Here is a 70,870-nt window from a genome sequence, read left to right as displayed (position 1 = left end):
ATTCACTAAAATGTCCAAACGTGGAACGATCTCTCCTTCACGATTCTCTTTACCAAATAATATTGAAGAAAAGTAGGTGTGATTTGAATGCAACAAAACAAATGAATTTAATCAATCCAACTCCATCAAGACAAAACAATACAAATTGATTTAACATTATTAAACAAGATATTAATGCAAAAATGTAATTCCATCATTATTGAACTAGACATCCAAATGTGCTCTTGTCAAGCTTATACTATTTCATAATAGCCCCGATTATTAACTTCATTTTCTTTTTGCTATTCTTTGTTTCTTTTCACTTTCGTTAAGCTTTTTTATAATTGTATTTGAAAACCTTTCATGTTAGAATATTATATTCTCAATTTAATGATAACACTTTTACTAGTAAAACTTTTTTTTTTAATCTTGAATTTTAGTCATGATATAATTATATATAGGATTCCAATGTTTCATTATTACGTCGAATTTTAATGAAACAAATAAACTTATTGTATGGTATACACTATGGACCCTTCAGTCCATTTACTCAGGGTCGTTCGGTCCATCCATTCAGGGTCTTTCGATCCATCTGTCACACCAACAATGTTGGGTCTGGGTCAACTTTCAAGTTATTATTGGCCCAACAGTCCAGCAGACGATAAAATAATCAAAGATATCTCATTAGAGATATTGATAAGTCATTTATGAGTAACTAACCGAATCTCCAGGTAAGTTTGTTTTTATTTAGTCTATGAAACAATTATAAATACAATGACAGGGCCAAAAGTCAGGTACGTTCAACTCACACTCTATGAGACCCAAATACTCAACTGTAACAACAGTTCATTAAACCGCTCCTAAGTTAACCGTCGGAGCACATTTTGCAGGTACCTCCCCCTCTGGTCAAGAGTACAACCGATCAGAGTCGGTGACAATCGAGCGGAGCAATCGACAAGCGAGCGATCCAGACTAGATGCGATCGGTTCTGACAATCAAGGCGAGCGGTCCAGACGATCCAGGCGTTCGGAAGCAAGGAGGATACGTCAGAAAGGTTAGTCTCTCGGTCCCACACAAATTCCTACCGAAACACTTATATTATTCTATGTACCAAAATGTCACTTATAAAATATAAGTATTGTTTCGGTAGGGATTAGTTCAGGACCGAGAGACTAACCTTTCTGTCGTGTCTTCCTTGCTTCTGAACTGCTCGTTGTCCGTCTGGATCGCTCGGTTGTCGCCTGCTCCGCTTGTTGTATTCTTGACGGGGGGAGGTACCTACAAAAGGCACTCTAACGCTCAACTTAGGAGCGGTTTAATGAATTGTTTATCACAGTTGAATATTTGAGTCTCGTAGAGTGTGTATTGAACGTACATAGCCTTTGGCCTTGTCATTGTATTTATAAGTATTTAATAGACCAAATAAAAATAAATTTACCTGGTGATTGAGTTAGTTACTTATAAACAGTTTTATCAAATATCTCTAATCAGATATATTTGATTATTTTATCGTTTATTAGACTATTGGCTCAATAATAATTTGAACGTTGGCTCATTTAGAGTTTAACATTGTTGAAGTAGCGGATGGATCGAACGATCCTGAATGAATGGACCGAACGGTCCATACCGTATACCATACAAGTATATATGGACTCTAAGATGACAAACATTCTTATTTTACTATTTTTTTTTCTGTGTATTTTTAGTATATTTTTAAAATAAATTTTAAACATAAATAGACTTGATGCTCCAATCGAAATAAACGTGCTTCATCAGTTTCAGGCTTTAACCACCCGATGGTAAGTATGGAAAGTTACCGAGGGAAATAATTGGGCCTCCGAGGCAATACCTTTTACTTCTTCAACGCCCATCATTGCTAACTTTACCCTCATACAAATACTGAACTGTATCTACTGTACCCGTACATGTATTCTATTTTATAAATTTAAATAATAATATTATTACTGTAAAAACATATTTAATCTATTTATATATTCTCTTAATAAAATATACTTTATTATATAATTGTTTCAAATATTATATATGATAATTTAGTCAATTAAAATAAAGAATTCAAATTCAAATAAAATAATTGCTAATAATTTTACATGTTATAAAAACAAATAATTAAAAACTCTATTCCAACGCATAAAAATAAATAATTTTTACAAATTTAAAATAAATTAAAACGTTTTATAATTACAATTATGGAATGACTTTAATTATAACATTTTTATTTGTTATTGATGAAAAAATACACTTAAATTATAATTGAATATTTAATATTTTATTTAATAGTAAAACCCCATTCAACTCTACATTTCATAATAGATATTCAATATTGGATTATATGTAATATCATTATAGTTATCCAAAAGGAATAATAATATATTAATATATTACATATATAAGGAGATATCGTATTATATATAATATCAGTATAGTTATCCAAAAGGAATAATAGTATATTAACTTATTAATATTATATTTTCATTAAAAATTTGACTACCAAAACAACCACAAAACAAAGTGGATGTTTAGTGTTTAAGGTGCAGAGTCAATATCAATTATTTAACGTTTTAGGTTACAAAGGGGTCCAAGAAGTCTAATTGTTTGTTTTTACGTTTATGTTTATTTTAGATTACCTGTAGAATGTACATATGCCAAAAGTTACTAAAGATTTAACTCTTAAGCATCAGTGATGCAAGTAAATACAAAATCACCTACCTCTTACCTTTTACTTGTATCATAGATTTTAGTGTGAATCCTTTATTAGTAACGACTTAATATTGTCCAATTGGAAGTAATCACGCATTATTTTAAGTTGTTATGTCATACTTGTTCCATTTTCATAACCGCTCGATCACGAGTAACTCACTTGATTTCATGTGACTTAACGATTAAATGTCCAAACAGTTTCACTGTTACCTTAATAAAAACAAATTACAATCATAAAAAAAATGTATATAAAAGACCATTCAGAAAACAAATTAATAATCATATAACAATATAAAAATAACATTTATGGATGTAACAACTTCAAAAAGTTTAAAATTTATTTTTAATTTTTAGATTATACATTTAGAAAGCCATTTCTAACTTTTGAATTAACATAAATAAAAAAAAACTTTTGTACAATCTAAAAATGATAAAATGGATTAAAACAATGTAAAGGTCATACAAAACAATTAACATGATAACAACAAATCACATTTATAGAAAACATTATATAAAAAATAATTCATAAAACAAATTAATTGATCACGTAACATAATGACATTTATGGACGTAGCAACTTCAAAAAAACTTAAAATTTATTTTTAATTTCTAGATTATACAATTAAAAAGCCATTTTTAACTTCTGGATTAACATAAATAAAAGAAAAAACTTTTGTACAATCTGAAAATGATAAAATGGAGAAAAACACTATACCTTGGTAGTATACCTTGGTAGAGGTAGAATGTTATGGAGTTTCATGAAGAAACTGCCAAAATCGTTTTGTAAGTATATGGTGCCCAAAAGCATTGGGCCTGAGTGAGAAAGTGTGTTATCCCAGCCCGGCCCGCCAATCTGAGCTGGTGAGTCGTGGTGTTCGCGAACGTCCGCTGACTGCACCCAGCTACCTGTCAGACCCAGCCGAGACAAGCAGCGACTGGCAGCGCAACAACATTTTGCTTCAAAACCCCAACCCTCTCTCTCTATGTCTTCGCCAACAGACACACACTCTCTCTCTAAAATCATAACTATGAACGACAACGAAACAGAGTCCGATGGAGAGATTAGGGCTTCCGTCGAACCCGCTTCGGAGGAAGCTCCATCCAGCCCCGGTAGCAGCGGGTACGTCGGCGAAGGAGGCAGCACCAGCGCAACCACCGGTTCGCAATTCGAAATTGAGCACGAAGAAATAGAAGAGGACACGACGATTCATATGGACAGAATCTCGATTTCCGATTCCCACGCCTCGTGGATTCCCGGCAAACGGCACTTCGATGAGGTATGTGCGTTGGTTTTGCTTCGCGCACTAACTCTCTGATGATCGATGCCTATAAGTGCCGTGTTCTGTCTGCTTATTGATTATAGTGCAGGATGATGGCTCTATATCATGGAGGAAGAGGAAGAAACATTTTTTCGTTCTCAGTCATTCCGGCAAACCTATATATTCCAGGTTAGTGTTTGTTCTACTTTTTCCGGGCCTCAATTTGCATTGGTATTTTCAAGGTAAGGTAGAACATTCATTTTGTGCGCTGGTCAGGTTGATCCTTTGAATTTAAGTTACAAAAAGTGAGTTTAGTGTATGATTTTGGGTCTGCCTGGAGAGAACTTTTTCATGAACAGAGAAAAATTTCCCCATAAGCTAAAGTTAAGTTAAACAATGTATTTTAGAGAACTTGTTTGGAAACAACTCCTATAAATCTGTTCATGTATAGGTTAGAACAGAGAAATTGTCTTCAAGTTTTCCTTCTTATTTTTTTCTCCCATAGGTGCATATGGATTTTTTTTTTCTAAGTGGACCCTACCTATCAATTTAGCCGTTTGACATTGTGAAAACTAATCGAGTTCTTCGTTCACTTTATTAATTGTCTATTGATTTAATTTTGACAACTATTTGTCAATTTAGTCTTCCATTGGCGGAGAAACTATGAGGTTGTATCATACTATTACGTGTCCATTATCCTAATAAATTTCTGCGTACATGTATTTGTGTCATATTGATATTAGTAGAGACCTTAATGGTCTGGAACCACTAATAGTTTCTCTCGTTTGTGTGCATAAGTTAATTTGATCTTTAACGTTAGGGATCACAATAACTACTGGTTATGAAATTTGGGATTTTGCAGACCAGTTTTGGTAATTTCTGAACCCAAACTATTAATGATCGCAGATAAAATTGATTGATGTTGTCGAAGTCATTGAATGAATTTGCTGTTTTGATAGATGTTACAAACCAAATTGACTTTCTAGTCTTACTCTTGTGCTGTTTTTGTTTTTACACTTATTACTACTTTACTTCTAGGTATGGAGATGAACACAGACTTGCAGGGTTTTCAGCAACTTTGCAAGCAATCATTTCCTTTGTTGAGAACGGGTATTGTGAATGATTCTGTTTTCAGTTAACTAGAAGTATTCCTTTGATGTGTTTTCCTTTGTTGAGTACGGGTATTGCGACTGTTTCTGGTTTCAGTTAACTACATGTATTCCTTTAATGTGTATTTGAATATAATTTCCCATGAACCCTTCGATTTCTGTTTTTAGGGGCGACTCTGTCAAATTGGTGAGGGCTGGAAGGCATCAGGTGCGATCATGCTTTTTTATCTCTTCATTTTTTTGTGCTTGAATGGTATGTTTCATCTGAGGATTAACCAATGGGAAACCAGCTCCTTGTCCTTGACCCCTAACAAAGAATATGTTAAGCAAAATCATATTGTAAGTGTTTGGTTCTTGCCCTCAATCCAACAAACTTATTAATTGGTATCAAAACTAGTTGTCGGTGTCTCGAAAAGAGCTATTCATATGGTTGTCAGTAGCACAGGAGCAATGCTATGATAGGAACTTGGGTAGTATGGTTGTCATATCGTTGTCCTTGTGTAGCTTTAAAATGTCTCCTTTTGTGAGTGAGCTGCCCATCTTTTATATAAATAGTGTTTATATAAGAATCTTGTTTTTCTGTTATGTCTCTTGCAGGAATTTTGCCATTATTCCGTGATGTAAATCTCTACTTTGAAATCATGGTGTAGGTGATTTTTCTAGTGAAAGGACCAATTTACTTAGTCTGCATCAGCTCCACAGAAGAACCTTACGCTTCATTAAGGGGGCAGTTAGAGCTAATTTATGGCCAGGTATATAATCAAGTTGGACTGTAAAAGTTTCCGGATCCATTTGCTTGCTCATTATGCATGTTTCTATGTTTCTCAAATTTCTATTACATTTTTTGAACATTCAAGTGAACACCTTGTGTTGTGACGTTATATGATACTTCCCTGTTTTTCATATATGTGCAGATGCTTGTTATACTAACAAAATCAATAAATAGATGTTTTGAGAAGAACCCAAAGTTTGATATGACACCCTTGCTTGGTGGAACAGAAATTGTCTTCTCTTCTCTAATACACTCTTTCAGCTGGTTTGTTTTTCTGTTGTTGGCATGCTCAGTTTTCCAATTTTTTATTCTGTATTTTTGTAGTAAATGTTTTTATTTGTCTGGTCATTTAGGAACCCAGCTACATTTCTTCATGCCTATACTTGTCTCCCTCTTGCATATGCAACAAGGCAAGCTGCAGGAGCTATTTTGCAAGATGTTGCTGATTCGGGTGTTCTGTTTGCAATACTGATGTGCAGGCACAAGGTTTGACTGTATGCTTGATTTTGTCTATTTCACACTGACTTAAAATAATAATTTTAAGGTTGAATGCAGGTAATCAGTCTCGTTGGTGCTCAGAAAGCTTCCCTTCATCCAGATGATATACTGCTTTTGGCCAACTTTGTCATGGCATCTGAATCCTTCAGGCAAGTGGAATTGTCCTGGAAACAGATTTATTTATCAAATGCTTTAATTCTCAGAGATGGTTTGATTGTATAATTTACTCTTATTAATTAGAGCTTTAACTAATTGTTCATTTTGGTGATAGAAGTTGTAAACATTCTGATGTTTCCCTTTAGAGATAATTATAGGTGAATTATGTTTTATGAAAACCACTCTAATGGTGATAAATAAGGATGTTCAAAGAGTATCAAATGTGGTATTTATTAACCACATACTGATTTAATTAACCAATTAAGTTAGATATGTTTTAGCATGGAGTTCCTGGACCTTCGAGAAATTTACTTAAATTTACATGTAGAGTTCGTCCTATAGCATCTGAAAATAAGGAATTTTGAATATTGTTGTGTTATACAATGAACTCGCATTTTAGATGAAGTGAAAATGTTATGGCACTTCAAGCTTCATTCTAAGTTATTTTATTTATAGCATTGTCAAAACATCCATTCCTTGTAATTCTATTTCTGGGGATTAAATTTTGCAGGACATCAGAATCATTTTCTCCAATTTGCTTGCCAAGATATAACCCTTCAGCATTTTTGTATTCATATATCCATTACTTCGATGTGAGTCCGATTGTAATACATTATTGGAACATTTAATGGCCCCGTTTGATTTGAGAAAATATGTTTTTTTTGTTTTCACTTTTAACTTCATAAAATAGTGCCATTGTTTTATTTTATTATATGTTTTCAAAGATTTGTTTAAGAAACATGAAAGAGAATTGCTTTCTCCATTTCCTATACAAACTTTTGGAAACAAGAAACAAAGTGAAAACAAGGTGGTACTTTGTAATTAAAAGTGAAAATTAAAAGCATTTTCTCAAACCATAGACCCCTTATATTTTGGAAATGGAACATTTGTGACCGAGCTTTATATTTATGTGACAGGCTGACACATACTTGGTGTTACTATCCACTAATTCTGATGCATTTTATCATCTTAAAGATTGCAGGTAAATAATGGTTTAGACTTTAAAATCAATCATGTTTCATGGTAGTTATCTTTTGCATGGTTCAGAAATTTACCTTCCATCTCTGTAGGATTCGTGTTGAAAATGTTCTTTTGAAGTCATGTGTCCTTAGTGAAGTTCAGAGATCCTTGTTAAACGGGGGAATGCATGTTGAAGATCTGCCACCTATATCTCATTCTGGATCATCTCATTTGGGCCAGCACATGCTTCCATCAGATTCTCCTGACAGATTTAGGGAAGCTAATTCTGGCATTGGGGGTCCTGCTGGGTTGTGGCATTTCATATACCGCAGTATATATCTTGACCAGTATGTCTCCTCGGAGTTCCCACCATCAATCAATACGCCTCAGCTGCAAAAAAGGTATGAAATGTTAAAGCCACCTATTCACTTCCCATGCCTTTCATTTCTATGGATTTTTTGCTTTATTTTTTTTTTCATTTTCTTTATGAATATCTATTCTTGTTAGAAGGATAACTTCTCTTCATTGATGCAGACTGTATAGAGCTTACGAGAAACTTTTTGCATCCATGCATGATAAAGGAATTGGGCCACACAAAACTCAATTCAGAAGAGATGAAAACTACGGTAATAAATCACACCCTATAGTGTGTTTGGTTTTTTGCCTGAAATGTTTAGTATTTTTATTATGCAGTCATGAGTTGATGTAACTTTTTTTAAATGAAATTTGTGATTGGTCGTGCATGAAACCATGGAGAAATTGGGTGGTGGGGGGGTGGGGGGGGGGGGGGGGGGGGGGTTGGGGGGGGTGGGGGGGGGGGGGTGGGGGGGGGTGGGGGGGTGGGGGGGGGGGGGGTGGACGGTACAAATTCATGTTTTGTGGCTTTTCTCAACGATAAGCTTTGAAGGTCTGGTACTTTTAGAAAGAATTTTATCATATATGGAAATGTTCACTATGAGGTGGTACTTTAGATTTGTGTAAATTATTTAATGAATCTGTGTTGGAAAAAAAAAAGTTTAAGATTGTTAGTTTTCTTCTTTATGACTCATGCTAATTAAAGACAGAATGAAACTCATTTTTGTTTTTTTGGCAGTTCTTCTCTGTTGGGTGACACAGGATTTTGAGCTCTATGCTGCCTTTGATCCCCTTGCAGACAAGGTACATTTTTTGTTTGTTTCTGATATCTTGATTGGCTTTTAATCATTGTGAATGTCCCATCTCCTATGTTATCTTTAAGTGCCTAGGTATAGATTCGTAATTGACTTCCAATGAAGACTTGACGCAAAATATTTTATGTTTGGAATCTAGCACTACGTATATGGGTCTTGTTAACCAATTCAATGAGGACACTGGTTAAGGAAGGAATCAATAAATGAAGTTTTTTATTGAAATTTTCTTTCGGGGATGCATTGGAAATCATAGTGAAAATGCTTTAATAAAACTTTTTAATAAAAAAAAATGACTTTTTATTCCTTAATTAGTTTTCTTATGGCACTAGATAGCTTTTTACCAGTTACTGTCATGTCTACTTGGTCTTTGCTTTAATAGTTGGGATTTTTATATTTTTTCTTGAAGTTATTTGGTTCATTGTTTGGGGAAAGAGTAAAAAGAGCAGGCGAAGGGGGAAGAAATATTTTTTTGTGAAAGCTGGACCTATGACTTGGAAAAAGCATTTTCTGTACTTTATGTTCAACAGAAAGAAACAAGCAGTCAACAATTATCAAATGTTACAAATTGCATTTATTTTTGTGCCGCTCTGGATGGCTTGCTTTTCATTTTTTTTGTTCTCTATATGATTATTTATGTAGGCCTTGGCAATCAAGACGTGCAACCATGTTTGTCAGTGGATAAAAGATGTGGAAAATGAAATATTTTTGCTAGGAGCTAGCCCCTTTTCATGGTGATTTCCTTGCAAATGCTGTAAACATGTACGGTAAATTTTATTCAATAAAATTCCTGCAGTTTATTCTTTTTAATATTCCTTTTGCTTAATTATTTCTTATAGAACAATAGAAAAAGAGATGGTCTGTGCACAATCATTATATTAAGAATTTGCGGAGTGTTAGCCCTAAAGTCTTCGTTCTTTTCTCAGTCTTTTCTTAGAGTTGATACCTTACATCTATAAAAGACGTTTAACTGATTTTTGCGCTTCTAGTAATGTGAACGAAGTATTTGGTGGAGGCAGCCGATAGAACAGATACCATAAAAGGTTCTGCAATTGCAAGCTTTCCTTTTGGACGTTTCTATATTTAATTTCGATTTGTTTTAATCTTGTATCGAAACAATCTTGCTTGTGATTTAGTTTGAAACAACAGAAAGAATGGAAGTCGGACTCAGCTTGAACGTTCGGAGTATTCTTTTTAATGTGCATGTATGGACTCCGAACTCAAGAAAGAGGTTTTTGTCTTGTTAATTTTTTGGTTTAAACCCTCATTTGGTCCTCGTATTTGTGTGTCAATCTCAAGTGGGTTCTCTTTTTTTTCCGGTCTCAATCGGGTCCATAAACTTGTAAAAAAGAGGCAATTAAGTCCTCTCTGTTAAGTTATCACTGACGCCGTCTAATTGTGTTGAGCTGTATTTTTTTTATATGGTGTGACATTGTATATTAAATTGAATGGGTGACGTGTTGTACAATCAACAATTCTACGTGTGTTAAATTTTTATACTTTTTCTACTGCCACCGGAAACCCTCCCAAAATCGCCCACAAGCCGTGGCGGCCTCTTCTCCAGCCGCCACCCATCACCGTCGTTGCACAATCTTCAACAATAACCCATTTTTCATACTATTTGTTTCACTAACGAAAACCCTTTGTCCTTATTTCTTCAAAGCAAATTCACTCTCTTTTGGTCCTCAAATAATATTTTCGTATCTCTCTCTGTCTCTCTCATTGTTGCTGAGAAGAACACACATCCCTTTCTTCCATTGCGAAGAAATCTCTCGCAACCACTTTCCCTTGTGACTTCTTCTTTTACCTTATAATCTCAGTTCCCTTTCTTTGCAGTTGCAGACACCACTGTGTTAATCGGATCAAGAAGTATTTGGGTGACAAAAAGAAAAAAGAATGGACTTTTAGAAAGTGGGGTTCCTTTACTTTCTTTGGGCTTCTTCTGTTCTTGCCATTGGGGCTGTGGAGCTGGGTCGACATTAACCTACTAAGAGAATTTCAGGTGGGGTTCTTTAATTGTGTGTTCTTGCCATTTGGCTTGAGATACATCGACCCTTTTGTGCGTTTCGTGTCCTTGCTTGGTTTTGGGCGAATTGATATGCGAATTGAAGATCGCGACTTAGGGTTTTGATTTGGGGCTTTTCCTGGATCTTTTGTGTTGTCTTGATTGCAGGTTTGAATGGAGGCAGCGCGTAGAGATTGGAGAGGTTGAGGTTTTAGGGTTCTTCGTGATTCTGTGATGGTGATGAAGGCTGCGATTTGGGTTGCAGGTGAACTGCACGAGGAGGTGATGGTTGCACGAGGTGATGGCGACACTGTGCTAGGGTTTGGTGGCGGTGATGCTGTGGTGATGGCAGCGCTCGTGGTTCATGGTGGAGCGATAAGGTTGCTTGCGATTCTGGGTGTTTATGGTGGATGTTGCGTCGCTCGCGACATTGGCGACAAAAGAAGGATACGCACTGGCCTGATTCATTGTGTGGGTGGTGGCGTGTGATGGAGGATGGTTGTCCAACGAGATGAGCATGGTGGTTGGCCGTGGCGGCGAGGATGGTGGGGAATGACACTGTTGCGGCGGCTAGCTTTACCTAAAAAATTTCACGTAATATAATACTGACACATCATCATTTTAAGTGTGCACCACGTCATTACAGTTAGACGGCGTCAGTGATAACTTAACGGAGAGGGCTTAATTGACTCATTTTTACAAGTTTATAGACTCGATTTAGGCCGAAAAAAAATACAAGGATTCACTTGAGATTGATACACAAATACGAAGAGCAAATGAGGGTTTAAACCTAATTTTATTTATCTTATTTTAGTATTGTATTATGATTTTTAAGTTTAATTGGTCAATTTTCCAAAGTTAAGGTCCAGAAGTGATTATAATAATGAAAGTGTTTTTCCAACTTAAGAAAAAAAAATGTCACTGGGTTAAATGTTGAGCCATCGTTAGTTTCTTCCTGCACTTTTATAGCTTTCTTCCTGCATTCCATATTTTTTTTTCCATCATCCCTTTTTGGATAGTACAACCTATAAAAGTTTTTTTTTTCCACTTTGGCAGTGTGTAATCGGAAAACTAAAAGAACTAATAGTGATTTGTAGATTGTGTAACTAGAAAACCATATATTTCTTTTTGAAGAAATTTTTTTAGATTGTATAATTTGAAAATTAAAAAAAAAAATTATTGGATTCCATACTTTGGAAGTCAAATAATTACTTCTAGACTGTGTAATTTGGAAGTTAGTTTTTTAAGAAAAATAACTTAATTTGGGGGACATTTTTTTAATTTTGAATGGTATAATTTCAAAGTTATTTTTTCACTCAGATTTGCATCTCAGAAGTATTTTTTTTAGAAAAAAAGTTACTTTTGAATTGTATATTCTGAAAGTCTAAAATTATTTTTAAATTTACTATTTGAAAAAAACGAAATGGAAAAGAGTATGAAGACCCAGGAAGAAACTGCCTAGGTGGCGTGAGTTTGGTTGGTTTGTCCATTCTGTTTATGGGTATGAAAAGTATTAACTATTTTTTTTTCACATTCTTTATTATTGATTATAAGTGACAAACTTTGATCTAGTTTTTAATTGAATAAACTGTTTTATAATTTAACCTTTTTAATAAATTTTAAATAATTATATATTGATGAATATATATATATATATATATATATATATATATATATATATATATATATATATATATATATAAGAAGAAAAAACAAAATCAAATAACCAAGGTCCAATTTATAAAGGGTATCCTTAAAGCCCAGGACGAAGATTGTTGGATATAGAGGCATACCTTCTTATATCTGGAATGTATTTTTGTATTCCTCTCCCCATCATAGGAGTTTATTTCACGAAATCTCTTTGCATTTTTAATGGGATTTTTTTTATACTGTTTTTACGAAATTTGTGAGTAGTATCTGAAGTGGAACCAGAGATCAACAATGTCTGGATTTTTGGTTTGATATCTTGTTAAATAATAATTGAAATATACATATTTCTTAAGTAACAACATTATCTGTCATTTTAAAAATACTTATAATAGTGAGTGTAATGAATTAATAATAAATAGTGTTAAGTAAAAAGTGAAGATGAAATTAAGTATTTATAGACATTTTTTTTGACAGATTCTGTTGATGTATGATTAAATCAAATATACATATTTCTTAAATAACAACATCGTCAAGATGCTTATGATTAATTTATTTGAAAACTTTTGTTATAAGTTCCATTTTTATTTTGATTTGCTTAAAAAGTTATAGGTATTTTTGATGGTATGTATTATTGGTGAGTGTGGGTTTAAGTTGTAATAGAGAGAGTGAGTGTATAAATAAGGGTGGATGCAAAGGCATGTGTACCAAAATATGATGCCCCATTAAATGCATGGATGTGAATGATGATAAGGTGCGTTCAATATAGTTGGGTGGGGAAAATATAATAAATAAGAAGAAACTTTTTGCTCCCAACCCTCTTTCATCATTTACGTTCCCCATCTCCATTTTGTCAAACCCACTATTCACCAATTTTCGATATCAGAAAAAAGCTATGTTCCCCACTTAACTCCACCACCCTTTACCATTATCACCCTAACACTAATCACTTATCTCTATTAACCAAATTATTCACACCATTACCATAAAGTAACTCAATTTTCCCAATAACCCTATCAACTTTATTAATTCATACTGCCCACTATTTTCGTGCCTGGATCCCACTACAAAACAAACCTTAAAAACGCTTTTCAATTCAATTACGCGTTTCATTAATTGTCTCTCGCCCTCAAACCATGCGTTTCCTTCAACACAAGTCCAAATTACAAATAACAACACAACTTCTGGGAGTTACTTCATTAAGCTAATTAAACACCAGATTAATAATAATAATAATAATAATAATAATAATAATAGCATTAAAAAAATCATCTCGGGAAAGATGAAATCCATGCAACGTTTCCAGTTGACTCCCACCACCACGGCAATAAATAACACCTTGCAAAATTTTCAATATAATAACTATATTTTTTGTTATTATTAATATTAATATTAGTGCGATTTAATTTACTAATATAATAATCACGAAATAAATGTACTTGTGTTGTGAGAGCTATCTTTCTTTCTTTTCTTTCTTTTCTTTCCTTCTAGCTAACTCTTCATCTTCTTCTCGTTCTTCTCGTTCTTCTTCGTTTTCTCTCTCTTCTCTGGTTTTTGTGCCTGTGCTGTTACGGCACTGTCTTCTTCTCATTTGCCGAGGTCCAAGGCCTCACCGGAGAGAGGGGTTCGATTTGGCCGGACTGGAATCTCCGGCGACAATTAGCGGCCGAGGGGATCGGATCAGTTCTTGAGAGAGAAAGTGTGGTGAGGTTAGCGAGGGAGAGAGTGTGAGGGGGGGAAAATGTACAAAAACCAGCTTCAGGAGCTGGCACAGCGAAGCTGCTTCAACCTGCCTTCCTACACGTGCATTCGGGAAGGTCCTGATCACGCGCCGCGTTTCAAGGCCACGGTTAACTTCAACGGCGAGATCTTCGAGAGTCCTCAATACTGCTCCACGCTCCGTCAGGCGGAGCACTCCGCCGCCGAGGTCGCGCTCAATTCGCTCTCCAACCGTGCTCCCTCTCACTCCCTCGCCGCCAGGATCCTCGTGAGTTTCTCTCTCCATAGCTTTTTTTTCTTGTGTGTGAAATTACCGAACTATCCTTGCTCTGTGAACTTTGCCGTTGCGCCTTCGTTTGTTGTGCAATGCCGTTTCGCCTTTGTTTGGTTTTTGAATTTAAGGTTATTGGGGAATTTCGAAGCTAATTTTAGTAATTGTTATTATTGGAAATCGATTCTGTGAATGAGATCGTGAGATTCGTTTCTTAAAAAGTGCTTCAGCTTTTCACTCCTCTGTTGTGAATTTTCTTAATTTTATGCTGATGCTCTTCCTTTTTCTTGTGTTAACTTGAGAATAATTGTAAGCATTGTTTGTTTGCTTCACCGAGAACTCTCGCTCTCTTCTTTCCGCTGCGCGAATATTTTATGCACGTTTAAGAGTGTTTTATTCGAAATTTATGTTTAAAAGCTTCGTTTTCACTGTATGTGTGAAGATATTATTGATGGTTTTTTGGTTTGTGTTCTTATTATACTTTTCGGGTTGATGTGCTTACTGGATGTAAATTGTTAGGATGAAACGGGAGTGTACAAGAACCTTCTGCAGGAAATTGCTCAGAGGGTAGCGGCGCCATTGCCGCAGTACTTTACGTTCAGGTCAGGATTAGGACATCTTCCTGTGTTTACTGGGACAGTGGAGTTAGCTGGAATTATGTTTACTGGTGAACCTGCTAAGAACAAGAAACAAGCGGAGAAAAATGCGGCTATGGCGGCTTGGTCTTCTCTAAAGCAATGTAAGTGACTGGCTAGCTTTTGTCTGAATGTTTTTCTTTCATGTGAAAAGATATGGAACTTTTACATCAGTTTGTCGTATGAATATTGCTTCAAGATGCCATAAAAGGGAACAGTGGCGATTCCCGGCCCACCACTGTATTCCTAATTCGTGTAACTAATTTTGCAATTAACCATGAGGAAATTTTCATATTATGGGATTGCTGAGGCAGTGTACTCGCTGTTCCTACCCAATATGCTCTCTTGTAGTTTCCTCTTATCCGTGGTAGATAACTAATTTTGCAATTAACCATGAGGAAATTTTCATATTATGGGATTGCTGAGGCAGTGTACTCGCTGTTCCTACCCAATATGCTCTCTTGTAGTTTCCTCTTATCCGTGGTAGAGGCCAAAAGCATCTTTGAAGATTCATCCTTGCCCCTTTCGACTTTCCTTTGAGAAACATTATATTATGTGCCAGATGGTTTTACCTGCTTACGTGCCTTTCTAAACTACCTTCAATCCACTCCTTTTTGTATTCTAGTGAGTTTTAAGTGGGCTTCCTAATAGCAGAAAATCACACTGCTAAAGTGGCAATGCAGGGTGGGGTGGTTCATGGCTGCTGTAAATTATTCTCTATCTTAATGCCCTTGAGCAAGTTGTAGTTGATATTAATTGGGGCAAAACTACACCTTTAGCACTGTAAACTCTAGGGGTGTAATGCCTGTTTTATGGTAAGCTCCGCATGTCTGTCCCAGCTTAAATCCAGTGAAGAAATCTTTTATTTATCAACTCTGGAAGTTTACAAAATATGTAATCGTGTTTCCTAATTAAGGTGAACTGATTAGAAAAAGGCCACACCTGTTTAACCTTAAGTTTTCTTCCAATTTGCTTTACAACTAAATTCTGGAAATTCAAGCATTCTCCCGTCAGAACTACCTTCTTTGGGGCAGACCAGTCTATGCATGTTATCTGGTCTTTGCTCTGTCACTACTGTTTCCTACAACTTTATAGATACAGTATGACCTTTCTATCTTATTACACCTGTTACTTAACTGACTAATTATTTTTTTCGTTTGGTGCACAGACCAGCGTTCAAAGTTGTTTGGCAATAGTAGTCCCCAGCCACTGTTCTAGTTCCAGCCATTCAAACTTTTCTGCTTCCAAATTCCTGTGCTTGATATACTGACTTGTTTATTGCCTAAGTTGAGTATAGTTCAAACTAGTTTGACAATAGTAGTCCCCAGCCACTGTTCTAGTTTCAGCCATTCCAACTTTGCTGCTTCCATTTTTCTGTGTTTGATATGCTAACTTGTTTATTGCCTTAGGTTGAGTATGATTGTGCGCCTAGACTAATAATGTAGTCTTCAATTTTGATAGCTTTTAGTTTTTTGAGTGTTTGTTCATGTGTAGTATAAATTTCCTGTCTCCATAACATTTAAATACACTGGCAATTTTTGGGTTTGCGGGTCAGACTGCTATCTGCTATTATCTGTCACTAACAACTGTGGCCCTTAAGATATGTATAGCTGATGAGTATGAATTAACAATAATTTTCTTTCTTGACAGTGGCAAAAGAAACTGCAAGGTCTTCAACTGAACCTGAGAACAACGACGAACTGGAACAGATCACTATAGCACGGGCTTTGCGAAACTACCGTCTGAAGGAAAAGATTTCAATGTCAAATCCAAATGCGCCTATTCCATTTCCAAAGAAGTTTCAAATTCAAAATCCCAGACCAACCAGTCCTCAGCCTCCTCCTGCTGCTACATCAAAGATTCTTCCCTTAATATGCCAAAAGGCAGCTTCTCGAAGCAGGCATCCTGTCGCAGCATCGCCAGCACCAGCAGTCAGTGACAATTCTGCTATGCCACAACTCTCTGCCACATCAGATAGCCGAAGAATTCGTCGCCCTAAGTTCCCTGCTGCTGGAGCAGCACCTTATGTTCCCATTAGACAGATGAGACCACCTTGCCAGGGAATGGCACCTCCGGTGACGATAAGGACTTCTATACCTGTATTCTCTCCACCACCGCCAACAGCTGCCACAATGTCTCTTCCAGTACTACGAGCTCCTCCTGTACGAGTTGCTCCTCCTGTTACTATTAGGCAAGCTGTTCCAGTATTTGCGGCTCCACCTGTAAGAATAGACGAACCTGTTCCCAGCCTTACCAGCCTAGAACCCGTTCCTACCCGAAAAGACGATGCTCCAACTATTAGTTCCCCCAGCCTGGAAGACAAACTACCAGTTAAAACTCCAGAGACAGAGATGAAGACTGAGAAAATTTCAGCTGAATCTGAGACAGTGCAGAGCTTGGCACAGCTGAAAATTTGATGCTTCATTGGAGTTGAGGTCTGAATCCATGAGACTGTGGTCATGGTTCTATGACGATGTGGAGTTTGCTTCTCATGTTATAATGAGTGATGTAATATCATCCCTTCCTTTTGTCCTGTTAAAATCAGACAGTTGGTGCCGGATAGCATCAGCGGTCCAAATATCTGTGAAATTCAAGAGCGGTTTACCATATAATTTGCCCTTTTTATGTTTATTTTTTTATGTAGTTAGTCATTTACTATTTATTATGCAGATTCATGCGCCATCACTCTTATTTGAGCAGGCAATTGGGGCTGATTTGAGTTTTGTCTTTTGTTTTGAAATGTTAGCTCGTTCACAAAGAAGCCTCAGACACAGGAATTGCATTGGACGCAGTTCTATATACATCCTAGCTCACTGTTCTTGACATATCAATGCACCTATCTGACCACTATCAGATTCTCCAACTTCATAAACTTTTTCATCCAAAGTTGTTTATAGTCGTTTGGATGGAAAATCGTAAATATAATAATAAATTTATCTCAAATGAATTAAATGTGTATTGGTATAGAAAAAATTTATTCAACATAAATACGGGGTTGTTTGTGTCATTATATATAACTGCGGGATAGTTAAAACAATGTTTTCATAATGTAGGTCATGTGTATCTGTATATGATGCAAGTACACGATTTTGTTGACGTAATTTTAATTACTGAAGATATTTTTCTTTAGTTTCTCAAATATTTAATATTTATTATTCATCCAATATTAATAGAAACATAAGAGTTATTATGAATAATGTTTCTATAAATGTGTCAGGAAAATATGCAATAACTAAATAAAATAGAAGCAATAAGTTTTACTTTGTTTAATATATTTTATTTTTATTTAAATATTTTAAAATTTTCTTGGTCGATTATTGGTTAAAATAATTATATACATTAAAAAAATATATGTATAATTTTAAGACTTAGATTTATAATTCTTATTGATTACTGTTAGAAAAAAAAATTACTTAATATGTTCCGTATAATAAGATTTAATGTTAATTACATTTTTTTAAAATTTTAATCTTTCAAGCAAAACTTTAACATGACTTAACCTTGTCAAATCCTTAATTATTTTAGGCTCAATTTAACTCTTTATTGAGTTTGACCTAACCTAAACATTTATTTAAGGATTTCTTTTAGGTCATGTATAAATTAGCCAACAAAGTTTTGGCCCAAATAAGCTAAACGGCTATTAGTATAAAAAAAAGCGTATATTTAGATTTAAGTAATTCATTAAAAGGTCAAATACGGTTTTATAGTCCTTCTAAAATCGGTAATTTGCTTTTAATGTGTTAAAGATTTTTCGTAAGCTTTTTTGTTTTTACAAAATTAAAACGTATCGAATTTTATTTTCGTTAGGTGATCTCCAATATGAATTATTTTTAAATTCTTTTGATTTATTTTTAGCAGGTCTTTTAGTTCCCACACTATAACATTATTTTAAAATTTGATACAGCACTATTCAACAATAAATCACTGTGCATATTTCTACAAAGAGAACTCCACAACCAATAAAAAAAATCTTTATCACAAATTTGAATATGGTCATTACTCCTTAGGTCTCTTGTTTTTAAGACAATCAGAACAACACATTCAATTATGCTTCCGATCTTCATTAATATTCTGACATTTTTTCTTTACAAAGCCAGAGAAGTGTAATACGTTGAAAATATGTATGTGTCTTCAACAATCAGAAACTCCAGATTTTAGTAATGGAAGAGTGAATTATTCATATTTTACATGTTTCATTATACTTCTCACACATCACTCAAAACTAAATGTAAAAATACCTTTTAGTTTTATAGACATAAAGATATTTCTTTTTTAAGAAACTAAAATAAATAACCAATATTATAAAAGAAATATACAATCATATTTTATTTTATTTTATTCGTTTATGTATCTATTATTTTTGTCCTTTTGTTTGTAGAGAAGAGTCATGATAATATAATTTTGAAGGTATAAGAGTTACCTCATTTGAAGGCGGTGTTCACATCAACTTGACTGGCTGTCAAATTCAAAACCTAATAGTTCCAGCCTTTGATGTAGGCTTTTTAGGTTGAAATAATTTTGTTTTTCCTGTTGTTATTAAATAAGGAAATTGTTTCCACGCGTTTTATAATTATTGTGAAATTACTATTTTTAAAAAGAATGTAAAATTTAACGACGTAATGTTGAATTTGTAGTTATATTTCTATTGTTCATATTTTTTAAAATTAAACAATAATAAAAAATTGATCAAATTAGTCACATTTATTTAAAAATATGTACATTCATCTTGTATATCGATATCATACGAAATTATTTTATATTTATATAAAATTTTGCGAATGTAATTTGTCCAGAAGAAATTTCAATCTATGAGTTTTGATAAAAAGTTATTTAACTAATATTTATCGAATGGTATAATAATTTATTTTAAGATATTAATAATAAATATTATTATTATTATTAATTAGGTTCTTTTAATAAATGCGTAAACTATATTTATTTGTGAACTAATAAATATTCTTCTTTTCATTAAAAGCTATGGCTAGGTTGTATTAATAACTTTAAATATCATATTTCTCTATGCAAAAAATCTTTATGAGTTTTTATTTCGTCTCTTTGTAAGGTATATGTTAAAATTATTATATGGTACTTTCTGATAATTTCTTCAACAATTGCCCATAAAATAATTTTGATCAAGTATAAATCTTTCTATTCTCCATGCATGAAAATTAATATCTCTAACATTATATTGAAAAAGAAAATATTTTAACACAAATTTTTTTAAAGCATTTTGTCACAACATATATATTAACTTTTTATTTATTTATTAATGTGTTGATATATATTCTAAATCTAATAAAAAAATAAAAAATAATATATATATATATATATATTACGTCAAAATGATATACTAATCCTAATAAAAAACAAAAAACAATACATATATCACGTCATGTGGAAATGTTATAAAAAAAATCTTTGCTAAGTATCGTAATCGTATTATATATATATCTAACGTAAAACCTTTGTGGCTCTGATCATCCACCCACCGTCCCTTTTACCGAGAAAATTTCATTGCCATTAATTCTTAGTTCTGTAATTTGTCTTTGGCACGTTGTTCTGAGAGAGTTGAAAACACTGACTCTAGAGAGTGGTTCAAATGTGAAATCACGTTAAACCAGATGAAATGCAATCCTAACCCGTCAAGTCATTTTCATGCTGTGTAGCCCTGATGAAACCACTGTTCATAGAGACTTAAATTTCACTTTGCAAATAATGCAAATCTCAGAATGGTGACAAGAGAAGAAGAAGATGATGAAGAAGAAGGGTTAACTGAAGCTTCCATAATTAAAGCAGCAGAACTTACACTAATCATCTGCAACCTTTCTGTGTCTCAGTCTTAAATGGAAGTGCAGAAGGACTGATGGGGTGGTAGTTGCTCTTTGTTTAATGCTTCTTTGAATTCGACACAATTTTAAGCTGACCATCATTCTTCCCAATTTAATAATTATTATCGGACAGCTCCTCTTTTCTATAAACATTACAATCACAAACTGCAACTATGTGCCATAATTGACTTCAGAGATTCCCAAAACGTATAACTGCTTATTCCCATTCATTTATTGCCTTTCAGCCTTGTCTTATTTCTCTCTCTCTCTTGAAATCTCTTCCTAATCATACACTTATTATTATATATTCTGCATCATATTATTCCATTGTTTTGCTTCCTATGATCTTATCTACAAAATTAGAACTACGTTACATTCTTATCTTTGGACTCTCTTTAAGTGGGGTACCTCAGAATAACATAAAGCCAACAAAGATCAAACCTTGATGCAGACGCATCAAACCCAAATTCATCTGTTGCCTATAACCAACACAACATTGTGTTGACTAACCTTGTTCACAAGTTATAAACTTCCATTGTTTTGTGTTTTTTTTCACTTTTTCGGCTACTGCCTTCCTACCAAATTCATAGTAGAGGGAATTTTCTCTCTGCAAGTTGATTATGAAAAAGAAGTTAAGGTCGTTAAGTGGCCTGTACGATGTTACCGATATCCCACTTTGCATATTTAACAAGTTCATAGATAATGATGTATTGTGTTACTTTACAGGAGATAAAAAAGATGACTACAAGGGAAGATAGAAAGAGTGACGAGAAAGGATTTTACATGGTGAATTGTTTGAAAACTTCATGATAATGAGTAATAGGTAAAACTGTAGATGGGTCCCTCGCATATCACAGATACGATTCTTGAAAATTTAATTCATGCCAGTTTGTTTGGACCTTGAATGGTAATCTTTTATTGGTGGGACATTACTACTTAAGAACAACAAATTCAATATGATTCCACATTAGAGTGTATATATACCAACAGGTTTTCAAATGTTAAGAGTGCAAAAAAGATAAAAGGACAAACACATTATTCCTTACCACCAACAATATTACTACAATCTGTACATTTTATATCAGTTAAAAAGAATGTTCTGTATCCATTTTACTGCACTAAAATGCTTTTTATTCTATATATATCAGTGATGCCATGTCGTATCATTTTTCATGATAACAAGAAACAAACATCATCGGAGTAATTAATATAAGAAGATTCCCTTTATAGTTCAAAGCTCTGGTTATTTGAAAAACCATGTAGCATGTAATGCATCAATTCTTCATATAACCAACTTAAGTTTAATGGTAATTGATGCAGTTATCACACTTGTGTGCTACTCCAATATTGTTGAGGTTTCATTTCTTGCAAACACTAGTGGTGAGTGATCACATATAGTGACTAATGGGTCCCTTTCTTCCTTTAAATTTGGCCTAATTATAATGCTCTTTATGGAAGGTTAGGAGCACAAATCAGGTAGTTATAGAATGTCAATTAATTTGCTTGTCTTCTTGTTGAAAAATCATTGTATGGTTCTGGTAAGGTAATGTATCCAATTTCAATAAAAAACTTAACACAATTAAATTAAAATGATTATATCTATTTGGTTTTAAAGTTGAAAAACTAAAATATATGATATTCTAGAAATTAAAAAGACAAGCCTTATAGCCGAAAGTAAGGTTTTAAGAATTGGTATTGTGTAAAAAATGTTGTATTGGTAGTAAGTTTGACAGTGTTTGGTGCAAGAAAGATTTGTATGTCAGAAGATAAGATAGGTTAGTATTGGGAGTGATAAGAAAATGGGAGATGGATGAAACGAAGTACATAGTTTTGCTTAGGCAACACCCTTAACCACCAAGAGCCTGCAATGGCATCTTTATCCAAATGTGGGTTAAAGCTTTATGGTGAAAGGAACAGAGCATGGGAGGGTGAAATGATGTGAGAAAACAATGAGAGAGAAAGAGAGAGGGTACGAAAATGACAATAATAAGTGTGCCACTGAAGCAAAGGTCAGTGAGTGAGAGAGAGATTTTGAGTGTGTCAAAGTGGCTGACTTGTGTGGGACCAAGTCTCCACTTCAACGACACCAACCCCTCAAAGCAAGGCCACCTCAGCATTCTATTGATTTACGCAACAAACCAATTTTTGTAAAAGGAAAATTGAATGGAGCCGGCCCAGACAGGAGGGCCCACATGATTGGACCTGAAATGGGGCCCAAAAGATGTGTTTAGAGAGAGAGAGAAAAGAAAAGCAGATGGGAACCCTCCACCCATTGAGAAGAAAGAAGAAGGAAAAGAAGGAGAAGAAGGAAGGATAACATCAATTAAATCATAAAGAAAACATAAAAGATGGAACAATCACAGAAGGAGAGGGAGACAAAGTGGAAGGATGTTAATCCCATCATTGTAAAGTTTAGAAAAGAAAATATTCCCATTTGACTTTCTTATATCTCATCATACACCATTCATTGTACTGCATATTTAGCCAAAACTAAATTATATTCACACACCTTTCTCTTCTTCTTACGTCTCTCTCCTGCTTCTTCTTCTTCTTCTTCACCTAAGCAAAACAACAAACACCTTCTGTTCAATGTTCAATAAAACTCATCTCCTTCTTCTTCTTCTTCTCTCTGAAATTATTGGTGTTGGAAATAAAATGAGAAAGAATAAAACGATAGATAATTATTGCACGGGCAAAGTTGTTAGAAAACAGAGGAAAAGACGTTGTGAATTGATATGTTGGTGATGAAATGGGTATGGTATTGTGGTTGGAGGAGAAAAGGGGTTTGAGGAGTGATAATGAAAATTGGTGTGGTTGAATAGTGGTGAGGGCATGAGACATGCACATCATGTCATGAGGCACAAAGTGTTGTCCGTACATTAACCATTCTTTTTCAATTTTCACTTTAACACAGGAAAATGGCAAACCTGTGAGAGATTGAGTGAGTGATTGTTGTCTGATATGAACTGATTGCACCCAAATAATGCCGACAACACCATGGAACCATGAAACCCTTTTTTCCCATTGTTGCAAGTCAATTTCTTCCAACTTTTCCTTCCTATTTTCCACATGGCCTTTTTCCATTCGCATCCTTCCAATTGCATTAAGATCGGAAAATCTTCTCTTTTTTCAAACTTATGTTCAAACCAAACAAATCCTCATTTTCTTTTCTTTTTTTCTCTCCTTTTAACTATCTTCATATGTCAATATTTCTCTGTTTCTGTCATTTTCTGCATTTTCAAACCCCCTTTAGCCTCCGTTTTTGTTCTTTTCTGCTCCTCATCTAAAATATGGTGTCAATTCACTCACCACCAAATATTCTTTTTCTTTCTCTTCTCAAATTTAAACCTTTGACTTCTAAATTCTACTCTTAACATTTCCCTATCTTAAGGTTAATATTCTGTACTATAACAAAAATTTTATGTTATCTACGATGTTGCTTCTGATGCAATAATACAAAAGTTGGATTAATTATTGAGTATAATGAGGAAACAACAAATAATAACTAGGGTTAATCTACGATACCTATTTATATATTTATATATTTAAATAAAGAATAAATTAATTAATTAAAATATATAGTATATGATGTATCTCGGTGTTGAATTTATGGGAAGCACGTGACACTACTTTTCGCGCATGCCAAAAGCACGCACAACATATAAATGACACGTCATAAATTGTTTTTCTATTTCCTTTTTACATATAATAATGCATACACACACCCACCTACTTTTATTGGTGGAAATATCAATCTATCTTATTTTATTTTATTTTAAAAAATAAAAAGCCCACCGGTCATAACTAACGTGCGCCGGTGGTGTGGTCGGCGCCGGAAGATTTTTATATCAATAGTATCGTGCCCAACTTCATTTAAAAAATAAACACAAAAATAAAATACTCCTTTTCAGTAAGGTTGATCATGTAAAGGCTTAATTTTCGGTCACATTTTTTTTGCTAATTTTACAGTTCTTACACTTTTATTATCTACTGATAATAAAATAATATTGTGATACAACGATATAATAATAAAATAATAATAGTTGGAAGATAAAATAGGTGATTCATAAAAAAAAAAGTTTTAAAAGTTTATAGTGTGTTATTATTGTATGGTATTCTTGGAAAGTGGAAGAATGGTCCCTCGTATTTTGTATCATAAATTTGTCCTTACCTTAACTGAAGAATCTCCACATTGCCATTTTCATTAACTCTTAATAACTTTTTATTCTTCCGTTTTCATTCCAAGTAACGAGTAAAAATAGCTTTGCTTCATATACATGTTAATTTAATTAACTGCAAAGTTCAAAGATTGATCACGATTTGGATAGTGGTAAGGATAAATTTACATTAACTGATCCCTTGTTCGTTGAAAAATTACTCTATTTGTTTCAGTTTAGTAGTTGATTTCTGAACGGAATTTTGTTTGTTTTTTTTTTGTCCTTTTTAAAATTTTAAAATTACATTTTTTACATTTATATTTTAAATTTAGTTAAAAAATATAATTAATTATAATAATAGAGAAATAAAATACAATTTGAAGGATAAATTTTATAATTGTTTTGACGTGGTCATCTCGATGTTTATTTTATTATTTTTTATGTAATAATAAATTATTGAAAAAATTTAGTGTATATAAATAAGATGTTTAAGTTCATGAAAATATATAATATAATCTTATTTGAAAATAAAATGCAATGATATATGTACACTAATATTATATAAAACTACAAAAAAAAATGTGCATGTTGCTTAAAATTGCATTAAAATAGTAAAACTAAATGATTTTCTCAAATTTGAGTGTAAAAACCCTCAATCACTCCATGTGTTCTTATCTACTTCGTAACAGTAAACTTTTTTTGAACGAAATTTACTCATTTTAATTTATTATTTTTAAAATTTCAATGTGCTATAACTTTTTGCTTTCAATGATCTTCTCATTTCTACTATGTACATTGAAAATTGAGAGAGAGAAAAACTAAAAATATATAATAGGTAACTTACGTTAAAATTATATTGTAAAATAGATGAAAATTAGTATTATTTTTAATTTGTGTGAAACACTATTGAGAAAGAGTGTTGATTGATTAAACATGTGAAAAGTGTCGTTTGAGATAGAGTGTTGATTGATTAATAGGCTAGTGTCAACTTAGAGGAATGTAACACTACGATAGACAAGCAACTAAAGTAAGTTTGGAACAAGATTTAAGTATGAAAGCGACAAAATTGATCAAATAAAAGAGTTATAATGTTTAATGAATTAAACGCATAAACTATAATGTAAAATAGTTAATATATGATACGATACTCATGGTCTTAGATTCATCATTGTCATCAATGGACAATTGGCAATAGAATCCAATCTCAGTTTATGAAGTTTGTCATTCTTATCAAAACTGTCCAGAATTACTTCAATTGATTGTCTTTCTCTATAAGGAATCTCTCTTAAAATCAAAACACTATAACAATAGCTTTACATGTTTTTTTAACAAAAGAAAAATATGTATTATTAGTTCAATGTTTGACGAACTTGAAAAGAATATTGGTATAGTTGGGAATTTGAGTGTCAACATCTTTCTTAAGAGATGCAACAACCCAGAGAAATATAAGAATTAAGAACAATGAAGGTCTGGAAACAGAGACGGAGGGATAAAGTTAGGTGTACCTGTTCGTTGTGACCCTAAGGGAAGTAGATAACATGTGTGGTAGAAGGAGGAAGATTAACCAAAGGCCTTGCACAAGTTTGCCACAACTTCGAGTTTATGCTCTTGTTCTTTGCAACCATACTTTTTGTTATTAGGAAGAAAACAAAGTTTTTCTACCTTATCTTGCTTTGTTACAGAAATAGATAGAGAGAAGGAGACCTTAATAGGGATTGGGAGAGGTGGGGCCATCCTTAGGCTACGAAGGATGCTAGTGATGACTGTTGAGTGTGCAATGTTTGATAAAGTAAGCGACGAACTTGCGCATAAGGATACATCAATTGGCGCTTAGGTTTTTGAATTTGGGTAAAAAGTTTTAGTAAGTGTAAAATTTTGAGAGGGAACAAATTAAAAAAAAGGAAAAGAAAAAGGTAAAGGTGGAAAATGTATTATAATTTGTGTGGGTCATAAACATGTTTAATAAAGAGTTAAAACCTCCACTATTATTATCTTTTAGACAACCCATAAGAACCATCCTAAATCATGTTAATTAGGGATAAGAGTTTATAACTTCCTCAAAATAACCTTTACCAAAATCATTTTTTTAGTAGTGAGTTATGTTAGTCAGAAAGAATTCAATTATAACTTTTTTTCGTCATGGGAACCTCCATCAACTTTTGATAACTAGACATCTTACTTCATGTGAGTTAAGACTAAATTGAAATAAAAACAATGTGGCTTAACATTAACACATGACCCACGTTACATTGCCACATAGCACTGATAGTGTCATGTGTTACATCATAGACTTGACATGTGACAACAATTTTTTTACAAAAGTAATATTTTTTAAATTAAAATAAATTTAAAAATCACATATTGACACATGACTCATCATAATTTTTTTTTTCAGAAAAAACCTAATTAAGATACTTTTTCACGAGTTAGAACTTAATTTTTTTAAAAAAAAGGACCAACTTGACATATTGTCATGAAATGAAAACTATTCCATTAATTAAACCCGTGAAGTTATAACTTTTAGAAAAAAGACAGAGAAGCAAAGTGTTATTTCTTTTAATGATTTTATATATACTAAAGTTTTTTTAACAAAAATAACTCAATGTACTTTATAAAAGTTAAGATCTTTTAAAGGAATTTCTAGAATTTTACCGTGAATAATTTCAAAAAGATTTAAAAATATTATTTGTAATTAATAAGTGGTTTAAAATTTAAATAAATTCATTTTAGGTTTCTTAATACATTAATTGGGTCAATCCAACTAATGAAGAAAATAATAAATGTTAGTTTAAGTTATAATACATGGTTAAAAATTAGTGCAATTATTTAATTTTATTCTAAAAATTAACTATACAATGTGTTATTTAACAACATTGCATTCATAAACAATTAGAATTTCGATAGAGAATGGATCACCTTTTAAGAATTTAATGTGTTTGACTAAAAACAACTCAACGTTGTGATGAAGAACAATTTAAATGCACATCAATGAGATTTATTTTGATATACATTGCTATATTCAAAGTATAAATACAATTTCATTTATATTCATAAATACTTAATTTTCTATAAGTTTAGAAACATTTATATCATTATATATATAATAATTATCTTTTAATATATATATATATATATATATATATATATATTTCAATTTTATCCTTTAGATAATCACTTCTTGAAACTAAAATAATACTTTTTAAGTGATTTTTTAATTTATTTTTTATTTGATTGATTTTTAAATTAAAATAATCATCTATAATAAAAAAGTAATTACAAAATAAATAAAAACTATTTATTATAAATATATCATGTTATTTTAATAACCGTACTAAAACCACAAAGATGAGAAGAATATTGTTTTTTCTTTTTACAGAATAATTATGAAAGAAGAAAATAAAATAAAAACATCTATGACTTCTAGATAATTAAAAATACTTTAACCCGCATAAATTATATGAAAAAATATTTATTTTATGTGTACTTGTTTCAGTCTCTCGAAAGAAACAGTAAACACAGATATAAAGACGTGATTTTATACCATTAATAACAATTAAACACTTGCATGCAAATGGTTGTTAAAATATAAATATAGAAAGTAAATTAATTGCAGTCTTTATTTAAATGAATAATGAATTAGAAAAGCCAAAAAGTAGAAGTGAATCAGAATAGAAATAAAAAATGTTGTTTAAATGGATAAATTTTGTCTGAATTTGTATGAGTGCGTAAAAAGAATTAAAAAAATAAGAAAGTGTTTCCTTAAGTTAACTTTTTATTCTTTTAATTATATTAGCAATTCTTTAGACTACAACATTATTTTTTAGTTCTTAAAGTCTAACAGGTTTACATTTTTCTGGGAAGAGAATGATTAAATAATGATTTTTTTTTACTTCATTTGTTTCACATTTCCTAATTTAGTACGACCAAACAAAAGTTATCTTTTCAATTTTAGTACAACTAAACAAAAACTAACAAGTTCTTATTTATTTAATTGAAAATAGATTGGTGAAATTAATAAATAGAAAACTAGTTTTTAAAATATCACTTATGTTAATTGCTCTCACTTAAATTAAATCAAGAACTACCATATTTAAATATAACTAAAGAAGTTGCTTTAACGGGTTTTAACAAAAAAATACCATATTTTCTATTTCTAACATATAAAATAATAATGTTTTAAAATAAAATTATAAAGGTATTGTTTCATAATTGAATCTAATACATTTCTTAAACGGAGTGACAAGAAAGAAAAGATAAAAAATAAAATGAAGTTCATTAAAATGAATAAATAATCTAAATTCTTTGTGTAAATTATCAAAATGAATCTATAATCTAAATGCATTTCTCTCCTCTACGTTATTTTATTTTTTATCTTTTTTTTCTTATCACTCCATTTAAGAAATGTATTAGATTCAATTATGAAACAATACCTTTTATAATTTTAGTTTAAAACATTTTTATTTTATATGTTAGAAATAAAAAATATATGATAAATTTTGTTAAAACCCGTTAAAGTTTGAGGACAACTTCTTATTTATTTAATTAAACAAAATATTGGTGAAAATAATAAATAAATAAGAAGTTTTGAAAATTTATTATTAAAATTGAATTAGATAAAATAATAAATATATAGAGATATTTATTTTAAAAATAACATATAACATTGTCATTATCACATTACATTATACTGAATTTGTCACATTACATACTTTTCATTGGATACGTGATAATTTTTCTTTTTAAATCATTAAAAAAAAGTGAAAAAGATCATGAATAAACTCGTAACATATAAGTTAACATAGTTAATACAATAAAAAAATTGCATAACGTTTTAAAAATAAAAATCCAATTAAAGTTAACCAAAATCTTAATCAGACCTGGAATTTTAAACTTTTTTATTTTAGCATAACAAAAAAAAAGAGGACAACTTCGTATTTATTTAGTTAAAAAATATATCGGTGAAAATAATAAATAACAAAAAAGTTCTTAAAATACTTTTCAATTTAACATGCTCTCACCTAGATCAAGGGAAACATTAATTAGTTTATTTTTCTGCTTTAAAATCTTTTAAAATCATTTTAATTTTCTTCAAGTATTTAACGTTTAAACAATTTTCAACACAAATAGAAAATAAGCAAAGATAGAACTAAAACAAAGATGTTATCTTATAGTTTAAAAAAATGAAAATAAACAATATTTCATCAAAAGAACACAACAACTATAAATAAACAGAAGAACCACAACCAAAAGATGATAGCATATTCAAAATCTCAGTCAAACGCTTTATTTATATAAATTATTTAACAGAACATTTAATAAATAAAATATTATTCTAATACAGATTTTATTAGCTAAACTTTTTTATAATTCAGAAGAAGTCAATTTTAATAAATTCATACTTATAGAACTTTTTTCATTAATAACTGGTAGGAAATTTTGATAAGAGATAACCTTAATTTTTATCTTTGTTATATTTAAATTTAGAAAATTTATCATGATCACTATTATTACAGGTTACTAAAAGAGGTGCAATTAAAAGTAACTTATAAATTTATCACAAAGCCCTAAAAAGTAAAGAAAAATATATATAGAAGTTATTGTAATAAATAATATGTTATGGGATCCGAATCCCTATCCGAATCCATGTCCCATGGATATTGAACTCCGGTTCGGAATTGACACTGAGAAAAGAGTTGGTGAGGACTCACTGCAGTGTGGGTCCTACATGTCAAATCAAAGCAACAACACCAACAGGGACAACCACGTAAATGCGCCGAAAATTATAAAAAAAAAAAACAGAACATAGCCTCCCATGTTTCTCGATCTTCGTGCTCTTCTGTTCTCTCCTCAGACTCCAACTCTCTTCTCTCTTCTCTCTTCTCACTTCTCACTCACTTTATTCCTTCACTCCCTCACCCCTCTCCAACACCAACACCAACACCAACATGTTTATGCTTCTTAGGGTTTCTTTACATTCTACATTTTAACCTTCCTTATCTATTTCTATTCCTTCCTTCTACTTCAAGCTCTTTCACTCTTTCTCTTTCTTTTTCCAACTTCCTTCTATTTTTCTCTCTTTTTTTTTTTTTGTTTTTTCCAGATTCTTCTCACCTTTCAAAGAAACAATAAAGAGAGAGGGGACAGTGAGTGGGGTGTGCGGGGTTTGGTTCTATCTTAGCTGGTAGAACAAACGAGCGTTTCCTGTTAACAATTTGGAGCCATTCGCTGCAATTTCAATGAAAGAGAGTTTCTTTCTTTCTCTCTCTCTGTCTCTCTCTCTTCGCTTTTATTTTTTATTGTCTGAGCTGGTTCCACGGTAGGGGAACTTGAGAGACTGGAAGGAACCAATTACGGTGGTTACACTAATTTACACACTCCTTCGTTGTCTCTATTCGTTTCTTTCCCCTTTAACGTTACCCGCTTTGAGTTTTCTTATGTCAAGTTACCGCCTTTACTAGTACCAACATCAACCACACTCCCCTTTTCATTTCATTTTCATTTTCATTTTCTTTTTCTCCTTATCGTTGAGAGTGACCGAGTGTGTGCTGTGGGAAGAGGGAAACATGGCTATGGTTGTGGCTCAACACAGGGAGAGTAGCAGCAGTGGGAGCATTGACAAACACCTAGATGCTGGCAAGTATGTCAGGTACACTGCTGAGCAAGTCGAGGCTCTTGAAAGGGTCTATGCTGAATGCCCTAAGCCTAGTTCTCTCAGGAGACAACAATTGATCAGAGAGTGCCCCATTCTCTCCAACATCGAGCCTAAGCAAATCAAGGTTTGGTTCCAGAACCGAAGGTATGCCAATTCAACTCTTTTTTAATCCATCTCTTCATAGTTTTGAAAGTGGGTCTTAGATGTGGGTTTGGATGGTGTGCAGGTGTAGGGAGAAGCAGAGAAAGGAGGCTTCTCGGCTTCAGACTGTGAACCGCAAACTCACTGCAATGAACAAGTTGTTGATGGAGGAGAATGATCGGTTGCAGAAGCAGGTGTCACAGCTGGTGTGTGAGAATGGGTATATGAGGCAGCAGTTGCATACTGTAAGTGTGTGTCTTCTGTCTGATTGTCAATTCTTCACCTTTTGGGGTCTTGAGCAGAAAATTTGGTGAAAAGAATGTACTTAAATGTGGAGAAGTTGAGAGAAGAACCGATCTGTTTTTGCTTTTCTTGCATGCTGGTCTTGAGTTTATGTTAGTGGCTATTGTTGCTTTACTGTAAGAACTACTTGTTATGGTTGTTTTAGCTGTTATTCACGCTATTCCTATTCCTGCAGACGTCAGCAGCAACTACTGATGCTAGTTGTGATTCGGTGGTTACCACTCCTCAGCATACCATGAGAGATGCTAATAACCCTGCTGGGTAATTTGAGCTTCATGTATTGAAGTTTATGCTTTTGTGTAATGAAGCTTTACTCAATTGGTTTATCTATTGTGATCTTTGCAGACTCCTATCAATTGCGGAGGAGACCTTGACAGAGTTCCTTTCAAAGGCTACGGGAACTGCTGTAGATTGGGTCCAGATGCCTGGGATGAAGGTTTATTTTTTCTATTGCTTGCAGTAAATCAGTTTATAAATTAATGACCTATGGCATGCGTGGGATACCATGCTGATTTGAGTTTACTAAATTACATCTGCATCTAAAAAAGTTCTTTTTGCCAGCCTGGTCCGGATTCGGTTGGGATCTTTGCCATTTCGCAAAGTTGCAGTGGAGTGGCAGCTCGAGCCTGTGGTCTTGTTAGTTTAGAACCTACAAAGGTAAACTCAACTTCTTAAAATATGGTTTGGATATTTTTGTCATTTCTTGGTAGGACTGCCAATATGTGCAATCTGTTTGGGATTTGAATTTCTGAACGTCCAATTTTCAATAGATTGCAGAGATCCTTAAAGATCGTCCATCTTGGTTCCGGGACTGTCGGAGCCTAGAAGTTTTTACTATGTTTCCTGCTGGAAGTGGAGGAACCATTGAACTTGTTTACACACAGGTGAGCCTCAAATTTAACACTTATTTCTCATTTTTTTTTTCATTTCTGAGATTATACTTCAAAATTGCTACAGACATATGCCCCAACAACACTGGCTCCTGCCCGGGATTTCTGGACTCTGAGATATACCACAAGTTTGGAAAATGGCAGTCTTGTGGTGAGTTACGTTGTGTTTGATGCATTATATAAATTTGTAATAAATTTGTAGAATTTATATGTAACACTGTTGCGTAGTGTTTTCTTTAAACTCTTATTTGAAGGTAGATTATTTAGTATTACTTTTTATGTGCCTTCTTATTCCCCTTTTGAAGGTCTGTGAAAGGTCCCTGTCTGGTTCTGGTTCGGGCCCTAATCCAGCTGCCGCTGCTCAGTTTGTAAGGGCTGAAACGCTCCCTAGTGGCTACTTGATTCGACCATGTGAGGGTGGAGGATCAATCATTCACATAGTAGACCACCTAAATCTTGAGGTTTTGCTTCTTAAAACTGGGCTAATGCATTTCATTTGTTTCCTTATCCACATTAATTTGGTTATTATTGTCTTAGGCATGGAGCGTCCCTGAAGTGTTAAGGCCACTTTATGAATCATCAAAGGTGGTGGCTCAAAAAATGACAATTGCGGTAGGTTCATTATTGTTAATACATAATACATAATATAGGAATTTATATCCCAATTTGTATGGGCTGGTAGTAGTGTTATTGTGAACAATGTGCAAGCTGAACAACATTCTTGAGCGCATTGAACACTATGCCATCACTGTTTTAGTAATTAGTGCCTGAGCCAACTGTGTTAGACTATCTAGTTGATTCTTCCACTAGAAATTGGCCATAAGGTTCCGGGTGCTGACACTATTTTGATTAGATATGCACATTCCTCCCTTCTGTCTTTTCATTCTATTTGAAGTTCCACAAATACCTAAGTATTTTTTCTAGATCTATGCCTATTTCATTTGTTTCACATGTTCTGTTCCTTTCTTTAATAGATAGGTGTTAATTTGATGGCTTTTGTAATAGGCACTTCGCTATATCAGGCAGATAGCTCAGGAAACAAGTGGTGAAGTGGTTTATGGGTTGGGCAGGCAGCCTGCTGTCCTACGAACTTTCAGCCAGAGATTGAGCAGGTAGCCACATGAAATAATGTCTTATTGAAGCCTAATTCAGGCTGCAGTACTAGAATACTGATTTTTGTGGCATAATCTCTGATTCATTGAGTTTTCTGTGGAAAATTAATGCATTTGACTTGCAGAGGCTTTAATGATGCTGTAAATGGATTCAATGATGATGGATGGACTGTATTGAACTGTGATGGTGCTGAGGATGTAATTATTGCAGTTAATTCAACGAAGAATTTGAGTGGAACTTCTAATCCAGCAAGTTCCCTTACATTCCTTGGAGGAATTCTCTGTGCAAAAGCTTCTATGTTGCTTCAAGTGAGTCTTGAGAACCCAATGTCATGATAATTTTTTGAAGTACTAGTTTTCGTTGAATTGAATGCGGATACATCACCCAAATACCTTTGTAGCTGCTTAATAGACTGCTGCTTTTCTTTTTTGCATCTAGTGCTTTTCGCCTTACATGGTATTGTGAATGAGTACAATTGGCCATTGACAAATTTGATCCCCTAAATTTTTTTACTATAGAGACCTTGATGTTTATATATATGGAACTTGATTCTAGCTTTAAACGTATAGATGATTCTTTAATTTAAAACTATAGATGGTTATGATTTGTCATTGCTCATGTTATGTAACAAGTTATGGTTGAAAATTATGTGCAGAATGTCCCCCCTGCACTTTTGGTTCGTTTTCTGAGGGAGCACCGCTCGGAGTGGGCTGATTTCAATGTTGATGCTTATTCTGCTGCATCACTGAAAGCTGGAACCTATGCATATCCAGGGATGAGGCCTACAAGATTCACTGGCAGTCAAATAATAATGCCTCTTGGTCATACTATTGAACATGAAGAGGTGGGTTTGGATTCCATATAAAGTGGACAGAGGATGCATATATGCTTTGGTCGATTTGTTTCACACAAGAAAAAATTTAGTTTCGTTTTATTTTTTTGGACATTTGTACTTGCAAGCAACATTCCTAATTGAGTTTTTTTTTTGCTACAGATGCTTGAAGTTATTAGGCTTGAAGGCCACTCTCTTGCTCAAGAAGATGCTTTTGTTTCTAGGGATATTCATCTCTTACAGGTGATGCTTCGTCCTTCGTTATAGTGTTGAACATTATCTGTATATCTCGATTTTTTTTTTTTTGCATAAGCTGAGAAAGATCAATTGTCAATCTGTCGTCTTTGGTGAGAAATTGGTATTTTGTATTAAAGATGCAATGATAGTTGGCATATCTTGCAAAACTTCAACGAATAACACAAAAAGTTCTCTTTTAAATTAAGATTTTCACATTATAGGTTCATTTTAGTTTTTAAGTGTTAACTGAAATCTTTGCTTGGTAAAATAGGTGTCTCTGCCCGCATTCTTAGCATCCATTTCATTTATGTTTCTTTTCTGTGCAGTTAAATTATCTATGCGTGAATGATATAATCAATACAGGTAGATTCTAAGGTGCACTTTCTGTTGTCCGTCTTGCAGATATGTAGTGGAATTGATGAGAATGCTGTGGGGGCTTGTTCTGAGCTCGTATTTGCTCCAATTGATGAAATGTTCCCTGATGATGCTCCTTTAGTTCCTTCTGGCTTCCGCATTATTCCATTAGATTCGAAACCAGTTGAGTATTATGTGTATTTTACGTTTAGCAGTCTCTTACTACACTCACTTTCTCAGCTCTTAATCTTCACTCCTCCTGTGAGCATATAATAACTTAAAAGTGCATATTACTGACTTTTGTGTGCTTAGCCTCTTCCTCAAAATAAATACAAGATGTCATTTTCTATTTTGTATTCGAACAGTGACTGAAAATTTACTGTGGTTGTTAGAATGGATCTACTATTGCTGTTGTCCATGTGTATCCCTTCTGTGACATAATTATATTCTTGTGTTGTAGGGTGACAAAAAGGATATAGTTGCTACGAATCGGACCTTGGATTTGACTTCAGGTTTTGAAGTAGGCCCAGCAACAACTACTGGAGCAGATGCATCATCAAGTCAGAACACTCGTTCTGTGTTGACTATTGCCTTCCAGTTCCCGTTTGACAGCAGTTTGCAAGATAATGTTGCAGTCATGGCACGACAATATGTCCGCAGCGTTATTTCCTCGGTGCAGAGGGTTGCCATGGCTATATCTCCCTCAGGTATAAGCCCAGCTGTTGGAGCAAAACTTTCTCCTGGTTCTCCAGAGGCTGTTACGCTGGCTCACTGGATCTGCCAAAGTTATAGGCAAGTATTATAGTTCATATTAGTCCATTGTAGTTCATATTTTTTTTCAAAAGGAAATGTCTAACATATTTTTCCCTATGTTTATGCAAATCAGTTACTATTTAGGGTCTGATTTACTGAGATCAGATTCTCTTGTTGGTGACACGATGCTGAAACATCTGTGGCATCATCAGGATGCTATTCTATGCTGTTCACTGAAGGTAAACTCTACTTTCTATTCGTTCCATTTCAAACTGTGACTGATCCTTTCTTTTTTTCCTATAACGACTGATTCTTCAATTCTTGTCAAGTGAGATTAATATGATTCTTCTCCATTTGATATTGCAGTCATTACCAGTGTTCATATTTGCAAATCAAGCAGGCCTTGACATGTTGGAAACAACTCTAGTGGCCTTACAAGACATCACATTGGATAAAATATTTGATGAGTCTGGACGCAAGGCATTGTATACAGACTTTGCCAAGTTAATGGAGCAGGTGATGTCTGATTATTACAAAATTTTCAAGTTACAACTAAAGTTTCATTTGGAAAAATGACTTAAATTCTGGTCTGTATGTCTGTTCTGCCTTCAGGGTTTTGCATATCTACCGGCTGGAATCTGCATGTCGACGATGGGGCGGCATGTATCCTATGATCAAGCCATTGCATGGAAAGTACTCACCGGAGAAGACAACACTGTTCACTGCTTGGCTTTCTCTTTCATAAATTGGTCATTTGTATGAAAAACCAGTTAATGTGCCCTGCTTTTTCCCACTTGAACATAACAAACGAAAGGGTCAGAAGGGAAACAAACAGACAAATTTGGAGGGAAAAAGAAATCCTAAATTTTTGTATAACACAGGATCAGGCTTGCATTTAATTCGATTTAATTTATTTCTTATTTAGTGCAGAGACCAAATTAAATTAATCTTGTAAATTATTTAGTGCTAGATTGAAGTTGAGACGTACTCTGTTTTTGTCTTTAGTACTATTTGGTCTCCAAAAACAGAGGACCTGTGTCATGTTTCTTACACAATCACTGTTCTGACTTGTGTCACCAACATAGTACTACACATCCTTATTCACGACGTACTTTGTTTTATCACGATAATCATCAAAATTCGACGTGAAATTGATAAGTTGAAAAAAAAAATAGGTCTTTTGAAAATTCCGTCGTTATATCAATCTCCAAATTAAAAGGAAACATGATCTAATTGAGAAATAAATTAGTAATTTCTTTTAAGAACAATACCACTTGCAACAAGCACTAACAAAAGAATTGCATATGCATAAAAGTTAGGTAAAAGATATATAAGGACACCAATAAAGTGCGTTTGAAAATTATTTTAAACAAGCGTTTTATAAGAACGCATGTTATTTTAATCTTATATATTAAACCATTACTCAGTGAAACCACAATCCTGTTATCTTTATCTCTATTTTATTTTTCAATTTATATATTTTACCTCTTTATTCCTTACTTAAATTTCAATATTCTTTTACAAAATAAATTATCAGTAATTAAAAAATAACTTGTACTACAGCATAAATGTGTATGATAAACCCAAAACATAATTTATATGTTCATGAATATTTATTTATCGAAATATTTAACTCAAAATGCTTATTATTGTAAACAACATTATTTTTAAATGTTATTCCTACAACAATAAAATACATGTCTTGTCCTAATCCTACATAATTAAACACCTTTTCTCTTTCCTGTTTACTTTCACATTAAATTTCTTAATTTTAATTTAAAATTTACTCTTTAAATAATTATAAAAATGTAGTGTATACGTGTGTCGATATATATACATATATTATTTTGTAGTTTAATAATGATTATAATATTTATAAATATATATTTATATTGCCCGATTTTATTAAAACATTTAATTTTACTTGAAACATCAAAAAATGAATATATCTAATTTACTCTTCTCTCTGTTATTACAGCATGAAAATATGATATAAATATGTGTTCAGGTGAATATTTCTAATATATATATATATATATATATATATATATATATATATATATATATATATATATATATATATATATATATATATATATATATATATATATATATATATATATTTATATATTTCTATATAGTTCAGAAAACTGTGCTCTTTCTCCACCAACAAAACGACGTAGTTTTCCGTTCACCTGAACAACCGTCTAGGTCGGTGTTTGCTTTGACCCACGTAATCTCGTCCAGAAAACGCGATCCCGCACCCTCCACCAACGAGACGACGCAGTTCTCCGTTCACGTGAAAATCCGTCACAGACGCTTTGATTCGACCGAATCTATTGTATGTAATTTTTAGTATTTTGTGGTGCGATTCAAATTTGACTGGGTAATGTGCATTATAATTTTTATGTGATTTTGAGCTTGCGGGATTCTTGTTGCAGTGTGGAACACTTTATTATACCTGGAGAAAAGAAAAAATGGGGTTCAGCCTTTCAAAGCTCGCGATGATTATATTGTTAATATTTCTCAGCTTCTCTGTAGCATACTCATCTACTGCAATGCACACTAATAATTGGGCTGTTTTGGTCTGCACTTCTCGCTTTTGGTACATCGAGATTTTGTTTTTAATTGCTTTGTTTTGTTGAGTATCCATGGCTTACCTTGAGGGTTGACATACTAAATGTGCTGCTTTCGTTGTTCAGGTTTAACTATCGGCATATGGCCAATACTCTGTCCTTGTATAGGTAGGGATACAACTTAGCCTTATTTTTAGTTGTTTTGTTTAAACTATGCTTGACAATGATCTAAAGGTCTTTAAATTCCTTCTCAATCAGAACAGTTAAGCGACTAGGAATACCCGATGAGAGGATTATACTCATGCTAGCAGATGACATGGCATGTAATGCAAGAAACAAGTACCCTGCCCAGGTTTTTAATAATGAAAACCATAGACTTAATCTGTATGGGGATAATGTGGAGGTGAGTTTTTACTTTTTCAGGGGTGCATTATTATGTCTGAATCTTTTGTGTAGTACAGAGAAGATCTTTATTGTTAGCTTTATTTCTGGCTCGAGGCTGTCAATGCAAACCTAGCATATTTTATTCTCTAATCTCGAAAGCTAAATTATCCCGAAGTTATCTCTTGCATGTGTTTGTGGTTTTCTGTTAGAACTGAAAGTCCTTTGGAAATGTAATGCACCGTAGTGATTTTGTAAGTGTATTTATGAGGTGCAAGACAGGTCGACACTTCCTCCTTTTTAAGTGTTCTTTTGTGTGTGTGTGCGTGTGTAGTCAGTGTTTGTAAGCTGCTTATTAATAGCTTTATCTTTAACTAGATTCATTATCTAAACCATTTTGGCTTTTTGGCTAATTTGTGTCATATAGTACATTAGTTTAGTTGTAGCAGAGGCTTCTCAAGGTTTGCTTCATTGATAGTATATGTGTGCTTGCGATATAAAATTATCTAAATGAGCTTTGAGATTCATTTACATTAATTTATGAATAGACTGAGCTACCCATGTACTGGACAACAGACAATTGAATTAGGACTTTGCATCACATTGACTCTAACTGAGCTAAGCTGTGTTTGGTGGAGAATCTTTTGAGTAAGGTTTGAATCTACCTTAAAGTAGTTTAGCTCATCTATTCGGCAGTTGCACATTAATAGATTATTTATCAGAGGTATATTTTCTTAGAGATCAAACTGGATTACCTACTTTTAGGTTTGCTTTATTTCTTATCATGAGTTTTGGCCTAGTCCTCTCATGAAGTCTGTATCCCTTTTCTCCTTTATATTTTAATGTGGCGTGTTGCCAAGAAAAACCCCTATAAGCCCATAACTTCTCTGACAGTTACCCAAGTTAGTCTCATCCTAAAAATTGGCTTACAAACTAAAAATATCTTTTGTTTTCATCTTTATTCTAAGTGTCATGCTCTCTAGTGGAGGAGTTACTAGTTCTGTAATGTTCAATGGCTATTACTTGATAAAGCCCCATGTTTATTTTCTTCTTTTGTTTAATCGTATCATTTTCGTGTAGTATTTAGAAGATAGAATATTTATCTCTTTCTACTTTTCTAGGGCTCTTGATATGTAGTATAATTTAGAAGATGATCATTTTCCTGCAATCACTCAGGTAGACTATCGTGGCTATGAAGTGACAGTGGAAAACTTCTTACGGGTACTTACAGGACGTCATGAGACTGCTGTTCCGAGGTCTAAGCGACTTCTTAGTGACGAAGGAAGTCATATTCTTCTGTATATGACAGGGCATGGAGGTGATGAGTTTTTGAAGTTTCAGGACTCAGAAGAGCTTCAAAGTCATGATTTAGCTGATGCTGTGAAGCAAATGAAAGAGAAACGCAGGTATTGTTTCACATAACTGTTTATGTGTGATCTATGAATTGTAATTTGATTACATGCAATGAAATAGAATGTATCATAATGAAGCATAGTTTATTGGTGGCAATGATTTTGGCTTACATAGGGAGGAGAGGATAGTGAGTTCTCCTTAACAAAAGTATAAAACAGAAGACAATAAAGATGAATAATAATTAAAGAAAAGCTACCCATGTTCTGGACAACAGACAATTGAATTAAGAATCCAATTTTGCATGCTTATCAGTGTTGGACTATAATCTCTTTTGTTTACTCATTAATAACTGGATTTGTTAGGTTCAAGGAGCTTCTGATAATGGTGGACACCTGCCAAGCCTCTACTCTGTTCTCCCAGGTCTCATTTTTTTTTTATTTTAATCATTCTTGCGAGCTCCTATGCCAATTCTTATGAAATAATAGTATGTGGTTTTTAGTACTCATTGTGCATAATTAATCATCACTCGTCATTTTAGTACATAATGTTAGCTTTAGAGTTGATATCTGTCCAAGTCTAATGCATGCCTCGTGTTCATTATTAGATGTATTTTGTTGAATGATGTTGTTGCCGTTAGTGCATGGGTTGGGGTATAAAGAAGTCTGAAACTCAGTTACTCATATTTCTTTGCTGTTAGACTGTTTAGCTGCTGTTAAAAGGACCTATATGTCGATGATTAACAATGCTCAAGTACATGTAAAGAGATTATGTTCTAAATGGTTTTCCTTCTTTATAAATGGTAACTTTGCTTTCAGTCTTGAGCATCTCTGTGGCAATCACATAATTTTAATGAAAGGAGATTAGCAACTTTCCTATACCGAGGGATTTGGTTTTAACTAATTGTTACATTTTTTCCCACATCAACATCATGTCACTGAACTACAAAGAATATGAATTTAACACTTTTCTGTTTTTCTTACTTGACTAGGTTTTATCTTTCTGGATTAAATCAATACTTTTAGTACTGTCTGTGTCTATTCATTATTGAAATGTCTAGGTGATCCCAAGCTAGTCTACTTGTCCCCCTCGAATTTATAGTTGTTTATTATGTGATAATAAGAACTTTTTCTGTCTGGCTGATTATTCTTCCCAAAGTTTTGTTGCTGACTGTGCTTTTTATGGGCATGGCAGCTTCATTCACCAGGTGTTTTGGCAATTGGAAGTAGTATGAAAGGAGAAAATTCATATTCGCATCATTTGGACTCAGATGTATGTATGAAAATCTAATAGTCGTTCTTTCAAGGATTTGATTTACTCTGCTACAGTTTATCTATTGATTTTCTTGTTCATTACATACAGATTGGTGTTTCAGTCGTTGATCGTTTTACATTTTACACCCTTGCTTTCTTTGAGAGGCTGAATATGTATGACAATGCTTCGTTAAGCAGGTACATTTAAACTTTTTATATGCCTTTCTCATATTAAGTATTTTATTCTTACTATATTTCAAGTGTATTTACTCTAGAGAGCATGTTTGTTTTTTTATTTCATGTTCTTTTAGCTGAATTTTACTTTTCATTCATTTTGTTCCGGTTCTGTTTTTTAATCATTGTTTGAAACAATTATCTTTGAAAATCCTATTGGGAATTAAAACTTAATTGACCCCTTTTTGGTAAAATAAGTTTAATGTTTTCTATCATTTGAAAATGAACAAAATCATCATCCTCTCTTACTTGTTGAGCAAGTCCAGAGTTAAGAGCAGCTGAAATGCATAACACTAAAATATGTTTAAATCATGGCAATGATGGCTAAATTGTTTACACTTTTTTGGGCTTGTTTTGCAGTCTTTTCAAGTCATTTAATCCAAATTTGTTGATGTCAACTGCGTATTATAGAATGGATCTATACCAACGCCATTTAGAGGAGGTAACGAAATTTTGGTCATATGTTTATTATTTTGCTTCTGTATTATTTTGCGTAAATTTGTATTCTTTATGTGGAGAGGAATCAAGTTTTCCAAGGTTATCTTTTAGCTCAATTTTTTAGTTTAAATGGAACAGTTTATTGATTTAGTTTGATTGACATTATCTGCCACTTCTTTTATGCTTTGTTTGATTGAATTGATGAGTTCGTTATTGTCACTTCTTTCCAGGTCCCTGTGACAAACTTCTTTGGTTCTGTAATGAAAACTATACATACAGATTCAGCCTATAGATCCCTGTCTAATAAAAAAATTGGGACAGATAAAACGAGAATCTCTTTGGAACAATCAATCTCTGACAATGACAGAATGATTTTTATAAACTCAGATGCGGAGGATCAATATAATAATTTAACTGCGGAGGTGATTCTAATATATGACTCATCAAGATTAGTTTTGCAATTTAAGTTGTTTCATGATCTTTTAAGTCATGTTCACTGGATTTGCTGTGCAGGAACATTTCCGAGATGAAGTTAGACAAATATGGAGATCTATTCTTGGCAATACTTCTGAAAGCATCGACACTTTTGTGTGCTATGGATTGATTTTAATGCTTCCTTTATTGATATTTTCCACGTGGTTGTCAAAGTAAATGATTGCAGCAATGTTCTTGAAGTTCGTTTGCAAAGTGGAGATACTATATGTCACTAGTGCTTGAATTGTAGTCTCACTTGAAGAAGATATTCTGGGGACTGTATATAGTAAGGGGGCGCAGACTACAGAGAGAGAAGCTTTGCCTATCAGCTGTGTTATTCGGTTAGCCATTGCTTTTTGCCTTGGTGTTGTGATGTTGTTGTCATGTTTAGCCATGTTTAACTTTTTATGATTGTAGACTGTAAAATTTTGTAAAACCTTGCACTAGTTTGTGTCCAACATTAGAATATGGCTCTTTTGAATAACTCGGAAATAAAAAATGCTTGACATATATATATATATATATATAAACCTTTTCTTCAATTTCTGCTTCACTTGTGGATGCTTGTCGTTCACAGTTCCATATATATTTTCCCTATATATGATCAAAGGAAGAAATAAATTAGAACATTTTTTTACACTATATTTATTATTGTTAGACTGATACAGTGGTTGTATTTATCGATCTTGAGCCAAAACAATAGTGTACAATAGTAGCGTGCACTTTCTAGGGAAACAAATGATAGTCAATCTGGGAAAAATATAGCTAAAATTGATTATTATACACAGTTAACAGAACAAAACTGTGCTAATGACTAAACGCATTTCCACATACAGTAACACCAAATTTGAATCGAATATGTTTCTTTACAGCAAGCATGTTACTACATCGTATGTATGCACTAATCACATAGACTCCACCACCAAATATGACTGAGTCAGCAGTAACCACCACTTTACAAAACCCTATATTAGATGTCTGGTTTGATGGAGGAGGATAGTTCATGCATGCAACCGTTCGGTACTAACACAGTAACACATGACATGAAACTTTAAAATCTTTGACGAGTGCCAGACAAAACAACCAAATCCCTGACTTCAACATTTTCTTCATAAGCTATCCCAGTTTCTGCGAGTTACTGTTTTTATTTACCGCCAAGCTATAGACCAGAAGTTCAGGAGAAACGATGGAACTGTGGTGAACCAACAAATGAAGGCCATGCCTGTAGCTGTTTCAAATTGCACAGTGTTTTTTGGAACAACTTCCAAGATCATTATCAATGAGCACAGTCACGCCTGCTGATGCACAGGCTGCTGCAAATGTAAGGGTAGATGTGACCTGCATGGAAGACACAGGTCTTCTGAAATTTACACAACAGCTCTTTCAGAGGGGAAAAAAGTAACACAGGTTACAGCTACACGTGTCTACACTATAAAGAAGTTGATAATGAAGACAACATCAGCATACACTTTCCACTGCAGTTATAGTGTGTTATATACAGGTCCAAGTGATTCTTCTGTGAAACTGTGTGTTAGTGCGTATCAGGTTATTGTTTAAGATTGATAAAAGTATTTGCGATGAGTCTGTATCAGTTTTTGAAAATTGTGTTACACATAGCTGTTAAAAAAGTGCAGAATTGTAAAAAGATTATGGAGTCTTATACTGTAAATCTTACACCATCACCAATTGTAAACAAAGTGAAAATTCTATAGTTCTGCAAGGAACGCTTTACTAAGGGGCATACACATCAGTAAATAGCCAATGAAAAGCTCCACAAGTCTGCAAACCGGCAACAGCAACAAAGTAGCTGATAAACACTGAGACGAATATTTTATGTAATGTCATGGCATTTTTGCCAAACAAAGGGAAAAACTGAAAAGAATGAAAGCCAAAAAGTTAATGCATTAATGACATGTTTCAACTAGACAGTGCAGACAAGTCAGCTTATGGCACAGGGTGCCACTGTCAAAAAACAGGTACAATAAGATCATAACAGATCTATCCAACACCAGTACCACAGTATTTTGTCAAGATTCTTTAAATTTTTTACCTAAAAAATTCTTTAAATTAAAGTTCAAATAAGGGCTTCGAAAGTACATTAGAAGTTATTCGCTAATTTTAGTGTTTCCATGAGCATTTATAAAATTAATTTTGAATGAACTTGATTTTACTATTTGGAAGTTTTTATCCTGAAAGCTATATTGTTACAAAACAATTACAACAACATAGTTGTATCCCTCTAGATAACATCGGTTACATGAATCACAACGCCAATTAGCATGGCTCAAAGCCAAAGTTCACTATAAAACACAATGTAAATTTTCAACCCAGTGTGGAAAACTACTGTTCATCACTTCCAAAAACAGTGGTTCTGATGCAAAATCAAATTTTCCTGTATATAGCAAAACGTCTATATATTTTTGAAAGTTCGGTCGTAGTCAAAACCAAACACGCTCTGAATTTCTTTTCCATGTTGAAAGTGATGTCTAAAAGAAAACTGAGAGGAGTCAACTTATCTCCAAAAGCTCCACCACCTTGTTTTTTATTTTCCTTTTTCTTCGATAAGGATCAAACTATTTGGAGATACATGGAATATCCATTGATGGTGTGAAATGTTTCAAAACTATCATTCAACCAAGATTATCCATGTATGGTAATTTGTTAAATTTTTATGTTAATTACTTTAAAAGCCATTGCTATCGATTCTATTTGGTTGATGTGTACACTGATAATGGATAAAACTTAATTATATATTTAGTTTTCGTATTTGTTTCGGTGGTTCAATTTTGTTTTTTATTTTTTTTTAATCTTCCTATTTTTTAAAATAGTCTATTTTGGTCATTTTCGTTAAGTTAACGTTAGTGTCTCATTTATACATGTTATGTGTTAATTCATGAAATTTTTTATTTTTATTTATTTATTTTTTTAATTAAAAAAAACATAAATCGTTACGTGTCAGGATTATGTCACGAAAATGATCAAATTGAACTATTTTAAAAAATAAAATGGCTAAATTAATTGTATCTTGTTCTATTTTTCCTTGTGTGGTCTTCATTTTTATCTTTTGTTGGACTTCATGTTAAACTTAACCATTAGAGGGCCTTGGAACCAATATCCTTAGCCTTCGAAGAATAAACCCAAGGAAGAGGACATGTGGGAAGCCTTTAACGTGTTCAACTAAAATTGTGATGGCTTAATCACTATCAACAAGCTTCACGTGTAGTGGAGTAATTTTTGCAATCGACGAGTTCCAACATGGCTAAGGCTTTTTTGGCCAGTGTGGCACAAATATGTGTGGTACATTTTCATGATCGGTGTGGCGTATTTTTAAGATCGATAAACAGCCAATGTCATGTTTATAGCTCCATAATGAATTGACTTTGAATTTAGGTTTTGGACGAGGAGCAGAGCAATTTGTTCAGGGAAAAACACTTTATGATGTGGTGGAAAAAAGGTCAAGAAGGAGGTGTCGACGAGCAGGGAGAAGTGTTACTTGGTTTCAAATTGTGTATGGAATGTAAAAAGAAAATATATTTCTTAATGTACAATTTGAAAGATAATTTTTCATTCTAGAATGTATAATCTTGAATGTATTGTAAAATTTACATTTTGAAATGTATAATTCATCATATAAAATTTTACATTTTGGATTATATAATTGGAATACAAAAAGACCTAAAATGAAAATTGGAAAACAACTTATTATAAGGATATAATAGGTATTTTAAAAACTATGACATACACTAATAAAACATGGGCCTGACTAGACGAAGGGTCTACAACAACAGTGACAGTTGTTTTAGCGGCTTTTAATTGTTATGTTCATCTGGTGAGCATAAGTTATCTTCATGCTTTGTTGTTACATAACATTGACCATTCTCCTCATGACCTGCACTACTTCCTTAAACTTAAAGGGAGATTGAGGTCTACGAGTCATTTATAGTGCAACACAAAAAGGAAAGGCTCAACAAAAGATTTTAAACCATCAAACAACTCATCACCAAACTAGACACACAATCACAAGACAAACATAACATCTCACTTCCCACATATCACCCAAAGTTCAACCATGCTCTGATAGAGAAAATGTAACACTCTATATTAGTATGATTACACCACTAATTAGAGTATTAAATTGCAGTATTAAGCATAAACAAACACATAAATTATGCATTGTATTTACAGTTCTCCAAAATTTTCAAAATATATTATAAATAATATTTTAAAATATAAAATTAGTTCGACATTTAGATTATTGTACGAACACAGCTTCATAGACAAAGGTAGTTATTGTTAAATTGAAAGACAATATATCTCAACCCAAGAAGGGAGATTAATTGGTTCAAAAATACTTCTTAAAGTTCTTCAAAAAATTTGATATGTATAAGACTATTTTCAATGAATCTTTTAACACTTCAAAGATTTAACAAAGATAATAGGCAAAGTCAATGAAAAAACACAATACAAGATTTATATTGATTCAACTCTTTAAGAGTTTACATCCAATATTTTATCAACAAACTAAGTTAGAAGAATATTCATTAATACCAAATGTTAAGATTTACAAAATACAAGATCCACTTTATGTACTATCACTCCCTTAAACACAACAAAATACAAACCTAAAAAAGAGGCTATACACACTCTCTTTAGGAGCCTTGTCTACACAGCTAAGGCATAACCAATACACAAATAATGTACAAAAGATAAAACTTGATGCACCACAAGTGCATGTATTACAAAGAAAATAGATGTAGATCCTTACTTGATCTTCCTCTCACTCTTGGAACCTTAGAATCTTTGAATTTTCTCAATCAATTGTTGATGCCTCCAAGAATGCTCCACGACCAATCAAGACAACGTTCTTGCTTCATAGTTTGATAGCTCTCAGAATGTTTTCGTACCTATAGAACACACACACACACACACACACACACACACACACACACACACACACACACACACACACACACACACACACACACACACACACACACACACACACACACACACACACACACACACACACACACACACACACACACACACACACACACACACACACACACACACACACACACACACACACACACACACACACACACACACACACACACACACACACACACACACACACACACACACACACACACACACACACACACACACACACACACACACACACACACACACACACACACACACACACACACACACACACACACACACACACACACACACACACACACACACACACACACACACACACACACACACACACACACACACACACACACACACACACACACACACACACACACACACACACACACACACACACACACACACACACACACACACACACACACACACACACACACACACACACACACACACACACACACACACACACACACACACACACACACACACACACACACACACACACACACACACACACACACACACACACACACACACACACACACACACACACACACACACACACACACACACACACACACACACACACACACACACACACACACACACACACACACACACACACACACACACACACACACACACACACACACACACACACACACACACACACACACACACACACACACACACACACACACACACACATCGGAGTACCTTAAACATGCTTGATATAAGGACAATACGGTGAGACTTTACTCCACCAGGGCAAAAACCTGAAATGAAAGATCATATTTTTTTTATCTAATCGAATGTTCACCCCTTTCACTCTAGATGCAATTATACATCTACCACCTTCATGTTAGCATAAAAGACCTTGATTAAATCTAGATATCATAACTCAGTCATTTCAACAAACCTGTCAAGATATTAATGACAGATCCAATCTTGAAATATAAACCTCTCACGGTAGAAAAATTGGATATATAAGAATTTGTGTGTCACTATGTTTTTCAAGACATTTAAAACATTTAATGTCATAATTAAAAAAATGTTGTTTTGCTTGTATGATTTTCTATAATTTTTTCAAAATAAACCGGTAATGACTCCAAACCTTTGCTTTTAAATTTATTAATTTTTGGGTTCGCCGTCGAGTTTCACACACATTATACTAACGTCACCTAACATGAAAATTGTAGATATGAATTTGTTTCCTATTAATTTTTTAAAAGTTGTACATACATCTATAATATACAATAATATGCAATGATTGAAATATTTAAGATGTACATAATTATATTCAATAATTCATTATATGTTCCGTCACTTTCTTTTCGCTTAAAAACGAAAGTTATGTTTTTAATATGAAGATTGTTACTGGTAAGTTCTGTTGTAGGAAACACTTGAATTTTGATTTGAATATGATGATAATTGTATGGTGGAATATGGATGGATGCATGTATGTAGCTATGTTCCATGCACGACTGCCATGATGACGAGAATTTGCTAAGTCCCCGCACGTGACTGTGATCGAAAGCAAAGGAAGAAGGATCTCTCTGTGCATCACATGACACGTGTTTCCTAGGTTGACGCGCGAGAAGAAAAATCATGTGGTGCACTTGTGGGTGAGGTTTGTGCACTTGTGCTTTGTGTAAGATTTGGTTCATACTAATTCATTTTCTTTAACTTCTACAAATTAATTTAACATTTTAACATTATCATATATCTATTTAACATGATAAATAATGATGTATTTGTATATTAAGAAAAATATCTTATAATTTGTGTATTGTATGATCATTTGATCAGTTCTTACTTAAATGATCATTAAGAGTATTATAGTTGAAAAATGTTTTACTTAAATGATCATTAAGAGTATTATAGTTGAAAAATGTTAAAACGTCTTATCCTACTACTTAAGTAATAAGTCGGTTAGTCAAATAATTGATTAATAATTTAAATGTTTAACCATTTTTAATAATCAAATTTACAATTAAAGTGTGTTTACCGATTATTGATTCATGATTAAGTTTATATTAATTATAAATTTATCTCAAAACCTATAAATACGAGTCTCATGTAAGATTTTACTCTGTTATGTGAATGGTCACATTTTTGAGAAAAAATTTTAATGTATTAATAAAATGGTCACATTATTCATTGAGCATAAAATTGACATAGGATATATTTTATTCTGATCTTATACTACGAAACAATTTTAATATATATTTTCACTATATTCATTTAAATTTTGTTAATAATTAAGATAACTAAATACATATTTAATTTTTAGTGATTATTCTACTAATAAAAACACCTAAAAATATTAAAAACATACATATTCAATTATCTTAATAATTAACAGAATTTAAATAAAATAAACGAAATCCAATTTTTTCTAACTAAAATATAATTTTATTATATTTAAAATAAAATATATTAATATTTGTTAATATAAAACTCACTGGATTATTTAATGTTTTCTTAGATTCCCGTTTTTTTTTTTTCCAAAATTAAAAAATATTATATATACCATCCTGGTAATAGTATAGCATCGAATTATTTAATAATCTTCTTAACTTCCTATTTTTTTTTTCAAAAATTAAAAAGGCCTTGCTTTATATTTTCTTCATGGACTAATTAAAATAACAGAAAGATTAATTAAAGAAAAACCTATTCAAGATTGTGATTTTTGTGTTATAAAAACGATAGTAGGAGAAAAATAAACATCTCAGTAGGTGTAGAGTGCATGGTGTATGCGTACGTTGGTATACGTATAGATACATCCATCTGAAAATAAAATAAAAAAGAATGAGACGTAGATACATACATTTATACATACGTAATTACGTATGTGTCCATGTTATGTAGCTGGAGATGGTGTTAATGTTGGGTGGTAATGCAATTGTGATTTCAGCCAGAGTACATCCCAATTTGTACTAGTAGAGCGCCCTCTCTTTCACCCTTCATCGTTTCTTCTTCCGTTACGTACCGTAGCTACCACCACCTACGATTATTTCCCTTTTCTCCCTCTCTATCCCTTTCTCTTTCGCTCTCTCTTCTTCTTTCGATCTTCCACCGCCTCGCACCTTTTCAATCTCCAAATTAGGGTTTTCAGGTTCCTATATTTCGCTTCCATGTTCCGCGCTTAGATTCGCCAACGCCTCGCAGATCTACACACCTTCTCCTTCGCTCTTCCTTTATCTTCTCCCACATGTTCTGGAAGCTCGCCTCTATCTCCTCCTCTCCTGTGAGTTTTCTCTTTCCCCTTTCTTCTATGCTAATTAACTGGAATTCTTGAATTCGAACTGCGTTTCCTTGTTCTCTTTCTCGCTTTTGTTAATTATAGAATCGCTTAGTTTCAGTCTTAGTTTTAGTTTCCTCCTTTGTAATCTTTATTTTTTCTTTTCCCTTTAATTGCCAATTTAGTAATTGTTCCTCCACCTGCCTCTCGTAATTTCTGTTGTCTGGATCCACCTAGCTCAGCTTAACTCAGCTGTCGCAGTTTTACGTGCTTTAATTATTGTTGTCTGTAATTTCACTTTGAAATGAAAAACTCTTTGGTGGGAGACAATTCACATAAACTATTGCAAATTGTATAAAAAAGAAAAGAAGGAAAGAAAGAAACCTGTGTAGATTTGAATTCATATGCAAATTTGCGACAACTTGGATTACTTACTCAAGGTTATGTCGTTTCTTTTACCTTCTCTCATGTAAAGATGATCTTTAGCGAAAATTTGTAATCGGAGGCCGTGTAATTGACGGGGAAGAATTTGAAGCCTGTGTAGTTATTTAATTGTCAAACTCTCTAGCGGCTGAAAGCTCGCCTTACATATTTACTTGCTCAATGTCTTGTTTTTGTGTGTCTGGTGTTCTGTAGGTGGAGGTAATATTGGACAAGGAGAACTTCACTTTGGAAGAACTTCTGGATGAGGAGGAAATAATCCAAGAATGCAAGGCCTTAAACAGTCGACTCATCAACTTGTATGTTCCTAACCAGTTTGACATAATGGAGTTTTTCCTGCCCTTAACAAACTTTCCCCATTATTGTGCTTATGTTTTCGGTTTTATGACCAAGTCCAATAGATCATTTGATGCGTGTAGCTGTCACTACCTTGTGGTGTAACCAAGGCTTGGTTGTTATTGGTGGCCTTTTTCATATTTTCTGTACTCAATTTTACCTTAAGTTTAAGTGGAAGTATTATTGCTGAATTGCACAAATCTCAGGTTGGGTTATGCATTACTGATTCAACTGAAATATAATTAATAATTTTAATAATTATTTGTTGTTGTCTTGGTTTTATTTCTTTCCTTTTCTTTCAGTCTGAGAGATAGAACTCAGGTGGAGCAAATGCTACGCTACATCATTGAAGAACCACCGGAGGATGCCGAAAACAAACGGGTCTTCAAGTATGCAGTTGTAATTGAAATTTTGTTGAAGAAGGGTTATGTTTCAACTCTATTGTTTCTCTTTTATCATATGATTATTGTCCTATGATTTAGGTTCCCATTCATTGCCTGTGAGATCTTTACGTGTGAAATTGATGTAATTTTGAAGACCTTGGTGGATGAAGAAGAGGTTTGTAGTATACAACATTATTCCTTACGTAGTTTGTTTTTTGTTTTAAGTCCTTTATTAATGTTTTGCTTAAATCAATTTCTGTCTATTATTGTTGTTATTGCAGCTCATGAACTTATTATTTTCCTTCTTGGCACCTGATCGTTGTCATAGTACCTTGCTGGCTGGTTACTTTAGCAAGGTATATTCTTGGTAATTTTGAATTTAGTTTGTGACACTTTGTCGACAATAGTTGTATTGTTGTATTGAAGCACTTTCTCTTTGCTAACGACTGTTGAATTTTGCAGGTCGTTATTTGTCTAATGATACGAAAGACAGTACCGCTTATGAATTATGTTCAAGTAAGTAAGCCAATGTGCTTATAGTGTGTTTCTATTGGATTATTTTTAGAAATTATTTCAATAATTGGTTGTATGAAATAAGTATATGTTTGAACATGTTAGGTGAGCAGTTTCAAGTTATTTCATTTGGACTGTCTAAAATAATAATTTTTTATAGTAAAATTAAAAAACTAGTTATAGAGTTGTTTGTAGTAGTTGACATTTATTTAAATTAAATCTATGTATTGTTGACGATAAAGAGGAAAATAGAAGTTAAATGATTAATAAATTTTTACCTTTTAATCATTATCTCCGAGGTTTTGTTTATCATAAAATAAACTTATTTCGTTTTTGTTGATATTTTAATCTTTGATTATGAATCGAAATTATCAAAGATTTCTAATTAGTTACACCAACATTTTTCCCTACCAATGGGATTACTATGTCTAAAGTCAATCCAATTCAAACTCATTTGTAGAAGGCTTTGTTTTTTTATATGGCAATTTTAAAGAGACTGCTAAGTACTACAGGATATAAAACTTATTCCTTTCGGTTGTTAGCCTCACTCTGTGATGCTGTTTATGTGAACTTATATTCCTTGTGATGTCATCTATCATTCAATCTTCAGCATACTTTCTGCAGGCCCATCAGCATGTTTTCCGCCAACTTGTAGATTTGATAGGCATTACATCTATTATGGAGGTAAACATTCATATAGCAGTTATATTATTATTATTGAGATCTTGGTCTTGCTACTGTGATGTACTAGAATGGGTCCTAAATTAAGTTATTCGTACAGGTTTTGGTTCGATTAGTAGGTGCTGATGACCATGTATATCCCAATTTTATAGATGTGATGAAATGGTTGGCTGAGAGCAATCTACTTGAGATGATTGTTGATAAATTAAGTCCAGCTGTAAGTAAACCATCTATATCTGTGATTATAGTGTCTTTGTTACATTTTTGCTGATTAGCTGCATGATGCTTATACACCTTGCTGAAACTAGACTTAAGAAAGTTTACCGTGTTTGGTAGGAGTTGTCCACTGATTAGTAAGGTTAGAAAGTGGCCAGGCTTTTGCGGGCCTTGGGTTTGCCTATGTCATTACCGATTACAAACCTTTTCTTTTAGCTTTTGCCTGGCCTATTTAAACGTCTTATATGACCTGAAAGCATGGCTACTTGGCTTGTTTTATCGAAAGATGTATAAACTTGCCAAGAAGCCTAACTATGCTAACAAGCCTAAAAAGGCCTTGCCTTGTTCATCACAGAAATATTAATTTGTGTAATAATTATTGTAAAATTTATACAATAATTTATAAATAAATTATAGCATAAAACTTGTGTCTTCACAAGTTGCATTTGTTTTTTTTTATTTCACTACATTTTAATTCTTGCAATTTTGTGCTTTCTTTCTTCTCTTCTGCTATATAACATTTTTGATAAATTATCTAATATTGTTTTATTACTTATAAGTAGTGGTCTTAGGCCCTTAACAAACAATTTGATCTATTTTCATCCCTACTTATTAATAGATGATCTATGTGATATTCTAACTTATCTCACTCAATGTTTTTTTGTTGGAGATCTCATGTCAACGGAAGATATGATTGAATTATAATACATAAGTAGGTGCAAACTTCACCTTATCAAACCAGTTTGTTGAGGTTAAGTTAAGCTTAAACATGGTATCTGTGAAAATGATATTGTATTGAATGAAAATGGTTCTCTTACATTTACATCCCTTCACTTAATCCTATACTTATAGGAGTAAGTGAGTGGTACACACCTCACACACACTCACATACAAGCACACTCACAACTCACATCTAAATACAAATACAATAATTCTAACACTCCCCCTCAAGCTAGAGCATACATATTGTATGTACTAAGCTTGGAATAGATGAACTCGGTGTTGAACTAGATGATTTGTCTTCAAGAGTGTGAGGCAAACATAGATGGACAACAGCAGCTTGTGAAACTTCAACTTCAAAAGTGGATGAAGGAAAGCATTGGTGTCCAATGACAAACTGCAAGGACTGATTCTCCAATCAATGATGGATGAGTGACGGGATCAACAGTGGTAGCTGAAAGCTAAGAGCTACAAAACTGCAGGGACTACACTAAATCCTCATCAATGATGGCTGGGTGACGGGATCAACAGTAGTAGCTGAAATCTACAAAACTGCAGGGACTACACCCATATACATGTGACTTGCAGTGTCTTGGAAACGTATTCCCCCTTAGTGTGAACGGCGGAAATGTGGAATATCACGGTTGCTGGACCACTAAAACAAAACACAAGATTAAGCTACAATGCTGAAACAGAGGCATCAAAGATCCAAATTGAAGGTCCAAAATTCTTTGTTGGACAACTCCTAAGTGGTGATACGTTGCAGTGTATCACAAGAAGATCGGGCTAACTCTAGCACCGAACAACGGCTGTGCCGAACAGCAGCAAATAGTGCAAGAAGATCGGGCTAACTCTAGCACCGAACAACGGCAAACTGTGCTAACTCTAGCACCAAACAGCAGCCAACTTCGCTTGGACAACGGCAAAACGGTGCCGGACAGCGGAAACGGCGCCGGACAGTGGAAACGGCACCTGGACAGCGGCAGACGGCGCGGACAGAGGCAAACAGTGGCTAGACAGCGGAAAACGGTACCCGGACAGCAGCAACCGGCGCCTGGACAACGGAGAAACGGCGCGTGACAGCTGGTGCGGAGGTTTCGGTCGCCGGCACCGGTGGGGTTGGTCGTCGCGTGAAGAGGCGAACCAGATCCAGTGGCCGCTGGTCGGAACGGTGACGGTGGCCGGCGACAAGGCGGCGCGTGGCTATACGCGTCCGAGATCTGCCGGAAAGAGGAGGCGCGTGGAGGCGCGTTCAGAGGAATCTGGTGTTGTCTCCGGCGGGGTTGGCCGTCGCTCGAGGAGACGCTCTAGATCCGATGGTCACCGGTCGAAACGGTGACGGCGGCCGGCGGCGGACTAGCCGGAAAGAAGAGCTCCCTGGCGGCGCGTTCGGAGGATTCTGGTCCTGTCTCCGGCAGGGGTGGCCGTCGCTCAAGGAGACGGTCCAGATCCGCTGGTCACCCGTCGAAACTGTGACGGTGACCGGCGGCGGCGGCGGCAGCGACGGCGGCGACGGAGTCAGCAGCGATGGCAGCGGAAAGTGGCGGCGACTGCAGTGGCACACTCAGTCTGGACTGGTGCACAGAGAAGAAGAGAAAATGGAATTTGAGGGCTGTCACCGGAAACTGTAGGGGCTGCCGGCGGCCATGACGGTCGGCCGCCGGCAAACAGCAGAGACCCTAGAGGTAGATCAGAGAACCTGCTCTGATACCATGTGAAAATGATATTGTATTGAATGAAAATGGTTCTCTTACATTTACATCCCTTCACTTAATCGTATACTTATAGGAGTAAGTGAGTGGTACACACCTCACACACACTCACATACAAGCACACTCACAACTCACATCTAAATACAAATACAATAATTCTAACAGTATCAATGCTTATCCTAGTGAGGTTTGTTGGGTTTATTGTGTCATCAATGATTGAATTTTTAACAGACCATTCACAAATGTCTAGTTTCGCACTTAAGATGTACCGTCCTCCGGTTGAGGTGGTTTATTATAGATCCCACATTGACTAGGGATATAGCCAAATTATAATATTTAAGTGGGTGTATATCTCACTTTAAAGATAAGTTTATGAGGTTGAATTAGAATTAAATTCCTTTTTTAAAAGTTATAAATCCCAAACAGTGGTGTGTGGTGGTTTAGCTTGAAAATGCTATAGTGAGATTGTGCATTATGAGACATAAGCTATATTAATTTTTTATAGTTTATATGATGTAATATTTTTATACATATAAATTCTCTAAAGTAATAAAAATTACTCAAAATTTATAACATCAATAATTAACCATAAAATATCACAGGCATCTTAAGAAAAACATACAAGTAAACACCGACAAAAATCAAATACAAGTTTCCTAGATTTGATTATCAGTAGTATTATTTATCATATTCACTATTATTACATCTATAGATTTCAATTTTTGAAACTAAATTCCCTACAATATCCCTTCACGAAAGGCCTAGTGTCTCCGTTCTTAGGTATTTTTTGGAATCAACATGGCACTACTTTAGCACCAGCTATTTGGTCTGTTACAGTTGCAACAGCAGCCCCTTTAACATGCTGGGGAAGTTCCGCACTTCTATAGTGTGCTATTTGAAACCCTGACCCCACCTAGTTATTCTATGCATGCCAGTTGTTACGTTTCATTCAACTTGCATGCAGTCTTACTCTTAAATTTAGGCATTTTCTAGAAGTGTTTGAGTGCATGATTTGACCAGCTGAATGAAATTTTGGCCTTTTCAACACAAGATGGGCTGTGGTGTTGAGCTTACCTTTGTAGGGTTCATGGAAGACACCCATTTCCTCTTGGAGCTATAAATAGAAAAAATATGGGAAACTAAGATCCAATTTAATTGTACTTGAGTGCTTGAATTTTATTGGCTATTTGTTCCCTTGTTGTCTTTTGTTATACATATAAATAATTTAACAACTGTGTTCTTTTTTAATTTTTAATCAGAGTCCTCCCGAAGTTCATGTCAATGTTGCTGAAACTTTGTGTACCATAACTCGAGTTGCATCATCTTCTACTCTAGCAATGAAGCTTTCAAGTCCAAGGTTTTGTCTTGCAAGGCTTTATTTTTTCTTAACACGTCTATAAATTGATAACTAAATTTGTTACTTCGCAGTTTTGTTGCAAAAATTTTGGGTTATGCATTGGAGGATTCACATTCGAAGTCTAGCCTTGTCAACTCACTTTCAGTGTGTATTTCTTTGTTGGATCCCAAAAGATCAGCTATTCCATCTCCGTTTTTTCATTCATTCCGAAGTCAAAACATGTATGAACCACCAATTCCTGTAAACCCAGATACCATTGGTGCAATGCTACCTAAACTTGGTAAGTGTAGTATGTTTTATCTCTCCATAAGTGGATAGTTTATATGATTGATAACAGGCTTTTTATTTAGTTATATTGCATGTGTATGATGATATGGTGAAAAGGTTATAGTATGTTCTTCAATCATGTTATGAGATGTATGATCATTTTGTTAAAATAAGATTTCAAAGAAAACTATCCAAAGGTGAACCCTATTCTTCAGGAGGTGTTAGAGAATGGAGAGTAAACCTAACAGGAGGTATATAAAGACAATCCCACAACATATGGGATTTGTGTGTTTTCCTTCTTTTATTGGGGCGAGGGCATTGTATATTTCTTAGTTTAGAACTTCTATATTTTATAATTTTCATTTTTTGTCGCAAAATTATAGCTACTATTCAGTGTTATCAAAAATTGGCCATGGGTTTGCCATGGCAGAAATAGGTAGCATATTTTTGGTTGGCCACCACAGCATGGCGGTGACAATGTGGGTTTTCCATGCAGCCTATCATGGCCACTTTAGGTGTTGTGGAATAGAGATGAGGAAATTGCATCTCAGATCTGTACCCGTTTTTGATAGTAAGAAGCCTGGGCTCACTGACTCTGATCCAAGGCAAAAAAATCCTTTCTTTTAACAATTGTTATGGGTTCTTTTAACTCGACCCTGCCCCAATAAATTAAAAAACGAAAATGGGTTGAGTCATACAATCTAACCTAGACCCAGCCCAAATAAAAAAAACCTAAGCTTAGAGTTGAGCAAGGCAGTTGTAAATAAAAAGATGCAGACTTCAGTTATTGGTGACTGCACCTGCAGCCTGTTTGGACGACGCAATGCAGTGCAGGCATTGCCACCTCAGCGCCTGCTACCTGCTCTTTATTTTTATTATTTATATTGCTGCTTCTGTTTGTATTTTCTTCCCACTTTTTTTCTTTTTCCTTTCCATTATCTCTTTCATTCCACTGCCACACCTGCAACCTGAGTAATTAATTTATTGATTTTCATTTTTTATTCCTTTAAAGTCTAGTCTTTCTCTTCCAAATCTGTGTGGTCGTCAATAGCTAGCAAAGCTTTCCTGTTTAAAGATGTTGTACCCTTCAGTCCTGCTTGGGTTTTCATTTGGGGGTCCATGTTATGCTTGAAGAATGATATGCCAACAATTTTCTTGTTACGAAGTATATTTTATTTGAGCAGTCCTATTACAGCGTAAAGATTGCACTTGTTGTCTACAGGTGAACTGCTTGTGCTTTTGGACGTGTCATCCGACAATAAAGTATTACCTACAACGTATGGTGAATTGAGACCTCCACTTGGCAAGCATCGATTAAAGGTTTGTTATGTCTTTTCTTTTAAATTTTATGGGTATGGTTGCCCCCTCCAGAGCTAGGTTGTTGATTGGCAGTTATTATTGATTTTTGTTCCATTGATAACCTTCATTGAGCACTTTGAGCATTCATATTCCTGAGCAAGGTCAAAGGTCTGATGCCTGTTTTGAATGTATTTTCTTTTTCTGACCAATTTGCAATCCATTACAGATTGTGGAGTTTATTGCTGTACTTTTGAAAACTGGAAATGAAGTGGCAGAAAAAGAATTGGCAAACTCAGGAACCATTCGACGAGTCATTGATCTTTTCTTTGAGTAAGCAATTTTACATTTTTCAATTCTGCGGAGTTGTAGATGTCTTCTCTTCTCTTGACAAGTTTTGTATTAAATTACAGGTATCCATACAATAACTCATTACACCATCACATAGAAAGCATCATATCATCATGTCTGGAGAGCAAATCTAATGCCATCATTGATCATGTGCTCCGAGATTGTGATTTAGTTGGAAGGTTTATCCAAGCAGATAAAAATTCTATTCTTTCTGCTGAAAGCAATCAGGTAAATTATGCTTGAAACTGATTGATGGGACTTGAGTTGGTCATCAGCTTTTCTGCAGTCTGTTTTCTCAAGCCATTAGTTTATAACTCAACCTAGGGTAGAGAAAAACTTGATTGATTTAAGAAACTTTTGATAGTGTGTTCAGTTACCTTTATTTTTCTCATGTTTTATTGAATAAAAATGAAAATAAAGATGCATCACTGTATACATATATCCATATGCACTGTGTGCATGGTCTCTGTATGCTGTGAAGTCTACAAGAACATCTTATTTAGCTAAATTTATGATTTTGCAGCCCACGGTACCTGCTACAGGAAAACGGGGAACACGAATAGGAAACATTGGACATATTACTCGAATTTTCAACAAACTTGTTCACTTGGCCCATAACCAAAGCCACATTGTGAAATGTCTCCAGGTTAGTTTTGTATTTACTTACAGTGACAAATTCATGTTTTTTCTAGTATTTGGTTCTCCAACCCATACGAATTTGTGATATCTGTTATGTTTGCTTTGAATTGAATCATTGACAGCTTTGCATAAAAACTTGGCAGATCCTAATTCAGTCTTCTGAAAATGTTTTTTTTTTTCATGGAGAATTTGGTCGACTCCTTAATGTGCCTGGTTCACTAATAATAATTATATAAATAAGAAATGGTTTAACAGTGTTGAAGCATTAGATCCCATATCTTGAAACTGCTATTAGACCTCTCGTTTAAATTGAATAGTTTTCCCCGTTCCTTGAACTAATTAGGTTGAGCTTGCATTTTAATTGTGTTGGCATGGATGTTCTTTAAACTAAATCTTCCTTAATCATCTTTGTAGGAGAATAGTGAGTGGAATGAGTGGCAATCTACTGTTCTTCAGCAGCGTAATGTGGTTGAGAATGTTCACCGTTGGGCTTGTGGGTAAGCTCTAATTTGAATTATCTAGCCCCAAATTCTTAGAAGAAGCATTACAGGGAGGTTCAGTGATTTTATTGAGCATGATGTTGGTAGTGGTGCAAATTTTGGTTACAAAAAAGATTAAGATGGCCAAGGCCATGTCTTCAATGAGTAGTCTACAACAAGTGAGGTTATCTTTCTCACGCAGAAAGGATTGGGTGGGGCACGATTATCTGTATGAAATTAGAAACATAGGGGAGTGGATATTGTGAATCCTTCTTCATTTTTATTGATTTCCTGTTTCATGTTTTCTGAAGACGCCCAACTGCATTACAAGATAGAATGAGGGATAGTGATGATGAAGACCTTCATGACAGAGACTATGATGTTGCAGCTTTAGCAAATAATTTGAGCCAGGCTTTTAGATACAAAATTTATGGAAATGAAGATAATGAAGAGGTTTGAAGTTGTTGGTTGCTTCTTAGCTTCTCTATGTTTATGTGATGTGTCTTTAATCTTGATTCATCTGCCTCCCCTCTTTCATTTTTTCTTCTAATTTCTTATTTTTTCATTGCCTTGAAGACTGTGACCTAAATAAGTAATGGACTAATCTAATAATCACTGTTACAGGAACATGGTGTTCTTGATCGAGATGACGAGGTAATAGTTTTTTAATATAACTGAAGTGATTTGATCTGGTTAATTTCAGGGATTTGGAGAACCACTTTTGCGCTTAAAAATGTCTCATTTAGAAATTAGGTGACTGTCTCACTCATTGTGGCTGTCATCCATTTGCACAATTGTTGTGTCTTGTGCCGTGTAGTTTTATTGTTTTGTGCCTTGGTTACTTTATTTTCGTAGCCTGTTTAAAGTTACACAGTAATCAACTAACATATATTTCTTTGGGAAACTAGGAAATAAGTATTTTATAACAGAAAGTAGGGATAAACCATCATTACAAAGATCTAAATCACAGGTTCAATCATGCCTATCCCCGGAAAAACAAAACAAAAGACAAAACACTACAGAAATGCAAATCTTCCTTTTTATCTTTAATTCAAATCCTTTTCCCTTGTCAAGGGGCAAAGCTATAACAACCGGAATTCCTCTTATGACCTCTGCTTAAAATTTTCACATGATAATAGCAGTGACAATATGGTAATCTTGCTTTCTTTGTTTGATAGTAAATTCATTTGTTTTTATCAAATGCAGGATGTCTACTTTGACGATGATTCTGCTGAAGTAGTCATATCATCCCTAAGACTTGGTGATGATCAAGGGAGGTGAGTATTCATTGTCATAGCTGGAACACATATTAGGAAGACTTTGATCTAATGGTATTATTGAGCATGATATTTAGTGAAAACAATCTGTATACGATAAACCACTCACTTGTGCCCTTCAAAATTAAAAACGTGCATGGTCTACTAATAGGTTTTCCAGTGTACTTGATTTTCATATTCCACGTGGTAACCATAATTTTCGTAATTCTATGAACTTTTAATGATGTTCAGTGCAGACTATGCAGTCACAAACTAGAGATATATTCTTCATGGAAGAATTAAATGTGGATCATAATCAGTATTCTTTACTTTCTTTTGTGCTCATAGATTCTCTATAAACACGCTCTATCCTTCCTCAGAGATCATCCCATTTTGTAGAATGTTACACATACAATTACGCTAGCATTTTATTTTAAATGTTAATCTCATGATAAGTAATATCTCTGAAGATTTGGCCTTTTATCAGTCAATTGACCATGTGTGGTTCATGTAATTGAAACTGACATCACCTAGTGTCATAGTAAATAATGAAAGGCTTTTTCTGTTCACATCCTATGGTGGAAATTGAATATAATTTTTCATTTTATAAGCCATGAAGATATATAAGTTTTGGTTTTCTGCTACGTTGTGTGACTTGTGTTTGCCTCCGAATGTTATTCTCCTCTGTCATAATACATTCCGTCCCTGCTTGTTGCTGGGTTTATTTGTTTTTGGTGTATGACAAAGACAACTTGTAATTCTCTCTTATCAACCAAAATTCCCAGTCGAAGTGTTTTTTGTTTTCATTTCATTCATCATTAAATGTTGATGTTTTTCTTTTATGCAGTAACCTGTTTACAAACTCCAACTGGTTTGCGTTCCAAGATGACAGAATTGGTGATGCACCTGGGGGCACATCATCCTCTGAGATGATGGATGAGATAAAATTGAACTCAGCTTCAAATGGTGGTAGCAACAGTAGTGATGACGAGGTAGTGGTTGGAGAGGATGAAGAATTGGCTGACAGCAAAAACACTGTGAATGGTATATCTAGCTCAAGCACGGACTTCTTTAGTGGATTAACTGGTAGTGATTCCATGAATGGCACCTTAGACTTTGAAAGTGAGAAAACAAGTCCTTCACATAATATGGGATTCTTCAGGTTTGAGGCACCAGACAATGAGGACTTGTTTGGCGATAGATCTTTACCTGATTGGGTGGGATGGGGTGAACCATCAGATATGCAAAATTCTGGCTCAAGTAGGAATCCCTTTCTGGATCATGACGAGTCTGGTAGTAATTTTCCTATCAAGCCTCAGGTAGACAGTCTTGTTCTGAATTCTCCTTCAAATGGGGAATCTGTACCTTCTTCGAATGGATCGCCAACGACTACTACAGATTCAATTAATGGGAGCATTGACTCCAGTCCAACAACAGTAGCGGTACCCTCGCTATTTGAAGAGGATGTGGAATTTGTAGGAGTGGAATTAGATGGTACCGAGAAGGCAATGGAACAGGCTTTAAAAGAAGGCACAGTTGGCGAAGCCGGACCATTGAAAAGAAACGCAGTGTCAAAGGTTCCAGAAAAGGAAAATTCTGAAGAAGATGGCAGTCATGCTGTGAAGGACTTCAACGATGCAAATTACTGGAGGGTCGACAAAGAGGTTGCTGTTCTAGAGTGATGAGCAGAGTGGTAAATCTTAGTTCCATTGTTTGTATGAAAATGTGGATGAACTCCAAGGTTATGCAACAAATTAGTGTACAGTATATTTTTGTTTCATTATGCTCTGTTTCTGTTATATTCAGCATCATTAGATATTAAGCTTGTTTACTAAATTGAAGTTTTGCCTCTACCTGCAAGTGGTTTATAGGGAATTCCCACATTTATTGAATATTCAATCTGGTCTTCTCTCTCTGTTCTGTTTTTGCGGCTACCAATAAAGGTTAATTGTTAGTGTTAATTTTCTGCATTTACGGGGATGCTTACACACCCTATAACGTTTACTTAACGTATTTTCTTAAACCCGTTAGCTCGTTTTGGTTGGCTAAATTTTGACTTGCAACAGGGACGCACGGGTCACTCTGCCAGGCTTTATTTTTCAGTCTGGTATGAACTATTTCAAGATTTCGGTTCATTTTGGTAAAAAGTGTATCGTATTTATAACTAACATTCTATGTAAATGTTACTTTTATACAATTGTGTTCTTTAATTAGTACGACGATATGGTCACAGATAATGTTGTCTTTTGAGATCAATGTATAGCTTGGAGCAATTGCTTTTACCGGTGATAGAAGTTTATCCTGGCTATTTTCTTTTTTAATGAGTGAGATAATTTGTATTTTATCCTTAAAGTAAGGAAATGCCAATTTTCATTACTCAGTATTGTGGAGCATTCGAGACTGCATGGCATAATGTTATCGTTTCGTGTACATCAGATAGAGTTTCCAACTTTTATTGCTCCCGGAAAGGGAAGGATTTTCGGTGGGTTGTCTTTTTTATTACAGTAAAAGTCTCGTTGATTCTTCCGTTGGTTTTTGTGAGAGCTCCTCCCTACACCACCACCCCCTTCTCCCTCCACCTCCCCAAATTCTATTATTTCCAAAAGTAACCTTTAAGTTAATTTTTTTTACTTTTACCATTTAGATTTTATTTTTAAACCCTAATTCTACCCTCCCTTATTTGCAGTCACTACACCCCCACTTCTCTCTCTCACGGATCTCTTTCCCATTTCCGTTTTCTCCCTTCTTCCTCCCCAAACTTATGATTTTCGTTTTCATTTGTCATCCCCGTTTTTTCTTCCTTTGCATTTATGTTTCACTGCTTCCATTGATTGTTGAGTGGTGGTGTGGAGGATTGTCCAGGAGCAGGCGCACACATACAAATGAAGAGGCACGGTGTAGGAGAGAAGAAATAAAGTGCGTCAGTGTAGAAAAAAAATTAAAAAGAGTGAGTAGAAGTGAGGAGTATCGTGTGAAGAAGAAAGAAAGTCTGTGTGCTGTGAGAACCGTGAAGAACAAAATAGAAAAGAGGGTTGTATTTTAAATTGTTGAGTGTATATTTGTTGTAAGTTTGTTAGATTTCAGAGTGTTGTGCTTATGTATTTTAGATTTCCAGGAAAATTGTTAGTTTATTAATAGAGAATATATTTTCAAAATTCTACAATTTCTGTGTGGGGGTGTAGAGATGATTTTATAGTGGAGACCAGAATTCAAAATGGTGTTTTTAGGTTTAACTTTTCTCCTTTGTTGCTTTTAACATCTTTTTCTCCTTTCTTTCATTACTACTGTTTGCACATTCAAACCAATCTTCTCCATTTTAACTAATTACTATCTTCCTATTAATGTCTCACTGTATCTCAGAGTTTACACTCTCCAGAGATAAGAAGAAGAAATAAGAAGGGAAACGAAAATGGAAAACAGAAATAGAGATGGGTGGGATGCAGCTGTGCAGCAAAAATAAGATTTTCAAATTAATTAAAAAATCTTAAATGGTAAAAGTAAAAAAGGTTTTAACTTAAGGATAAAATTGAAATTAAAAGAATTTGAGGAGGTGGAAAAAGATAGTGTGGTGGTGGAGGGAGCAACACCCGATTTTTGTTGAAGGTTGTGGGAATAATAGGTTCCGAAGGGGGTCTCTGAAACATTACAAAGTGAGGGAAGATTGTTGTTTGTAGATAGATGTGAGAATGCTAAGATAAATTAGTAAGGGTATATGTTTTTAGTATGTAAATTTCAACTTGAAATAAGAATTCGTCCTTAAATTTTTGTATCAAAATTTGATATATTTTAATTTTTAAGATTAAAAAATAAATATAAATATATTTTTTTAATCTAATGATATTAATTTTTTTTACATTAAATGGTGTTATAGGTTGATTTTAAGTTGGAATGTGTTTAATGGTATAAACAATTTAAACATCAACCTAAAATTTAGTCTAACATTAAAGAATTACATACTTACGGTAGAATGACCTAATAAAGTTGTACAGATTAAACATATTTAACCTAATCAATAGTTTATTAAATTTTTTCATTTTGGAATAGTTCAAACTTACTATCTATTTATCGTAATTAATCTCGTTAATTTGATATTATAATTATTATAATATTCATAATGAAGTAAATATTATTTTATTGATAATATAGGTTTACAGTTTATATTGATTTTATAAATATAATAATATTCTTTAAAAAATGTTTATTCAATAATCATTCTTACTTACTATATATTTATAAAGATTTAAATTCTTTTATTAACTTTTTTTTTTCAGGTAAGTTTCTTCTTTCTAAACAAGATATTCAATTTGGATCATAACAAACATTCAAACTACCATTGCAATCTTGTCACATATTCATAGAAGTCCGTATTGGAAAAATCCAACAGACAAAAGAGGAACCATAGTTAAAATTTGGTTTAATACGTATTTTGGTCCCTCTTTTCGTAGGGTCTGTTCAAATTGATCCTACTTTTTTTCAAAAGTTCACTAAGATTCCACTTTTCACAAAAACGATGCACGTTAGTCCTTTTTTAGGTTTAATACGTGTTTTGGTCTCTCTTTTCGTAGGGTCTGTTCAAATTGGTCCTACTTTTTTTCAAAAGTTCCCTATTTTGATCCCTATTTTGATCCCTCTTAGTGAACTTTTCGTATTTTGGTGAGCTGTACATTTTTCGTTGAGGTGAACTTTTGAGGGATCAAAATGTACAGCTCACCAAAATACGAAAAGTTCACTAAGAGGGATCAAAATAGGGATCAAAATAGGAAACTTTTGAAAAAAAGTAGGACCAATTTGAACAGACCCTACGAAAAGAGGGACCAAAACACGTATTAAACCTAAAAAAGGACTAACGTGCATCGATTTTGCGAAAAGTGGGATCTTAGTGAACTTTTGAAAAAAAGTAGGACCAATTTGAACAGACCCTACGAAAAGAGGGACCAAAATACGTATTAAACCTTAAAATTTCTTGGGTGAATGAGTGAAATAAAGAGTAACTGGAAGACTAAAACATTATTTTTAATTCTTGGACGAGTCATACACCGATTCATATGTAAATAAACTGGGTGGATTCTTTGATTGTCATTTAATCAATATATAGATTCAACACGAGACGTGTAACATAAGACAATTGTTAAATATGCTTTTTGATTGCGAAATATTCTTTCTTCTATTAGTTAACAGCTATTCTGTTTTTACTTTTCCCCTTTCATCTATTCAGAAAGAGGAAAATAGTTATTTGGAGGGGTTACAAATAGAAAAGGAAAAGACGTATTTATGTAAAATTGTTACAAATAGATGGAAAAAGTATATTTAGAAATAAAAGTAGATTTAACAATTAACAATTGTCTTAGCTTATTTGTTAAAACATCTGAAGATTGTAGTTAGAAACTTAAATACGCGATACTACTATTCAGAATATACGTAAAATTAATGATTATACGTGAGGAATAAAAACCCTATGTAATCGCAGTTACCACGCATGAAATGACAGGAGCACCATCACAAATAATGCTAACCACTTCTCTTATGGTTTTATCAATACATTATTTAATGTTAAATTCTCTTCTCATGTTATATCTTTCAGTTTCATCAATGAAGCATTTAATGTTAAATTGTCTGTTGATGAATCTCATTCTTTTTTAGATAAAAATTCCACTCCTATATTCTTAAGATTTTTTTTTTTAAAAAAAACACAAAAGAATATAATAAATAGTTACTTGATATTTTTTTTTTCCATTTTCCATTTCAATTTATATAAACTAATTAAAATCGTTTTTTTTATCATTTGATGTTTTACACTGTTATAGTAAGCCAGTTTGGTTTTATGATAATTTTAACATAGAAAAGTTAGATTTCTATTAAAGGTGAAAAGAGAAACTATAGATTACGTGGTCTGACAGAAGCTAACATGAATTATCCTATGTTTAAATCATGGTATGACCTTGAAGAAAACGAAAAATCGTAACCCTAAACGTAATTCAGCATTTGAGAAACAATCGTAATGGTTTTGAAAATTAGTGTTGCATTAATATATCATGTTGCACATAACGATTCATTTGACTAACACAACTCCCATCACTTCCATCCCTACATGCTATCATTGTAAGCACTTAATACATCTTTGTCGGCAACTTAATATCTAATTAAATCAATTTTCATTACAATTTTTTTCTCTTAAAAATATGTTCGTGGGATAAAGTATCAATGAATAATTAATATACTTAGATAAGTATTTTAATATTTGTTTATAAACGAGTCAGGTAACCAATCTCCAAATGTTCATAACTCAAAAAAATACAAATAATAATTTAATTTATATTTTGTTTAATTAAATTTAATTTAAAACAAAATTAATTTATATTTTATTAGATTAAATTTAAATTTATATATTTTTACATATATTATTTTGTAATATTATTTAAATTTTATTTTAAAAATATATAAAATATATATTTTTAATATTTATGGGTATTTATTTGCGAATATTTTTGAAACGGATATCATACGAGAGACTGGATGAAATTTTTATTTTAATAATTAAGTTGTTGCATATAAATACTATGACTCAACCTATTATCAACCAGTAACACACTTTTTATATTTTCATACTTTTATGCATTTTCAGTTTATTAGGGCAATTCAGTTTCTTTAATGGTTGACACTGATTCCTTATTTAGTGGTTGAATTATGTTGTCAGAGATTTCAAAATCATTCCACGTCATTACAATGGTTCTTTGTTGAAAAAAAGTAAGTCATATTTTATGTTCATATTCTAAAAGGATATTATTAAACATCATAGTCACAGCAATGTTCAAACATCATTCCATCAAATTAATTTTTTATTATTCACGTAAAAGAGTCAAAGCTAACACATGGATGTGTTAAAACTGCTGTTAATTTACTTATTCTAGTTTTAATTATGATATATAATTTTATTTTAATTTCTAAAAGAAAACTTCGAATGTTGAGATTTAAATGAACCTTACGGATAACTTAAACGATATATTTTTCTTATATATATTTTTTAACTAAAATATAAAACGAATAGTATACTTGACGGTATTTTAGTCCGTTAATTTGAATGTGTCAATTTATTACGAACTTGTACGGGTTAAGTTCAGACATTATAGAATTAATTGGACATAAAAAATTAAATTAAATTTTTACTTAAAATTTAAAGTTCAAGTATTATATTTTATTGACTAGCTAGCACGTTCAATGAAGCAAAAAAGGAGACAAAAATGCGTTGGTGGAAGAAAAATAGAGAAAATATAACTTTTTAATGCGCAAAATTCCATAAACAAAGCTTTTATTGTCTTTTCCGATAAGTATGTTAAACTAATTTCAAAATTCATTTAAATTTTTTTTAACACGCTTTATTTAAACATATTTTGTATTTACATAAAAAAAAACTTAGAACCAACTCTAACATGAACTTATCTTATTACATACTCGAGTTATAAATAATTTGTAACTAAATCCGTTCCAAACCTACCCATCGCATGCTAATACATCATATACCAAGTACTTTCAGCACTGTTATTGATTATTAGTTATACTTATTATTATTATTATTATATTATTATTATTATTATTATCATTATTATTGAGTTTAAATTAAATTCATTGCAAATTTGGTTATTTTTAATTAAGTTCCTATTTTTTTTTTGTGTTTTGACTTAGTATTTCAATTTCTATATATTTTTCAATTAATTATTGTTATTTTTTTGTGCGGTGTAACTATTATCATATTTCAATCATCTCATTTATATATTTTTGTGTTAATGAAGGTAAGATTTTATGATTAATATAAATTCATAATGACAAATTATTTTTATTGTTTTAATTAAAAATATATTGAAAACAAGTTATTTTCCTTTTTCGATGGGATACAACTCATCACCTAATTAAGGAGTGTTCCATTATTACCATTTATTGGAACATTAGTTTTATCCAACATATTTTTAACAAAACCAATACAAATGTCTTATCATTTTGTATTAATTATCATTGTTAATTACAAAATTTTATATTTATTAACACACGAGAAGTAAGTAAGAAGAAGAAAAAAAAACATTATACAACAAAAATTCAATTGAAAAATATTAATTTTTTTTATAAACTTAAAACTTAATTAAGTCGTGTTAAGAAGTTTATTTTAAGTTTATTTCAATATTAAAATTAATTTGTAAGATAAATTTGCATTATAAATACCAATTCTTGCATGAATGGCGAGAGATCCAATAAGTTCAATAATATTGATTTCTTCATATATGTTAATTGGATAAATATGTCATGGAGTGATTAGGGTGGATATTTTGTATTCAAAAACTGGGAGTTTGCCTCGTCAATCTTCTAGAGTCCAAAACTCAAAATTCTTTCATTAATTAAGTTGTTGTTAATGGTAGAGTTGAAGTCATCAAACTATGAGAGTCAATATCAATACTGCTTCACATATAGTTTTTCTAATTATATTTTTTAATCAAACTAAGGTCAATCCAAATTATTTTATAATAGCTTAGCTTCAAAATGAATATATTTATTTTTGAAATGATTTATATCGTTAAGTAGAATCATTTCAAACTTCTTATCAAACAAATGATATATCTTATGGTAACAAAATTGTATTGTTATGAAATATTTCTTTATATTCTTATCAATTAGGAAAGATAAAAATTTTAAAATCCTTTTATGTTAAAACATATACATCTTGAGCGTGAAATTAAATATTAATAGATAATTCGATAATAAGTAAAACAATATACCCAACAATTAACAAACTTTGTTAACATATATTTTCACACTCTATTTCAATATTATGTTAAAAAGTAGACTTTAAAAATATCCAATTATGTAAATGAGTTTATAAAGTTATATTTACGCCTTAGAATGTTAATAAAATGATAGAGAGCCAAAAACAAATCCGTTAGAGAGTCAAAAATAAATTCGTGAGTGCTTAGTCTTAAGCGGACAATATCTTACGAGTGTGGAGATTTATGGACGTGTGTATATTAAACCCAAACAACAAATGGTAGAGTTATTTAAATGATTGTTTTGTGAAATAAACTATGGCAATGATATCCTATGTGAAACGGAAAATGATTATGAAAGGGAAGAGATAAAGTGCAAGTAATATGCAAAAAACGTGAGAAGAAGAACAGAAAAACACAGTAGTGTT

At 33.3% G+C, this 70,870-nt stretch overlaps 6 protein-coding genes across 16 annotated transcripts; 5 read left to right on the top strand and 1 right to left on the bottom strand.

The window, feature by feature from the left end:
• The first annotated feature begins 3,516 nt into the window (after positions 1 to 3,516).
• LOC108340549 (vacuolar fusion protein MON1 homolog) lies at positions 3,517 to 11,634 on the top strand. 5 transcript variants are annotated; one of them, XR_001833223.2, is made up of 16 exons: positions 3,518 to 3,974; positions 4,066 to 4,145; positions 4,995 to 5,066; positions 5,234 to 5,273; positions 5,716 to 5,817; positions 5,980 to 6,101; positions 6,191 to 6,323; positions 6,393 to 6,484; positions 7,003 to 7,084; positions 7,409 to 7,473; positions 7,562 to 7,852; positions 7,986 to 8,077; positions 8,545 to 8,609; positions 9,260 to 9,379; positions 10,454 to 10,619; positions 10,791 to 11,634. XR_001833223.2 is itself a non-coding variant. In XM_017578010.2 (15 exons), the coding sequence occupies exons 1-14, from the start codon at positions 3,681 to 3,683 to the stop codon at positions 9,353 to 9,355; spliced, it is 1,626 nt and encodes a 541-aa protein (XP_017433499.1). In that variant the 5' UTR covers positions 3,518 to 3,680; the 3' UTR covers positions 9,356 to 9,379; positions 9,607 to 10,436. The 5 variants fall into 5 exon arrangements, 3 of the variants coding, with proteins under 3 accessions (XP_052733738.1, XP_017433499.1, XP_017433498.1); XR_008248895.1 differs by lacking the exons at positions 10,454 to 10,619; positions 10,791 to 11,634 and adding exons at positions 9,607 to 9,660; positions 9,754 to 10,436; XM_017578010.2 differs by lacking the exons at positions 10,454 to 10,619; positions 10,791 to 11,634 and adding an exon at positions 9,607 to 10,436.
• A 1,399-nt stretch (positions 11,635 to 13,033) lies between these two features.
• Positions 13,034 to 17,525, top strand: LOC108340733 (double-stranded RNA-binding protein 2). Its single transcript, XM_017578282.2, has 3 exons — positions 13,034 to 14,256; positions 14,779 to 14,998; positions 16,545 to 17,525. Exons 1-3 carry the CDS (start codon positions 14,011 to 14,013, stop codon positions 17,309 to 17,311), a joined length of 1,233 nt encoding a protein of 410 aa, XP_017433771.1. The 5' UTR covers positions 13,034 to 14,010; the 3' UTR covers positions 17,312 to 17,525.
• A 13,167-nt stretch (positions 17,526 to 30,692) lies between these two features.
• Positions 30,693 to 37,078, top strand: LOC108340545 (homeobox-leucine zipper protein REVOLUTA). Its single transcript, XM_017578004.2, has 18 exons — positions 30,693 to 31,675; positions 31,758 to 31,917; positions 32,151 to 32,236; positions 32,321 to 32,411; positions 32,537 to 32,632; positions 32,746 to 32,859; positions 32,933 to 33,016; positions 33,171 to 33,326; positions 33,403 to 33,477; positions 33,871 to 33,977; positions 34,103 to 34,286; positions 34,634 to 34,822; positions 34,973 to 35,053; positions 35,450 to 35,584; positions 35,862 to 36,193; positions 36,288 to 36,393; positions 36,521 to 36,670; positions 36,767 to 37,078. Exons 1-18 carry the CDS (start codon positions 31,443 to 31,445, stop codon positions 36,914 to 36,916), a joined length of 2,529 nt encoding a protein of 842 aa, XP_017433493.1. The 5' UTR covers positions 30,693 to 31,442; the 3' UTR covers positions 36,917 to 37,078.
• Positions 37,079 to 38,290: 1,212 nt separating this feature from the next.
• LOC108338947 (GPI-anchor transamidase) lies at positions 38,291 to 43,402 on the top strand. 2 transcript variants are annotated; one of them, XM_017576030.2, is made up of 11 exons: positions 38,291 to 38,495; positions 38,596 to 38,759; positions 38,857 to 38,898; positions 38,989 to 39,133; positions 40,288 to 40,517; positions 40,827 to 40,884; positions 41,656 to 41,733; positions 41,824 to 41,912; positions 42,309 to 42,390; positions 42,617 to 42,808; positions 42,900 to 43,402. In XM_017576030.2, the coding sequence occupies exons 2-11, from the start codon at positions 38,632 to 38,634 to the stop codon at positions 43,035 to 43,037; spliced, it is 1,182 nt and encodes a 393-aa protein (XP_017431519.1). In that variant the 5' UTR covers positions 38,291 to 38,495; positions 38,596 to 38,631; the 3' UTR covers positions 43,038 to 43,402. The 2 variants fall into 2 exon arrangements, with proteins under 2 accessions (XP_017431519.1, XP_017431520.1); XM_017576031.2 differs by lacking the exon at positions 38,291 to 38,495 and having other exon boundaries at positions 38,661 to 38,759; positions 38,994 to 39,133.
• A 606-nt stretch (positions 43,403 to 44,008) lies between these two features.
• LOC108339435 (CASP-like protein 5A2) lies at positions 44,009 to 44,705 on the bottom strand. Its single transcript, XM_052878250.1, is given in 4 exon segments — positions 44,009 to 44,102; positions 44,104 to 44,198; positions 44,536 to 44,597; positions 44,600 to 44,705. Coding segments are annotated over 4 exon segments (357 nt in total).
• A 5,967-nt stretch (positions 44,706 to 50,672) lies between these two features.
• LOC108340243 (uncharacterized) lies at positions 50,673 to 63,977 on the top strand. Of its 6 annotated transcripts, XR_008249203.1 has the most exons (21): positions 50,673 to 51,054; positions 51,685 to 51,788; positions 52,128 to 52,214; positions 52,308 to 52,383; positions 52,490 to 52,564; positions 52,671 to 52,724; positions 53,346 to 53,405; positions 53,503 to 53,619; positions 57,310 to 57,407; positions 57,479 to 57,687; positions 58,897 to 58,994; positions 59,200 to 59,303; positions 59,384 to 59,549; positions 59,845 to 59,967; positions 60,375 to 60,457; positions 60,751 to 60,892; positions 61,064 to 61,093; positions 61,646 to 61,716; positions 62,543 to 63,388; positions 63,567 to 63,638; positions 63,762 to 63,977. XR_008249203.1 is itself a non-coding variant. In XM_052878503.1 (20 exons), the coding sequence occupies exons 1-19, from the start codon at positions 51,019 to 51,021 to the stop codon at positions 63,375 to 63,377; spliced, it is 2,568 nt and encodes an 855-aa protein (XP_052734463.1). In that variant the 5' UTR covers positions 50,673 to 51,018; the 3' UTR covers positions 63,378 to 63,388; positions 63,762 to 63,977. The 6 variants fall into 6 exon arrangements, 5 of the variants coding, with proteins under 5 accessions (XP_052734463.1, XP_052734464.1, XP_017432969.1 ...); XM_052878503.1 differs by lacking the exon at positions 63,567 to 63,638; XM_052878504.1 differs by lacking the exon at positions 63,762 to 63,977 and having other exon boundaries at positions 63,557 to 63,594.
• The last annotated feature ends 6,893 nt before the right edge of the window (positions 63,978 to 70,870 follow it).

This window comes from Vigna angularis, chromosome 5 (genome assembly GCF_016808095.1).
Source record: "Vigna angularis cultivar LongXiaoDou No.4 chromosome 5, ASM1680809v1, whole genome shotgun sequence".
Lineage (NCBI taxonomy): Eukaryota > Viridiplantae > Streptophyta > Magnoliopsida > Fabales > Fabaceae > Vigna > Vigna angularis.
This window is presented reverse-complemented; position numbering and strand designations above follow the sequence as displayed.

Bases quoted from the DNA above. Each gene is read 5' to 3' on its own strand.
- LOC108340243 (XM_052878503.1), top strand. From the start codon at position 51,019: ATGTTCTGGAAGCTCGCCTCTATCTCCTCCTCTCCT. The intron at 59,550-59,844 runs GTAAATTATGCT...ATGATTTTGCAG, and splicing joins TTTCTGCTGAAAGCAATCAG to CCCACGGTACCTGCTACAGG. The intron at 59,968-60,374 runs GTTAGTTTTGTA...TCATCTTTGTAG, and splicing joins ACATTGTGAAATGTCTCCAG to GAGAATAGTGAGTGGAATGA.
- LOC108340549 (XM_017578010.2), top strand. From the start codon at position 3,681: ATGTCTTCGCCAACAGACACACACTCTCTCTCTAAAATCATAACTATG. The intron at 5,274-5,715 runs GTGCGATCATGC...ATCATGGTGTAG, and splicing joins TGAGGGCTGGAAGGCATCAG to GTGATTTTTCTAGTGAAAGG. The intron at 7,853-7,985 runs GTATGAAATGTT...TCATTGATGCAG, and splicing joins ACGCCTCAGCTGCAAAAAAG to ACTGTATAGAGCTTACGAGA.
- LOC108338947 (XM_017576030.2), top strand. From the start codon at position 38,632: ATGGGGTTCAGCCTTTCAAAGCTCGCGATGATTATATTGTTAATATTT. The intron at 39,134-40,287 runs GTGAGTTTTTAC...GCAATCACTCAG, and splicing joins TGTATGGGGATAATGTGGAG to GTAGACTATCGTGGCTATGA. The intron at 41,734-41,823 runs GTATGTATGAAA...CATTACATACAG, and splicing joins CGCATCATTTGGACTCAGAT to ATTGGTGTTTCAGTCGTTGA.
- LOC108340545 (XM_017578004.2), top strand. From the start codon at position 31,443: ATGGCTATGGTTGTGGCTCAACACAGGGAGAGTAGCAGCAGTGGGAGC. The intron at 32,860-32,932 runs GTGAGCCTCAAA...AAATTGCTACAG, and splicing joins TTGAACTTGTTTACACACAG to ACATATGCCCCAACAACACT. The intron at 35,585-35,861 runs GTTGAGTATTAT...CTTGTGTTGTAG, and splicing joins TTCCATTAGATTCGAAACCA to GGTGACAAAAAGGATATAGT.
- LOC108340733 (XM_017578282.2), top strand. From the start codon at position 14,011: ATGTACAAAAACCAGCTTCAGGAGCTGGCACAGCGAAGCTGCTTCAAC. The intron at 14,257-14,778 runs GTGAGTTTCTCT...GTAAATTGTTAG, and splicing joins CCCTCGCCGCCAGGATCCTC to GATGAAACGGGAGTGTACAA. The intron at 14,999-16,544 runs GTAAGTGACTGG...CTTTCTTGACAG, and splicing joins TTGGTCTTCTCTAAAGCAAT to TGGCAAAAGAAACTGCAAGG.